This window comes from Pyrgilauda ruficollis, unplaced genomic scaffold, assembly GCF_017590135.1.
Source record: "Pyrgilauda ruficollis isolate IOZ18807 unplaced genomic scaffold, ASM1759013v1 scaffold35, whole genome shotgun sequence".
In the NCBI taxonomy this organism is placed as follows: domain Eukaryota; kingdom Metazoa; phylum Chordata; class Aves; order Passeriformes; family Passeridae; genus Pyrgilauda; species Pyrgilauda ruficollis.
In genome coordinates, this window is record NW_024524934.1 from 3,448,650 (window position 1) to 3,520,738 (window position 72,089).

Consider the following 72,089-nt stretch of genomic DNA (forward strand, 5'->3'; position numbering starts at 1 on the left):
CATTAAGTCTTTGGCAAATCTTCCCTTTTTGAGATTAAATCTCTTCTTTGTCTCTTTTTGGGAAGTGGATGGACATTTAAGGTTTACAGTGAGTAGGCAGTTAAGCTTCAGGGGCTTAAACTACATGTTTGACTCAAAGCGGAGTTTCTCTGAAGGTTTGGCTTTTTTCCCTGGAAACTGAACATCTGTTTGATCTCTACTGGAAGACTACGCACTGTGAGATCCCCTTAACTGAAGATGTCCCCAGCATTTATATGCTGCTTCTGGGGCTTTGTGAACTGCCTTGTCCCCAGGAAGCACTGCTATCATGGCAGTGCATAAATCAGAACTGGAACTTTGATGTAAATGGGGCTGAATCCATTAATTGCTTTAAAAGTCTTTGTGATTTGCATTGTCCCAGAGGACATGCAGTTATAGTGATTCAAAGATCATACCACACTTTGATGTTGCCAGAGCTGGATTCATTATTGCCTGAAATTGTAAGAACAAAGCATTACATGGACACTGGAAATTAGCTGGGAGCCAGTGCAAGGATGGGAACCATGCTATTTCCTTCTCCAGGCTTAATGAGCAGCACTTTCTTCGTAGACAGGATTTTAGTTTCTTTTCTGGATTGCTGTCAGCCTGGCTTCTGAAGTATCAGGATAACAGCCTGTGCATGAGTCTGCCTTATTGCACACATGAGGAACTCTATGAACATCTTTTAGCTGTAAATCAGTTTTCAGCTCTGTGCTTAGAGTCTCCAAGAGCTGTAAGATATCTTGGCTCATGGATAGATCCTTAAACTCCAGAGTTCAAGTCCCTGTTCAGAAACTGTACTCAGACTTCAGAGCCCAAAGTTGAACTACATGTGCAAATCTTGGTTTAGCTCTGTGGACCAGAAAAACAAGTCTATTACTTTCCCAGGATTCAGTTAATTCATTATGTTATGTAGAAAGCTAACACACATGTAAGAAAGAAATCGGATTAATTTTGTAGCCTCCACATAAATAATTTAAAAATATGCACATAGGATGGAAAAATGGGCCACAAAATAACAGTAATGAAATCAATAATAATAATAGTAATTAGCAATTCCTTTCAGTTTTCCTGACTGGGCAAGGAAGGGTTAAAACCAGTTTGTACCAATTATTGACTACAAGATCTGCAAAGGATTGCATAAAATTTCCAAAATATGCCTGCAAGCTTCTATTATTGATGTTGTGCCCCAGGACATGCACATATGGATTTAATTGTCTAAAGTGTTTTATTAATTAAATTGCTATGATTTACCTCTCCCATGTTAGCATTTACAGTTTATGAAACAGCTCGTAATTAGGAAATGACTATACTGATGTTGCTTGTTTACTTTGCTAGCAATACATAATAGTGCCACATTCCTCTTTTTAAACCCACCCTCCCAGGCTACCTTTTTTTCTAGCCCGATTAATAGGCAACTGCTGCTGGTGCGTTAAATTGCTTTTTGGATATGTTTAGGGGCGAAGATAACTGCCAGGGCTACTACTGCTGTTGGAGTGCACAGCAGCATCCTTCCTGCTAGACTGGAAGCTTCATCCAGAGCTCAGTGAAGTTAACAGACCTCTTATGTTGGTGTGTTTTGGATCTGTCCCAACAAGTAAAAATTAGTCTTTTTTCCCCCCTGAATACAGTATCATGTTGATTGTGGAACATCCTGAATACTCTAACCAGATACATAGTGCTTTATTCTCAGAGACAAGGTTTTGACTTTTCTTTGCTAGCTCTCAGAAAGTTTTTCTAAGGTACTCATGAATAAATGCCCTGAAGTTGCACAATTGGATTTACCCAAATGAAAGACAGCCTGTAAGTTTAATGTGGAAGAATACTTGCAAATTAATAGATCAAAGGTGCGTCAAAAAGTGCATTACTTAGCTGATGAAATGGATAACCCATCCCTGTCTGAAAGTTAGTATCATTAAATTTGTAATTAAATTCTATAGTCTGAAATTTTGCACATTTTTTGTTTACTTGGAGAATGTGGACATCATATAAATGACCCATATGTATATATGGAGGAAAAGAGAGAAGAATGGAGTGTTATTACAGCAGGCGCTTGAACTTGATGATTGTTGTGGGTCCCTTCCAAATTTCTATTCTATTCTATTCTATTCTATTCTATTCTATTCTATTCTATTCTATTCTATTCTATTCTATTCTATTCTATTCTATTCTATTCTATTCTATTCTATTCTATTCTATTCTATTCTATTCTATTCTATTCTATTCTAGTCTAGTCTAGTCTAGTCTAGTCTAGTCTAGTCTAGCCTATGTGTTAAGACCAGAATGGAAGAGAATGAGCTCTTGAGTAAAATTTGCCACAAAATGTCACTTGCTAGCGTATATAAATATTCCTACTCTTTTTCCTTTCTCCTACTCTTCACTCTGGGATAAGAGCTTACATAAGCATGGCGTCTTGTACTTCCATGAATTCAAAAAGCCTTTACAATCCTTGCTGATGCCAAACAACTCAGTACTTTGCTCTCACCAGCCTCCTACTGAGTTTGGGTAGAGCAGGGATGGGCACAATGCAAATAATGGCAATAATTCAACTTAAATGCTCATTTGTCATGAAGCTAAAACCCACATGCATCTTTAGTTGAAAGTTGAATTTTAAAAAAGATATATTGCAAAGGAAAGAAGATATGAGGGATGAGAAACAAGACTTGAAATGTCAATATAAAAACTGGTGCTTTCCCCTGAAAGTGAATTTAACCCTTCATATGAAACAAAATTCTTGCCCTGCTTAAGATTTCATGTTATTAGTCTAGCAGTGAAGTAGATATCTGGGTAGTGTCACATCTTGGATTCCCCTGCCAATGTAATGTTTAATAGAAGCCTTTCACTGGCCACCAGAACATAAAGTGATCTTTCAACTAGCTACTGTCATTGTTCTTAGCAGCCTTGGACTGTTTTAGTAGTTTTGGTAAAACATGAGGTTCTCTTAGAAATTTTTGCTGCCCTGGTGGCTTATTGAGCCTTTGGGGTGCACTGAATTATATTTCAAAGTGGTACATTAATAAAGGAGCTTTTGTGAGAGATCATTAAATGGGATTTACTGACTCTGTTTTCTCGACTTTGGTTCTGTTTGATGAATGAGTGAGGTCGTGTTCATCTTCAGCTGGGCTGATAAGTTAGTTTCTTCCTCCTTCTTTGTCTCTGTAATAGGAATGGAAAATTTCTGTGATCAAGCAATGCACTAGAAGAGAGTTAAAATCAGATAAATAGGGAGTTTTCAGGTGTTTCCCTTATTTAATGTCTCTCATTTAATGTCTCAAAATGTTCATCAAAGCCAGTTCTGCTAAGTCTGAGGAAGCCTGCTAGGCAGGCAACATCACTGATAACCAGATGCTCATTGTAGGTGCAAAAAGCCTGAGAGTGCTGACCAAAATACCACTGTTCCCTCAGAGGTAGATTCCCATGTGACACAAATATTCCTTATTCCAGGCCAAGTTTTTCAAATATTAACAAATTAGTCTCATTCTGGTTGACTCTTGTAAGTACACTAGTACTCTTATTGGTACAATCACAGCTATGGAAATAGCAATTTCATAGGAGCCAGGAAATAGCAATTTCATAGGAGCCTGCATAAAATCCCTGGCAGAAAAATAGAAGTTCTAATCTTTTTCTGCCATTTCCAAAGTTGCAGTGGACTAAGAATACAGGCATACCCTAGACTTATCTATCCTTAGGAAGTGGAAAATGGTGGTTATTATTTTACACTTTCAGGAGTACCCAAACCACACTGATTTTGTGTTAGTTGTTTGGGCCCTTATTCCTCTTTGATTGATGGAGAGCAACAGGAAGGTGATTTGGAGGAGAAGCCTGATTTGGGTCTAGGTTATTGCTGTACAGCCCAGGAAAACTCTCCTGTGTACTGAGCTGGGTACAGGCCATGTTCTGTGTCAGCTTTTCATTCCATCTGAAAATCAGCCGAGCACATCTACTTGGTGCTCCATTTTTCCTAAGGGTAAACACATGAATGAAAGCTGAAGAGTCCCATCACATCTCACATGGGTCCTTACCTGTAGCCACTGTTTCCTCTTGGATAAATCCCTCTTTTTCCACCCACTGCTGAGAAAGCCTAGAAAGATATACTGGAAAGCTCAGCTTCCTGCTCTTGGAGTGGCAAAGTTTGCTTTCCCCACAACTGGGAAGCTTTGAATAGACTGTTCCTAAACCATGTCACAGCCTGTTCTCTTTGTGAATGCTAATGCACAGAGTCACCTCCTTTGCCATCACGTACATGCTTCAGGCATCCCACACCTTCACAAGGTGATTTCATTAGGATTCCAATTAAAAGCCTGTGAAGAAATATCTCTGTTTCTCTTTTCCCTGTAAATATTGTAACTTCAGTTTGCTGCTGGAATTTCAAAGCCTGTATCTGTGCAATTAAAGTACCAATTAACTGGTTTTCAATTTCATTTTCTCATTCACTTCTGGGTAAACTCCTTTACTATAGCTAAAAATAATAAAAATGAACTAATCAGAAAAAAAGAAGAAATGCATGAAATCCTCAAAGATATGATCTAACCTTTATGGGACTCAGAAAACCACTTAGTACCAGCACTTGTTATAATGTTTAGCTCCATGAGGGCAGCAGCGGTAAATCTACTACCGCAATGTTTTTGCCTCTTTAGAATATTAATTGATTGAATTTAAAATGGCAACATCAGTGTCAGCATGACATCTTGAAATCCCTGCCATGATTTTCAGTGTGTGTACAGAGCATTTCTGGCTGGAGCAGCATGTGGACAGCCTCTGGCTGGTGCAGAGCTCTGCTTGATCTCTCTGCTTGGCTGCTGGAAGCCCTAAAGTGTTTTTCTTCCTCTTATGGAACAACTCACCTTTGCTATAATGGACAATGTAGCAAGCAACAAACACTGGATATGGGTAATGCTGCTGTGCACTCCTGCACCCTGTTGAAGCTGTTTGCTTCTCAACTAAAAATGACAGAGAAAAATTAATGTAGTATGTTTTAACAGAAGACTGTTTTTAAAGGCATGCATACATTTCTTGCCACCAAATTTTTTTTTTCAGCAATAAAGGGTCATTCCTAACTGAGGGCTTGGTACAAAGCCCAAGAGAATCAAGGAGAGTGATTTCTGCTTAGTTCTTTAGGCTGTGGATGAAGCCCTTCAAGCAAATTTTTTTTCTCTCATCCACAACTCGTGTAAGTGACATGTAGAATCTCTGATCCAAAAAAGTGTTCCGTAAATTGTGCTTTGTAAGAAATAAGGAGCAGAAGATTTTCCCATCCCTTGTCACATCTAAAATATACCTGAAGCTGTGAAGTACTGCATATTACTGTGGCCATGAATGTAAAAAGATCTCACCTGTTTATATGCAGGACCAGATGTTCATCTTGCACAGGAGAACCAAATTACGTAGCCAGAGCTTTGAGACCAGTCCTTGGATGACATCAGTTGTAGCAGTCCTCTGGTGGCCTCAGGGCAGGATATGATGGCTATGGATCCATCCCATGGCTTCTAGTGTCCATCACCACATTAGTCCATATTTACTATGGTCTCTTTTCTAAGCCACGGATAAAGGCTGTCATTTCAGGTGCCCAGAAACAGAAGTTAACCCCTTTTTTTTGAGACTTCACTTGAAAATTTAGCCTCATATATGCCTCTGCTGGGTAGCCATGAATAAATGCTACAGTAACAGGGAGGTTCCAGCACAAGTGGAAGCCACACTTGACACCCAGGAAAAGATAAATCCATGTCATTTTCCTCTTCCATTTTATCTCTAGTGACAATATTCATTGGCCTCAAGTGACATATTTTATGACTGCCCTTTTTTATTAAGTACTAAGCAAAACCTGTATTTCTCCAGAGCACTGAGGGGCCATCAGTGTGAATGTCATTAACATGCTAAAGAGTTCTGCTTTAAGAATAGTGTGACCTGTTCGTTTGTATGTTAGTGGAGCTCATGTCTAGAAAGATTGGAAAACAATCTTCCACCAGGCATAGGCTGCTCCTGAGAACAATGGACAGGGCTCCTGTGAAAAAACAACAGCAATAATAATAAAGTTGGTACCTTTTATACCCCTTTTATAGCACCTTTCATTCAAACAACTCCAAGCACCCTGAAAATTAATTAGGCCTGACAGCAATTCTGGTACATTACATTCCCAACAATCTGTTGTGGGATCTGAGAGAGTGTAGGTGGGAAAAGAGTGAGATTTGCCCTAAACTCCAAGGGGAGTCAATGGGAGAGCTGTGGATAGAAGCTGTAGTCCCAATTCATGCTTCCCAGTAGTCAGACTGCAAGGCAACTTTGTCTATACAGTGCAAAGAACACAGAGAGTTTAGAACATGGAGAAAAAAATTTTCTCAGAAACAAAATATCCATATCAGTTATTAATTTTCAGTCTGGGTTCCTGAAATCACCTTCTGTATAAACACATAAATAAATCTGCCCTGCTTTTCAGTGACACTGGGCACACAGAGCTAGATCTCAGTTTAAGTCTAGGCATCTCAGTATGAATTTAAACTTCTTGTTGAAATTATCTGGGATTCAAACTGGTGGCAATTCAGAATCACAGCTAATGGAATCTGGTTATTTTCTTGATGTGCAACTGATCTGTCTGTGTTGTGGTTAAGGTGCAACATGTCTGTGTTAGACTAACAGAACCATCTCATAGGACAAGGTTATGCTGCAAAGACATTTGGCTGACAGGCAGAACCACTGATGAGACATCCAAGTCCTGTGCAGCTTCAGTGGCATCACCTGAGTGCAGGAGTGACAAAAGTCGGTGGAATTTTTCCTCATATTGACTCAGGAGCCCAAATCCTTCTATAAGCACAAATTCATCCCCATTTCTTGTGGTTACATCTCTCCTGTTGCTTACCTCCTGTAGGGTTTTAATGGATATATAAGTGCACTTCTATCAGCAATATGAAATACTTTTGAAATAAACTCAAAAAACTCACTGCAAAGAATGGAAAAGGTTGTCTCTGCTTCTTACCCCAATTACTTTGTCACATAGATAGAATTAAGGGGAAGGATCAAATCAATTGCTCTTCCTCCAGATTTAAAAATACACCTCCCCAGGAAAGCTATGAATTGCACATTCCCAGTTCAGTACTTGCTCTAGACAGGTTTTTTGTATCACACAAACATGTAAATGGGGCCGACTGAAATTTAGTAGGGCAGGGCAGCAAAGTTCAAGTTTTGCTCTGTCCCCAGATTTGCATGTTTTGCAACTCAAGACATCCTTGATTTTCCTTGTCGGTCTTTCACGGGGACTGATAAACAGAACAAAGCAGGTGCTTCTGTGTAGCAGCAAAAGTTACATCTTTAATCAGAAGGAGATTATGTGGCTCAGGTGTACCTGTGCTCCTTTGTGCACTTGCTGTTGTGCTGACAGTGGATGCAGGGCAGACCATGAAACCAACAGCATCTTTGCCCTGAAGAGCATTTAATCTGAAGGACAAGGAGAAGCAACCAGTCATACATGTAATTACTTTGCCATAGGAATAAGGCAGTTTCATCTGGCTGATTACAAGGATATGTATTTAAATGAAGAATTTAGGGGAAAAAAGTAATTTCTTTACTGAAATAATGGCAGGTACCTGAGAAGAGATGCATAAAAAAGACTAGAAATGATTCATTAGGCAGGAATCAGAAGAGACCTCAAACACACACCAAGGATTTTCTCACTGCATTCAGATGAAGCCAAAAGTTGGCACTGTCTAATTACAAGATTTTTTTTAAAGTTCAGATGGAAAGTCTAAAGTCTAAAACTGCTGCATAATCTGCACTTTTGGCTCTCGTCCATGCCACGGGTCTAACCACATTGTGTAGAAATTCTTCCTGTTTTTCTTCAAGGATTTCCTATTTTATGCTAAGGATTAATGTTGTCTGTCACTCAACAATATATCAAGTGACCTAATTTACCCAGCAAGGTAAATATTAGATAATGACCAGAAATACCACCTGAAAAAGTAACAGTAGAGTCTAATAACAGGGGGTTTTATCAAAAGAAAAAAAGAATTAAAACTAAAAAAATAAAAGAATACTGGGTAATTTCCACTTGATTCCCTTTAAGGTTGGAATGGGTTGAAGTTTACTTGAATTCAAGGAGATAAAATCAGCTGAATAATACTCTGTCTGTGGGAATTGAAATCCATGATGTATAACAATAAACGGAAAGTTCTGAAAACCCAAGAGATGTGAAAGAAAAAAAGAAGCATAATGATTTAAAAAAAAGAAGAAAACAAGCAGAATGGAGGAGACCTAAAATAGGTCTGTGAGAACACAACATTTTGGAGAGGGTTTTCTGTAAATGAATTTTTTTGGTTGCATCTTTACTTCCATACATGTTCACATGTTACAGAGTTCATTCCGGCTAATTGAACCTAGAATGTTTATAAAGGTTATTTTGCTAATTACTATATTCAGATCTTCCCATCAGCCATGCAAGGCTGTGCCACTTTAGACCATTTGATATATCTCAGCCTGCTGGTAAAACTAGCAATAAAATTTACTTAACTGATAGAGTCATATCAAAACCAGCAATACACTGCTAATTACAGCAATCCAATTTAGAAGTGACAAACCAGCCAAGGAAAAGCTAGCATCAGCACACTATAGCATTTTTGACCTTTTTCTGAAGGGAAATGACACAGCATTGTGGTAGAAGTATTAATGTGAGTTAGATTAGGGCTACAAGTTGCTCTGGGAATTGCCTGTCAGCTAGAAGTAGGAGAAACTATGTCTATTTTACTGAAGTCAAGAGGTGTAAATTTTGTTGCAGGTTGTGTGAAATGGTTTCCATAGGTATTTTTTAACTTAAGAAACAAACATTTTTACATTTCTACATTATTTTAAAAGCATATAATTATGTAGCAAGGTTTCCATCTTGTTTAAGAGGGCAAAACCCCTCAAAAAGCTCCTGCATGAGCTCCAGTCTCAGAGAGTGACATAGGAGCACAGTATGAGGGAGTGGGAAAAAAAAAAGGAAAAAGCAGAGAATGTTTAACATTCCAAATTTGTCCACAGCTGATAATTTATTGGAACTCATCTGTAACAAGGTCTGGCACTGATTTATAAGTTGATTTGAAAAATAAATAAAAGTGATAGAAACCTGCATTTGGTTTTAATGATAGACTGTTGCAGCATGAAAAGTAAGGATATGAAACATTGCAAGGAAATTAGATATTATGCCCTGAAGACAACTGCAGCTACCAGCCCATTAATTGTTAGATATTTATTATTAAAAATTTCTTTTCATGAGTGACTGCAGAATATTTGCACTCTTAAAGTTGTTGAGTTCTGACATGAATGAAGCATATGAAGCTCATTTTTTCTTCCCTCTCTGTGTGTCCATGTGTTTGTGTTTGTGGAGCTGACAAGGTAGCTGACCCAAGAATGAGATGAATCTTTCCTGCACAAACCAAACACACAAGTGATGCTTCTGCATTGAGACTGAATAGAATAATGAATACTGGGAAGTTTGCTATTGTTCTGAATTTCAATAGCAAGGGGCTTGGCAGTGCTTGGAAAAAAGTATTTCTGAAAGTAGAGAGGGCCCAGCTCTGTTTCCAGTGAGATGAACAGCATCCCCCAAAAACTCTGACAGTAAGTATGGATAATGTATTGTCTCCTGTGTGTTCCAGAGCTGAAGCAATTATACACCAATTGCTGCAGAAAGGGGTAGACAGGTAATGACTCAAAACCAGCAGGGTATATTTAAAAAGTCAAAAAGAAGGGAAATAAAATATCTCTTTTAAAAGTCCTCTAAAGCCCTTGCAAAACTGAGGTATTATATCATGCCTTAAAATACAGAGGAAATCCAATTAAATTGATTCTGAAACAAACCAAGCTCATGTAAAGGCAAGACTTTCTAGCACATCCTCCTGCTTCTCCACTCCCACCTTAGAAAAACAGCCAGCACTGATGGCCTTGTGACAAAGTAGTATCTAAGGAAAAGAGCACTTACAGGAGGCACAGGGAGGTGTGTGAGCGTTCATTGCCACATTGACCTGCTGAGTGACTGTGGGTGCTGACCTGCCTGTAAGAACACAGATACTAACATACCCTTTCTTTTAAAAGTATTTTGAGGACAACTAAGGAAAATGGGTAAGGCACAGGGAGAGAAAAACATAATGTTTTATCATTATGTGGTTGTTAGATTGTGTTAACCTTTAGACTCACAAAATGTTGCCCAAAAACATAAAGAGAAATGGTCCCCATTTCAATCTGCCTATGATTTACCTCAGAATTTCCTATGAATTATTAACAGCAGTTATAATAATTAAGTATGCTAATAATGTGACTACAGAGGCTTAGTGGAGGAAGATAGGATTTAAAATCTATGCTACTTAAATTGTCTGAGGCAAACCATGATGAGTCTGAACAGCCTTTGGATCATAAGAGGCAGCTATTGACTCTCACCAGGAAGCAGTACATGCCTCCTTGTTCCTCTTTCCCCTTCAAGGTTGTATAAACAGTTTATCTGCCTTTCTCCATGCTCATTTCACTTGGAAAACTCTCTGTAAGGTTTCATGCTCTACACAACAGGGCTCCTGAAAGCAGGGATGTGTTCAGCTCATGCAAAAAGGTATCTAGTACTTCATCCTTGGGATGTGAACATTTCTCTCTCCATAATGAAATATAACTTACAGTCTACATTACTGTTCTTTCCTTGCTGATATTTCTGAGTTTTTTCTATTGAAGATAAAATCAGGGAGGCCAATACTTCCTCTTCAGAACATGGATTTAAAAACAGAAGAACATTTTATGCAGTGCAAAAAAAGACAGGCAGCTATTAAAGAAGATTCACAGTTATAGGCAAATATATTAATAGTGGGGTTAGCTCTTGAAATGAGAATTTATAACATGCCTTAACCTAATCCCTCATTAAGATAATTTATTCCCACCCTCAAGGTCTCACATCACAGCTAGCACTAGGCAAATAATTAGTAACAAACAATTCATTTGATCAATTTCAACTCCTCTTTTAAAATTAATTGCTAGCCAGTGCAGTACAATTTTCTCAAATATATTTATAATTCAACATTATTTTCCATTTTTTTCGTGATGTATTTGTAGCCTGGTGTTTATCCAGGAAGAGTTGGGTACTTGATGGTAACTAGTCAAGGCATTTTGAATTTTACTTGCTGAACACCTATGCTTTCAAGATTCAAATATTATTTCCCCTAAATTAAGTTGAATACAGGAACCTTTTAATCCAAAACTCACAGGTGACAATGGGAGCTCTTTGCTCTGAGGTCACATTGCCCAAGAGACTCACAGCTTCCTTTGTAGTAAGATGAGAGGGAGATCTGTTTTTATCCTGCTGCTGAGAGAGCATCCTTGCACAGTGAAGGTTGCAAGCCTAGGTGCTAATTAAGGTAGCCTAAGGAAGTTACTGCATCAGAAGCATTTCGTGATGAAACTCCATCAAGTATCCAAACACTTGCTGAAGTACTGACTATGCTTCTTGCTCATCTGCCCTTCTGCCTGCTGTGGAGAAACCTGTGGGAGTCTAGTTAGTAAACGTGGCATCCAGAGGACTGAAAGGCTGTAAAATGAATTGGGGTCTCTGACACAGCCCTATCTGGGCCACCACAACAGCCCTGGAAGGTATTTTCAAACTACATTTTTTCATGTTATATCAGTCAGAATGAGAGCAGTTGTCAAGCTAATGAAATTAATAAAATAAATAATTAATAAGACAAAGGAAGGGAAATACAGAGGTTAAGGTACAAAGGCACTGGGCTGGGATCCAGCAGGTCCACATTAGAGTCACTCTCTTTTCTTTTCCTCTCAAGTGGGTAGAAATATATTGTCATTTTTTCACGTGTGGCTGACTGCCTGTTGGTTTGGTTTGCTTCCCATGACAAAGGTGACTTTGCACCACAGGGCTGTTTGCAAGGCAGAGCTGGGTATGTGTTACCCCAACACAAACAGCCAAAGCTACATGGTTCAAATAACCTCCCTAAGACAAGCACTGTAAATACAGAAAATTCAATTAAAATTCCATTTATGAAACTATGGAGAACAAAGAAGAGAACGTAACTAAAGCCCTCAGCCTCACCTCAGTCTGCAGAGACGTGAAGCTGTAACTATTCAGTGCCAGAGAGGCATTTTAGATCTTCAAATTAAAGATTTTTAAAACAACACTATACATTTTTCCTTCAGTGTTTTACCCTTTGCATGTCTGGATGCAAAGCAGGTAAAAGATGTGGGGTGTTTGGGATAGAAGGGTGGGTAGGTGGGTAAAGTGATAAACTGGGTTGTTCTGGCTGGGGATAGTCATAACCTCCCCACAAAATTGATATTCTCTGCATTTACATTATCAAAATGTGAACTCAAATTTAATTTAGCTCATGACTCCTTAGGATAAACTATTAAAAACCTGCTACATTAATGCCAATTAAGAAACTCTACTAAGTACGAGCACTTAATATTCGTAATGAAGGCACCATTAAAAATTTAAAAATCCTGACACTCATGCAGACCTTTACTCCAAAAAAAAAAAAAAAAAAAGGCTAGGGCAAAATCAAAGGAAAACAAGTATGCATTTTGACAGTTTTTTCTCCCATTTACTTGCTGTTTTAGAGGACTTTCAGAGTGGCAAGATCTGAAAAGGACAGGTAAAACAAAACCCCGGTATTTCTCCGCATTGAGAATCCACTCTGGAACCCCTGCTAAACAGCTATGTCAGCCTTATTTTGGAGGAGTAACAGGAATGTGAAGATCAGATTCCCAGCTGTTGATGCTCCAACTACAATGCTAGTAAAATATTATAAAGCATAAAATTAGAAAGAATATTTTGTGCTGATTCTATTTTGTCCTGTAAAACTGGTAAGATACAATGAGCCTTTAATAGAAGACCTACATAGAAGACCTAATTCTTTTATTTCAGTTCTCTCCTAGCTACAGAATTGTCCAAGTAAATTGTGTTCCACAATGTGGTGGGAAAGTGCCCATCTTTTCATCCTCTTATTTAAACCTCCTCTATGAACTTGTAACATTACATATCAGCCTTCTCAAGTGAAAGGAACTGAAAGAGACTCCAGAAGCCAAGATGACTGGTGTGGTAACTTGGTCACTGGATAAAGATCTATTCCAGCACTTAACTAAAAATACAACATCTTGTCTTAGATCAAACATTATTTCCAGTAAGACTGAATTGTTCTTCCTTAGCATTTGTTGTTCCTAAATTTTCTACCACCAAAATATTCCCTATTCCTAAAGATGAAATTTGTCCTCAGCCCAAGCCAAATCATACACATGATTACTCCAGTTTGGCTGTTGAGTTTGAATGAGTTTAAATTGCTGAAACTCAGCCCCAGGGAGGAGCTGGTTGATCTCATTTTGGTTGATCCCATCTGTACGTTTTTGCTTTTCTTCAAGAATTCCTTCTAGTCTCAATTTGTATACATGGTTTCTTTAAAAACCACTAATTGTTGTTCATTATTCTGCAAAAACACACACATTTCATGCATATTAAACATATGAGGTCATACAAGTGTGCTGTCCTCCATTTACAAGGCAAGGCCTTAAATACTTTCTTTTTCTTCAGGAAAGATTTTATTTTTTGGCAGAACAGAAGAACTAACTCCTCTGCTTCAACAGGTGATCCCAAAGATATGAGATTCTATTCTCTTCTGAAATGTAAGTAGCAGTAACAGTTTCCTTGCAGTGAAATAACAATACATCTGCAGTCCATGCAGCTCACATGTGTCAACAGGCTTCAAGATACACTGTGCAATACACTACATTCAATAGAATTTGAACAAATTTGTAGTTAATACACTTCTTGCAAACTAACAATAATGATTTTCACAGATAGCTGTGGAGAAACAGGGAGTTGTGTCTGAACAGAACTTTATTAATACATTGTTTAAAAAATAAGATGCAGTAGTGCCAGACACAGACTTCTGAGCAACGAATGCAAGTAAATAATTTGGTTTGCTTTTGGATACTAGAATTCCAGAGGCAAAGAGATGAAATTAAGTTAGACTCATAAGTGTCAGTTATTTCACTGTCAAAACAAATTTGCAATTGACTATAAAGTAGTTAAGAGAGTCAGGGTGTAGCTCACACATTAACAGAAATGAAATTACACCTGATATAAAAACATGTTGGTTTTATTTATTGGTAGGATAGTATAACAGTTATAAATTCAGACATAATATTAACTGGTTTAGCAGAGACGGAAAATGTTCATCCATACAGCAGTGGCCACCTCACAGGATCCTGGTACTGCTGTTTTGATAGTTGGACATTAAAAGACTGCAAGCAGCGGGGTTTTGCTGTCATTTTTCACAATTTTTTCTGCTAAAGAGACTGCTGAGGTTATGAGGCTACACATGTATTCAAGGAAGTATTGGCTCCATCCCTCTTCTCACTCCCATATATTCTCCAGCTTTTTGCAAAATGTAACCAAGTACAGACACATCAAAGCTACTGCAAGGTATAGAAGAATGTGATTTTATACTGTCAGCTATTCCACAGTAACATCCTATATGCTTAATACATATGAGATAATTTATGGGTTTTTCCAGTGAGAAGTGTGCACACATGGGCAGCTCCTACTGCGTGGAATTTTGCTGAATCTCACATCACAGGAATTTGTGGACATAAACTCTTCGCTGTCTATCATCCATTTTAAGGAGCAAAATAATTACATATTTTTTGGGATCTGGTCCTTATTTTTAATAATTCAAGACCTTTGCACAAAGAAATAGTCCAGGTATCTTATGCTCAAAAGGAGAACAAAATGAACATTCAATAAGGGTATAGTTGTCATGGTGAAAGGAATACAAAACTATTAAAAAAAAACACTTGCATAGTACAAAATTAGTAACTAGGATGCCAGGTTTTTAAATGTATTCTCCAGTTATGAGAAAATGAAAAGGGTAAGGGTAGAGGAGCAAATTAGGAGATAAAGCCACAAGCAATACAGTGTGAGTTGCACCTCTGACTAATATAAAACAACATTCTCCCAAAGGATCACATCCCCATGCAGCTACCTCAGCTCTTTTTCTGTTGCTGCCTTAAAACATCAAAGAGCAGAAAAATCAAGCTTTTTGCAAGAAATAACAGAGGCAATGGATGTACTGCCAGGCCTCCCTGCTGTGGCAGTTTGGAAAGGATGATGCACTATGCACCATCTTATTTGCTGTTGTGATGAGTTTCAGACATGTACCATTATTTACTACATGATGCTGAGAAAATAATGTAGGTTACCAAAACTCTTGAAGAGAGATTTCAATAATAGAAATGAACATGGACAAGAAGAGATGCAGACAGTTTTTACTCAATAAATAAACGAAACAGAGGATAAAAGTCTAATATTGAAAACTACTTATAAATAATCCCCTGCACCACAAAATTCTATTTAGGAAAAATAAAACTAATTAAAAAGAATTAATCTGAACTCTCTAAACTGTGCAAAACACACTTGTGTGAAATCTGCATTTTCAAAAAAAACACATTTTAACACTCTAAGTCATTAGTAGAAAGAGAACAGTTAGTCTGATCAAACAACCACAGCTCCAGAAGAAGAAAGCTAGCATATTGAATAAATTGCACACTAAATTATATACAGCTCCCTTTGGCCACCTGTGTACCTACCAAACATGGTTCAATCATTTTCAGTTTTGCACAGATATTCTCAGATTTGGAGGACCTGCACTGAAGATGACTGACAGAAGCCATCCTTTTTCCAACCACAAAGTCTCAGCATACCTACATCAAGCAAGATACACATTTAAGATTAATCTGTCTTCACAGTGGATTGCAATAGACAGGAAGAGAACCTTTCCACAGAGAGGGGTAGCCTGATTCTTTTCTGTGGTGTTTGAATTTGATATTTTCAGAACAGTAAAGTAGTAAAGGCTCAACAGTATTTAAATTGTCTTCAATTCCTTTGAAAAATCCCTGTCCTGAGCCTTAGTTTGATTACTGACAACTGCTTTGTATCTGTTGCATTCAATACTACGCAATGTAAAAGTAGGATGGCCATGAATTAATACTATTACTCTCCAACACCTCTTCATTTTCATTCCTTTCTTTCTCCTACCACAGTGCAGAAATATAATCTGGTAAAAGATATCACATTGCACCTTTCTGATACACAGCTACACCTGTTCTCTACACAAATTTAGCTCTCAGTAGGAAGAAAGCTAGCTCTTTTCACTAGTGACATTTTTACTGAGAAGCCAAACTATGTATCATTTGTACACAGCCTATGCTTCAACTTCTTGGAAAAACTCCCGAACACTCATCTATCAAAGAATAGATTCTATTGAAGCTGTGTTTCGATGCAATATTTACCAAGTCTAAGATGGTCGATTCAAGCAGCCTTTAACTAAGTGCCTGGGGATCCAAAAGCTTCAGGCAATAAGTGGTCTCAGACCTGGCAAGCATGCAAGCATGATAGCTTAATCTCAGGCTGTTTTAATCCCAGGAAAGATGAAGTCTGCAAGCCAAGCTTGTACAGCCAGGCATGAGCCATTTATTAACAATAAGGAGTCCAGGGAAATCAGGTGTGACTCAAAGTAAGGATTAGCTACCTTTAAACCAGTTCTTATCTACAAAGTTACAAAGAATTTATTTTCTTTTATATATTTCCTAACAGCAAGAATACAGTCTTCATTTGAAGAGGCCAAGCACTCACTCAGTTTTTTGTCTAGAAGCTGCACTGCACAGGATAGTGTAAACTAGGTATACAACACTACCAGCTGTTAGCTTGAACTGCTGATTAAAGGCAACTTTTAGTGTATTTCTCACTAAAAAGATTTTCCAGTATCAAAATTTGGATAGTACATAAAATAAATAATCCTAACTTAAGGCTAAATCAACAAAAGATTAAAGGCATGTTAAAGCCTAAAGAGCTTAAATTCTGCTTGTTGCTGCCTGAAGCCTATACAAACTCTTTATGCATTAAAGCCTTCCAGGGGCCTCAAATCGCCTTTGACAACATAGAACAGTTTGGTTTTGAAGAGACCTTTAAAAGTCACTTGGTCTAGCCCTCTGCAGTGAGCAGGAACACCTTCCATTAGATCAGGTGGCTCAGAGTCCTGTCCAATTTATAACCCTGAATGTTTCCAGGAATGGGGTGTCTACTACCTCTCTGGGCAACTGTTCCACTGGTTTGTCACTCTCATTGTAAACAGTTTCTTCCTTATACCCAATCTAAATCTACCCTCTTTTAGTTTAAAACCAGTACCCCAGCACAGCAGCCCCCGAGAAAGTTTGTGCATGTTTCTTGCAGACCCTGTTATGTACTGGACTTTTGCACAGATCTGCTGCCATTAATGCCTGTTACAACAGAACTGTATTTAAGTGGAGTTTATATTCAGGTTCTGAACAAGTGAGAGGGCATCTACCACAGCTGTCCATGTTCATGCAGAATGCTGACAAGAAGGCAGCAAACAGCGTAGCAGCACTTCCAGTGTATCTGCAGATCAGGTGCCGCACTAGAGCGGCAGAGAGCTTTGCAAGATCTAAATGTAGAAAATAAAAAACAACTTTGAACTCCTTCTATATTGACAGTATCAATTTTCTCTATAAGTGCCTTGCATTTGCTCAGTCACATACTCTTGTTTTGCACAGAGCAGCAGTTACCAAATGAAGGTGCCTCTCCCCACCTGCTCTGAAGGTACTCCCTGCGCAGCCAGAACCACACTAATCAGGTGTCTTCAGCATGGCTTTGCCAGCTCCTGCAGTCACTGTAGCCAACTCAGAGATACTTGTTTTAAGCATATTTATTAACAATTGTAAACAGGAGAAAAAGTGGAAGATAGACAATTACAGCAAGATTAAAGATCACAGAGTGACTGAGGCTGGAAAGTGCCTTTGGAGGTCATATGGTCTAACCTCCCCTGCCCAAAGCAAAGCCACCCACAGCCAGCTGTCCAGGACCACACTCAGACAGTCTTTGAATGTATCCAATGATGGAGACTTACCAACCCCTCTGGGCAATCCATGCCAGTGCTCAACCACCTTCACAGTAAGCAAGTATTCCCTCTATTCAGAGGGAACCTCCTGCGTTTCAGTGTGTGCCCACTGCCCCAGTGCCGTCTCTGGGCTTCGCTGAAAAAAACATGGCTCCCCCATCTTTGTGCCCTCCCTTCAGTGTTTGTACACATTGATGGAATTCCCTCCAGCCTTCTCCAGGATGAAAAAATTCTAGCTCTCTCAGCCTTTCGTCGCAGGTGAGATGGTCGAGTCCATCATCTTCTTGTCACTTTGCTGGACTCTCCTGTAGTCCCATTTCCCTCTTGTGCTGGAGAGCCCAGAACTGGACACAGCACTACATATGTAATGAAAATTACAAAGTAAAACTTTACACTTAAAACAAAAGTACTTTAAAAAAAGGGAAAAAAGGAAAAAAAAAAGAAGATGAGGCATAAAACTGAGAAATCTAAAAAAGAAAACATCTAAATAACCAAAAGTAGAGACAAGCAATACATTACTAACACATCAAAAAATGTAGCATAATAGCACAATCCAGGTGTAGAGAAATGTTAAGTCAGCATTGTATTCTAAGCTATTTGTGCATGAATATTCTTTATTGCAAGTCTTTGCTTCTCTACAAGCAAATGGCAAAGTGCTACAGACCCCACAATGCATCATTATGCTTAATTCCTCACAGTTTTCCCATGGCAGCAGCTTTTGACTAGTAGCAAGGTGAACCAGTCACCTTAAAGTGAAGGATATTATGCGCCACCTAAAACTGCTACTGTGTCTGGTTTGCTTCCACAGCAGTGCTCACAAAAAACAACAAATGAACAAGAAAATGACAATGCAAAAAAGCTTCAAACAAAATGCAGAAGAGCTATTTTATGGCTGCAGAATTTTCCCTTTAAATGATACTTGTACAGAACAAGGAACAGAAACAATTTAACACCTCTGATGCTGGGGGTAAAAGAAAACTGACCTTACATTGGTACTATTTCATTTAAAGTACAGATGGGCTCTGTTGGACTCGGGGCACATTGGACTTAGGGTATGAACATCTATTCCTTGCTCATCAGACTTACCAAGGCAACTTTGGGCAAGATACCATTTATGCTACATCTCTGAAATTGAGACAGAGCTTTTCTGCCTCATAGGCAAGAGTAAAATTAATCTCTAAAAGCTGAAATGTCAGGAGTTTTATATTAAATATTAAAATTAATATAAAGACTTTTAAACAGGTGAAATGTAAAAGAAAACCCCTTCCACTAACAAATTCTGAGCTATTAACTAAACCATATATAAAATCCCTCCAGAAAAAAAGTATTAATCCATTTAATTACTTCCTTAACTTGTGAAGTTTACTTATTATTTCCTGCCCTCCAGAGTATACACGCAATTTTATACCTCTTTTCAGAACAGTAAACAACTCAAAAAGTTTCCATGATTGAACAAGCAGCAGTCAAACATGAGAGAGGGGCTTGTTTGTGCCTGGGAGCATGGGAGGCAGAAATAAAAGAAACAATTAAGACACACCAGGTTAGTGAGAAAGGCACTTATTAAAGGAAAAAAAAAGAGCACTTGAAATAATTTATTTCCTCTTCCTCTAGTTCTCACAGGCAGGCAAGGGAGAAGAGAGATTTTCTTGGAAGATGGAATGAGGTCAAGGAGTTAACTCATATGTGCACTCATCAAGACCTTTCCAAAAATAATGAGAAGTATGAATGGTTTTTTTCATGGGGAATAAAGGATTTAAAATAATCACTCAGATGGTTATAAATTATATCAAACAGGAAATCTGGAATGTGACCAACCTGCAACAGTGTGATGTAAGCCCTTAAATACAGGAATACAAACCTGAAATAATCCACAATGCATTAAAAGAGCATGTTGAAAAAGGATTTCACATCCAAAAGCAAGAAAGACAAGTAAGGAAGTAAGGAAGACAAGTAGGAATGATATAAAGCCCAAGCTTTAGCTTAAAATGTTTGGTAAGTTCAAAGCACAGGAGAGTTAAAACAAGTTGAAGAACAGTTTAATGCAAGATCAGGAAACACTAAGTTTAGAGGGCAGGGCATTAGTTCTTCCACACTTGTATTCCCACACAGGTACCTGTGTAATCAGCAGTTCTGCTGATATTGAAGTACTGAAATACTGAAGAAATCCACTACACAATCAATTACTTCATTACTGAAATGTGCCAGACAAATGCAAAAATGTAATATGAAAGCAACTGCAAATGCATGCTGATTTAGGAAAACAGAGCTCCCTCAGCTATCCAAAGGAGGCAGAAGCAGGTATCACAGAGGTAGATTGCTGACATCAATGGAGATGCTGGTCAGACTTAAATTTTACTGAGAATTTCAATGCTGTTATAACTAATTCCTACAGCATAGATTTTTTTTTTTTTTTTTTTTTTTTTTTATAGAGAGGAAAAAGTTGTGTAGCACAAGAATAAGAAGCAATTAATTCACATTATATTTAGATAACAAATTTTCTGGTGAGAGAATTGATTGGTTTTTCCTATAGTTTCACCATGCCTACTGCAGAGCTCAGGAAACAATAAGTTATAAAATGCAAGTTACTATAACCAGCCTTCAGCATTGGGAAGGGTTAACCAGTGCCCCAGTATAAGTGCTCTTACACAAAAAATAAATAATTTACAGGTACTTTGTGGACAAACGCTTATTCATATTTCATAGACAACACAAAACCAACATACATATACAGTACAGAAGACTCAACCCCAAAATTCTGTAGTAAGAACACTTGCAGGTTTGTAAGGTTTTCTAACTTGCGTGCACCATGAAGCTTATTAAAAAAACCCCACAACTCCACAAACAGTAATTCATTGAAATGAAGGTTTTCTTAAAGAAGGCATGAAACTGCACAGACCATGATGTGTGGCAAATGATGAACTACTCTCACTTGTGTGTGAATTTTCTTTAACGCACATATTGTTGATTGGCAAGTACTAGACTCACACCTATAAAAATAAAAGGCTAACTCTTAAATCTATGCTATTAACAGTAAATCTACAATATCCATTTGTATATAAAAATAATTTTGAAGTATACCAGTAAAACAAAACATACACTTCTACAGTTAAGAAAATTATTTAAAAAATAAATCAAAACTTCCCCTAACGATAGCTCATTAACTCAGTCCTGTATACAACAGAAAATAAATTTAAAAGTAAATTATTGTGATTACTATTCTCTCCAAATATAGACAATAGAAACAAAACTGGATCATATTAACCATCCAGAAACATACATACTACATTTGAATTCTAGTCAAAAACTTAGTGATTGACTTTCCATCTATTTAAATAAAACAGATGCCAAACGAATTACATTTACTATGACTTTCTGCATATATTGCAGCTTTCACATAATTTGTTCTCCTGAAGGTTAATAACATTTAGCAACAGGCAGAGTTTACAGATCACAGAATGAGGACTGTAAAATTATCTTAACCTCACTGGAAAGACCAACTCCATTTAGTGAAAAGAATGCAAGGGAATGTAAGAGTTGATAAATATTACAGGGAAAGAAGTCTATCAATCCCCTTGACTTGGTCAAATGCACTCTTACACCAAATTTGAAACTGGAATGCTTTGTTATACCTTACCATAAAACTTTGGCTGCAACATGAAAATGGACAGGCATGGCAGGTCATGTCTCTTTCAAGGTGTATCTGTTCATCAAACTCTCACCTCTCTACCTCATCCAGGACACAATCAATCATGCAGCAGCTGGGAATTTAAAACTCAAAAGTTCCATGCAATAAATCCTCCCGGTCTGGCAACAGTGGGTTTATATGTGTTGAGAGGCTTTGCTGACACCCCAGAGAAGTGTCAGTGCTGGGAACAGTGCAGTTATGTCAGCACAGCTCTTCTCTTGTTCATCCCATCATGCTCAGCTGGCTGTTATTCCATGCTCTATTCCATAACATATTTAACATGGCACATGCAAGCTATCAAATAAATAAGAAAAATTTAAGGCACATTTTGTGTCTGTGCTTTGATTACAAGCTCCTTTGAACAGCAATTCTTCCTAAGTGTCTGGAAAACATTTTGTATAACTCGAATACTTTCATCAACTAGTATTTTTGACAGAAGGCCATCCTGTGAGATTTTTTAATTCTTTGTATGTTCTTTCTGACTATATATTTCTATTATCTAATTAATTTTTGTCTAAGTTGAAAGAACACACACCGAGATGCATCTAAGGGACACAATAACAAAAAAACCATGACCACATCAGAACAATGATTTGTAAGGTGATTAGTATTTTTAAAGTGCTGTTGTTGAATATATAAAATGAAAGAGATGGCAAGTGATTCAAAAGCAAGTTGACTATAAAAGAAAGAGCAATAAATGGACTTAGTCTTCCTAAATTCATGATGAAAAAACCAGACTGGTAGCACATTGTCTCCTCCTGTCACTGAAGAAAGAAAACTGTAATCTGTACCCTAATCCTCTTAATTTCATCAGAAGACCACACAGACTGACATAATACATATTCAAATCACATTAGCTGATGCTGTTATTATTTACCCCAATACTGAAATTGAAGAATTTTGATTTGATGATATAAATTTAAGGAGAACTTCCACATCTTTTTATACCACTATGACAGAGAGGGCCATAGGCCACTAAGAATTATGTATTTCACTTTCAACAGTTTCTTACACCACTGTTTCCATCTCACCCCATTCAGGCCTAAAAGACCATTTCCCCCTAGCAAAAGCATGAGTGTTGATGGCACAAACTCAGTCTCAGTTTTGTGACTTGCAAGCAATAATCAAAAAGAGTAACACTAGGATTTCAATAAAAATTTCAATTATTACAATAAATATCAAATTCTGTGATGATTTAAACAATAACTTAAACAAACCCCAACATTTTTATTTAAAATCTAAAAGAGTGACAACATACTGTATTCTAAACTTTCCACCTTTAAATTCACAATTTGGTCAACTAGTTGGTGATTAGTACAGTATTACATTTAAATTACCCCACCTAGACAATTAACAAAGAACCACTAATTTCAGATCAGCCACATGGCCAATATTATTACAATGCCCAAACTAGTCTTCTACTGTGTCCCACTAGAGTGCAGCTTCTCAGCAGTTTGCCAGGAGCTGCTGTCCTTCATTGCTGATAAAACCATCCGACAATGGCCTACAACACCGTTTGTGATGAATTCAAGTGCTCTGAAGAAAGGGCTCACGAAAGTGTGCATTTATAGCAATCTGCAAGCAGACAATATGCCTTCAGCTCCTTTGGTTTTAATAACATTCCCTTTGGAAAGTGAATCAGTTGAAGACTGTTCCAATAAAGTAGTAAGTCAAAGTCTAGACAAGGCATGAACCACTGTCTATACAGTTTGTGAAAACGTCCTTGATTTTCTTTCTTCCACATTTTTTTTCCAAAGACCGAGCAGTGAAGGCAGTTTGATTTTGTCCATATTCTTACTGTAAACATTAAGAAATATACCAAGCACAACCAGTAAGCCTGACCACACGTACCTAGAGAGGAGGCAGAGGAGAGGAAAAAAGTTACCATTAGCACTTTATCTGTAGCAATTATGTACCAATATTTGTGGATTAAAGAAACCTCACATTAAGAAGAGAACAGTTGAAGAAAAATGTCCCAAAAATCAGTGGGCTCTGAGATAGAATTTCCCTGAGTCTTTATTATTATTATGCTTCCAGGCTTCTTTATTCCTGTCTTGGCTAGAGAGCTAACTGAAATGCATTTATAAGTTAAATAATAACTAAACAGTATCTGTTCTTTCCCATATCAATAAAATAATCCTGAGGGATTTTAGTATGTTTTTCCTTCCTATGGTTACGAGAGTTATACTGTCTGTTACTGGTTGAAAACATTTTCTCACTCAGTGCCTTATATCCATACTTCCCAATGTAGGCACATTTTAGATTCAGCTCTCCATTCTTTTAAGCCTCAATATTTTTAGCTGGGGTAAATACCATTTGGGATTTGCACACAAGCTTTTTTCTTAAATCAATTTGTATATAGAATTAAAATAGAATTTTAAGTTGTTTCAAACCTGAAGCAATTAAAATCAAAGTAGAAACTTAGCTGCATTTTTCAATGTAAGCTCTTTCTTAAAATTTAAAAAAAGGGAATAAACCCAAGCTCAAACATTTGGCAATTTAATATATCAAGATAATACAGTTATTTAAAAGAGCTAGCTAAGAATTCAAATCTGAGCATAATATATATATATTATATATTATAAAAGCAGGAACAATACCATAATGGAAAATCCCTTCATTTACACAAATTTTCCAACACGAAGAAAGTATCCAAACAACTTATTATGTATCATAAGCACTAGATATTATGTGAGATTTTTCTTAAATTTCTTTGTTGTCTTCTAGACCTTTAGAAAAATGTAAACTCTTTTCTCTAGCATGATTAGCATCAACAAGCCAGTCAATATTTACAATAGATTGCCAGCATTTGAGGAGGATATAAAAAGACAAGCATTAAACCCTGAATATGATTAGTAAGTGTTGTTATACCTCCATGATGAAGAACATAATTTTTTATAAAATACTTTGTAAACCACTAAAAACTATAAATACTTACTGTAACGTGAATGGCTTCGCAAAGAACAAAAAAGAAAGCACAATGGACATTGCTTTTCTTCCTGTTGTTACTACAGAGGAAAACAAGTATTAACCTCTTTAAGAATTCAGTTACAACAAAAGAACATAACAAAGGCTTAGCAGGTAACCTCACTAAATAATTGTTTCACTAAAATGACGATCACACCCTTGGTGCAAACACAGACTGCAGATGCACCAGTGCAGCGCAAAACAGCACTGGAACCATGTGATTTTTGGAAACAAGTACACTGTGTCAGTAGTGCCATCTCCAGTCACACTAGCTGCAGCAAGGAAATTTCCAGAACAAGACTTGCTATTTAATAACTTCATGCTAATCAATCCACAGTCTCTGAGAGTGACATGCAAGTAATTGATGATATAAACTCATCTGTTAAAGCTTGGATGTAGACCAAAGACCAAAGGTCAAATATCTTGTGTTTCCATCTCATGTTATTACAACTCCGTGGTGTTTTGCGCTCTAATTTTAGAGAGTGGAATGGGATTATCTTCTCATAATTCTTTGAAGTTACTAAAAATTTCCCTAACATTGCAGGGAATTACAATTTTGCTTAGAAGCCTAAGAGACCAAGGATGTTTGACTACAGTAACTGTATTAGGAAGTTTCTCTCAAAACCACTAAAAGACATTCTTCTACACGTGATCCATTCACTAAAAATAATCAAATAGTAAGAGGAGTGGAGAACACAACCCTGTTTCCAAAATAGAGATAAACTCTTTGGTTATTCTGAAATTAACTATAGCTCCAGCAATTATTTGAACAATTTCAATGCTAACTGCAATGAACAAGGATAAAGCATTACTAGCAAACTGTATCAGGAAACCTATGTAGTTTATCACTGAAAAAAAATCAATAAATGAGTGAAAGTTGTAGAAAATGTTTTAAGTAAAGCTAAGAATGCAGCCAGGCACACAAGTTTAGCTACGGAGACTAAGGGGCTGAGAAAGTGTTATTCTATATGATGGCAGAGGGTTCTCACTGGAGAAAGACCCCAGTACAGCTGCAATAGGTCTGCACCTAAAGAATATATTTTTTTTATTATCAGAAAATATTTGCTTGCCATGAAGTACCTTTAACTATACCATAATGCAAAGTCCTATTTGTGTAACTACATCCAAATTAGTCTTACTGCAACACACTGGGAAAAGGAACCAATGACTACTGATGTATTTCCACAGTGCTTTGGCTAGAAAAGCAAGTTTCATCCTTCCCAACTCTACCCCACAAACAAATATTCACTTAAGAGTGTTTTACAGTAGAAGAAACAGCCTTCACTACTGCTACATCTGCCCCAACTTCAACTTTTAGTAATAATTTTCTTTTTACATTTTAAGAAATTTATGCACATCAAATAAAATGATTGTCTATTACATGAAAAATTAAAGAAGAATGAAAAAGAAAATTGAGTTTTAATTAGAAAACAGTTTACAAATGAATAATTTAAAAAAATGGTTAAATTACTTCAGTTTTTCTAATTACAATTATTTCTGTTCTTTCAAATCAGTTATTAATTAAAATATTTATGTAACCATTTCCTTCTAAATTAAGTGCCTTTTCTTCTTTTTCCCAATTAAGTCTGATAATTTCTCATTCTGCTAATAGAAATACAATTTTCATTAAACTCTTTCACCCCACTCCCCTCAAGAAGGGGGAGGGTGGTTGGGGGAGCTGGGAGGGACAGTAATGAATGTGGTGTTCTTCCAAGGAACAATAAACATTTTCATATTGCTACAGGCAAGACAGAAAGGGCTCAAGTGGTAGAATTGTCAAGGTCAGGCATAAGAAAACTGGGGAAAGGTTTACTATTCTACGGCATTTTTAAAGTTTTTTTTAGTACAGTAAGACTTTTTTTTTTAAAGAGGTATTTTAATACATGAAACAATCCTCTCCTCTGGGTCAATTTCCAGAGCTACTGAACTTGGTTAAAATCAAATACAAAACAGATATGCTGCAGAGGAAATAACTGACAGGAAATCAGAGCATGCAACCCTCAGGTCAGAGAACAATGAAGTATTTCCCCTTCCACTACTGTGAATGAAGTAGAGCATCACCTGACAGAAACCAGGTGTCTTTTAGGAGAAGAAGAAAGGCAAGTAGCTACATGACATCTTGCTACACCTTCCCCCCCACCAGGCCCTTGTGATTAATGCTTGTAGTTTCATGTGCTTAGAAACGATATCACTGCCTACTATGCCTTTCTAGAACATCGTTACTTTTCCTTTTACATTTTAATTGATACATGTCTTTTCCTTTCTGTGTTTTCCTATGAATGCAGGCTGAGAGACTTGGGATTGTTCAGCCTGAAGAAGAGAAGGCTCTGGGGAGACCCTATAGCACCTCACAGTACCTAAAAGGGGCCTGCATCAGAGCGAGCTGGAAAGGGACTCTTTACTAAGGCATGTAGTGACAAGACAAGGGGGAATGGCTTTAAACTGAAAGAGGGCTGCTTTAGATGAGATATTAGGAAGAAACTCTTCAGTGTCAGAGTGGTGAGACACAGATTGTCCAGAGAAGCTGTGTCTGCCTTATCCCTGGAAGTGTTCAAGGCCAGGTTGGATGGTGCTTTTGAGCTAACTGGTCTAGTGGAAAGTGTCCCTGTCCATAGCAGGGGAGTTGGAACTAGATGGTCTTTGAAGTTTCTCTTTGAATCAAGTGACTCTGTGATTCAATTTCAACTTCTCCACTGAGAACAGTGTTTGCTTCTGCACTAAAACATGGCACGGACTGTATGCACAAATTCACTTGCCAGGCTCTTCACGGTTGAAACTGCGGCACAAAAAGAATCAGGAAGATCTCAAACACATTCTACCATGTGAAGATCCATGCTACACAAATCAATCAGCACAAAGAACAGAAAAAAAGGCAGAGTAAGAACAATTCTCAAAAGCTCTGTCCTAAATAATGGCATAGGATTACTTTGTTTTTATACAAAGGCAGTAAAAATATCATTTGTTCATACCTGTTACAGCGAGAAGGGCACCGAAGATTTTAATCAAAGCTAGAACAAAGGATATGCCAAAATACCCAGTCAGGGAGAAAAGGAATGCATAACCATAAGTCTGAACTGGATGCTGCAACAATAAAAAAAGCCGGTTAGGAAAATGTAAAACAAACCCTGAGGTATTGCAAAATGACATGAAACTACAGACTTTAATCAACTGCTTGAGCAATAATAAGCTGTTCAACAATGCATTCATGCAAAAATCCTTATTTAATTTTAGTTAAATAATGGAAAAATAATAATGAAATTATAAGCTCATAAATCTGGTCCTGTGATTTTGTTGCTTTTTAAAACATTACTCGATCTAACACATCAAAGACTGGAAAAACTTGCTTACTGTATGAATTATAGCAGTCAACCTGTTTACATGATGAAAACACAACTTTAGAGAGAGAAGTGGTAAGATTTTCTGAATCATACAGAGCAAGATTTTCCAATTAGGTTCTTCATAGAAAAAGGGAAATCTTCACACCTACCTTTGAGCAAAATGTTACTGCAGGGCTTAATCCACTAGTGCATGTTAATCCAAATAAAATATACACAAAACCTATTGAATAGGAATACAAAACCTAGAATAGTGTAAGAGAAAATAATTACTAGGTGGTACTATACAAAAGGACAAAATTAAATGCTTTCAGATACTTGATCCTATTAATATGCTCAGCAACTCAGAGCTGAATTTGAAGGGTTTGATGATATTTTTACTAGCATTTATATAATATTTGACGTACAATGAAAAGTCAACATTAAGTGTTAGACACATTCTTCCTACCCACAACAACATAAAAAGTTTGGAAAGCTTGTCAGTTAATAATATCCTGAGGTCAGTGTCAACTGTGGTAAATCCTTCAGGTTCAGGATACCACAGCCTAAATAAAACTTCCCACAACTATGCAATTTAATAGTCTGAAGAACACACTACACATATTTAATTTTCTGCTACTTATCCAGCACAGTAAGCACGCGCATTACTTTAAATATGTACAGGGTAGCACAGAATCACCAGAAGTGTCACATAAGTTTCATCTGTGTCACTTCATCGCATGCAAGGCACACATACATCATAGTTAAAACACGCAGGACTTTCAAATATGACCAGTTTTGGCCTAGTTGAGTGGTCTGAACACTCAGGAAACAGGTAAGCTCTTTATTTTGTCTGCACCCTTACTCAATTCATAGGTGCATTGAGCAACAAAACAATCTTCATCTATCCTTTCCCACACTGAGCCAACAGAAGTAGAAACTGGAACTGTCCGTCCATCCGTCAATCCATCCATGCAGCAGAAGGCATTCAGCTGTTTGGGCAACATTTGGTAGTCTTTCCTTGTCAACAGAACTACTCGACACAATACTGGCTAGAGCATACTGATCTATCATGCTTTCAAAACTCAGTGTCTTGTTATATCTCAGTTCCTGAGAAAAATCTATTAAAAATTGTCAGCAATTCCATTAGACAACAGATCATTTATCACTGCTCTATAATAAAGAAGGATGCAGACATGTTTAAAGAGCAGACCTGCTTTCAAACACTTAAAGACCTAATCCTCACAGCTTTTACCTGACACTTTATACACACAGAAGTCAGTCCCTAGTTCTTCACTTGTATCCAGCTTGTCTCCCTAAGTACCCAAAGGCTTCACTTTTCACAGCCAGGAATAAGCACCACATTGCTATTTCCTTGTTAGGCAATGTAATATACGTCACTTCCATAAAATAACACAAAAGGCAAAATCAGGTAAAACCTTCCAGAACAGTGGTTACTATTTTAGCCACAAAACATCTTTTCTCTTTTCACAATTGCTTAAATCCAGGGCAATTTCCAAATATGACAGAGTAAGAGAGACCCTGTGGATAACAGGTTCCTTTATTATTCAATTTTATTTCCAGATCACTGTCCACACGATCTCCAGTTCAGATTCAATTTTTATCCACAGTCTCAAGTATAGAAAAATGATTTCCAAAATTCTGCTTGTACTTCTGCACTGAATTCTCTGAAAAAAATCCTGAAGTGGAGTGTATGAACCACAAACAAAACCTTAATATCCTAAACCATTACACTCATTCTCTACAAGTAGCATGAGTATACAATATGAGGACCAACATTTGTCAGACTAATGCAGAATAAAAAGTGAAGTCCTGGAGACAGCAGGAGTTTCGCAGGTAAGGCAGCAATGACTATCAAAGGCAAAGTGGGCAAGAAAAAGCTACAGATTGCACTTTGGTTTTGGATTTTGGAAATGACAGCTAAAGAAGGCTGCACCAGGTCACATAGCCAAATCTCTGCCCCCAGCAGCAGTCAACAGTGAACACTAAGAAAAAGTACAAGAATATAAACAAGAATACAGTGGCACTTTTAGGTATATATTCTTCCACTTTCCAGAAACTTGTAGCTCAAACTTCTTGAGTCCTAAATCACTTCTAGCCTTAAATGAAAATACCTTTTAACTTCTCCATTTATGAAGCTATTCTCATGAGAAATTAGATTTTTCTAGTTAAATATCAAATATATGTCAAATATAGAAAACAAATTTCAGTAACTTTTTACCTGTGGTATATTCATATCATGCCTTTTATAGTAATGGATTTACTTATACTTACTCAACTTCAGAGAAAAATATGCTAAATTCAAACAAGTTTTGTCTAAAAAGAAAAATAACCTCAGACCATATGAACAGATAATCTGCATTCCAAGTAAGTATATAAAAAAACTGAGCAAGACGTTATCAAAATTATATTTCACTGAATCAAGAACAAAAATATTTACCCAGAGTTTTACAGACTTCAAAAGATTTAAAAAAACCTGCCTCCCAGGTGCTAGCACACTCTAGAATATAAAGTATAGCAAGTAAAGTAAAGCAACATGTTCCACGTAACACATGCCCAACTATACCAGAAGAACAGGGTGTATTTTTCAGAGTTTAAGTGCATGATCATACAAAAAACCACTACATTGATCTTAGGCTTGCAGGTAGACAAAGGAATTGTTGATAGGAATGAGTGTTTCTGTAGCTATACTGTATTTGTATTTGAAGTTGCATGCAGAAAGCAGCACCCTTAAAATGTTAAAAATGAGACAGAAAAATCAGCAGAAGTCCTCAGACAAACAGAACACCCCAAGTACACCAAGAGCTTTTCCTTCCATGAGCAAGAGAAAACACATTAAGTCCCATGCTTTGTCAACGGAGCCCTTGCCTACAATAAAACATGTTCTTTTAAAATTGCAAATGTGGTACTTACCATTTCTGAATTAGAGCCATTGTGCAACTTCATAGCTTTTTCCTGTACATTTCCTATAACTGCATCTGCGCAGAGGGCAAGGGATATTAGGATCACACCTATTAAAACAAACAAAAAAACATTCTTGAGAATATTCATTGCAAAATATTGGCAAAAAGTCCAAGGAATAGAAAATAATAACCAGGCCTCTCCTATAAAAGTCAGCAAAAATATTTCACTAAGCCAGTACAAAGAAGCGCCTACCTCCACTCTCCCTCTGCCAATTAACCCCTGAGCACCGTGTGTCTCTAAGCTAGATGGGAACATCTGGACACTGCTATAAAGAAGCCAGCTGTAGTTTTTGTAGCAACAAGAGCAACAGAGTATCAGTTGTAGTTAATGAAGACAAATAACCAGAGAAAATACTCTTTTAGAGTAGTTAATCCCACTTTTTTTTTTTTCCTGACAAAGGCAAATAGAAATGTTAGATGTGACACTAAAACAAATTCAAAAGGATTGACAGTAGAAATGTTTAATTACTGAAACATTATTTAAAAAAAAACAACCCTACTGTTCAGGTACAAACTCCATGGTTTTAGGTTACCATTTATTCTCACAATGGAGTCACTACACAGTCACTACTGTAATCAGCTTTCTGATAACAAAAACTGATAACTCTAGTCAGTCACAGTTCATTTCCCAACCTAAAAATTTTCATGACTGTTGTATTTAATGATGAACGCAGGTTGAAATAACACTTTTCCTAAGTATACAACATTACAGAAGATACTAATAATCAAAATGCAAATCAAAACCTGCTCTAGTCTTAGTTCCTTAAAAGATCATGTCAGGGAAGAAACCAGAAGACTAGCAACAAGCAGTGTTTTATTTTCTTAATCCTATGTTCTTACAGTCAGAGGTGGAAGATTTTAATATTTTTAAGGCAAATGAAGTTTAAGGTGGTATTTTCTTGGTAAGAACTCTAAACCAGTGTTTTCAGTTTGAGAACCATTTCCTTTCCAAGGCTAGACCTTCCAGGTCTCTTCATCATTCAAGAATATCAGGCACTGGAAAAGGTATAACTCAATGGAAAAGACATTATAAAATAAATAATATTGGTAATGCTAAAAATATAGATATCTCATCTGCATGGATTCAGCTCTGGTCCAAAGATATAATAACAGCTCCAGCTCAGCAATTCCACTCTGTAAAGTGAGAGATGAATGTCTCCATGGGCATTCTCCACCCTGATTCAGGTTCCAGCCATGCTTAATGGCCCAGGCACACCACTGGACAAATGCATGGTTCAGCACCAGACTGAGATGAAAAGGCTACCTGGAACCTGAAGCACCAGTGCACATGGAGAGAAGAAATGTGGGGACAAGAAAATGTTAATCTTATGCCAATTACACAGTTTGGAGTGTGAGGAGAATTGTTTCACTCATTGTGGCAGTGCTGAGCAGAAGCAGCAGCAGCAAAGCCACGGACGAGACCAGCAGTGTTTTATTGGATGTAACGCATGAGTAAAAACAATTGGAAAACCTGGACCCAAATTAGTTCTGAAAGAAATTTGTATGGAAACAGTTCTACACAAATCATTGCAATGAACTCAGGAATTCAGTTATCCGTTATCATTTGAGAAAGAAATTCAACTAAGTTTTAAATCAAAGCAGATAAAAATCCTTGCTTTGCTTCTGATTTTAGACAGTACTGAAAGGTTAAAATGTGAGAACTCCACCTAAAAACTACAGCAAATCTGACCGTGATCATCCGTTAATATAAAGTAAATGGTTCTGAAATGGAAAAATACTTAAAAAATTAACTAGAAAAGACAACTAATCTTTTTAAATTTTAAAATGTTCAAACTGAATTTTATCATATTTATTTTAATATGTACTGGGATAAGTCTTTCTTGAGAATACATGAGACATTTCAACCAAGAAGATACACTTCCCAGAAATTTTAGTAACCTAAGAATTTACACTTTGAATAAAGGCCTCCTGCCACAGACAGAGTTCTGCTAGAGCAAAGCTACAATGAAACATGCATTTTCAGTAGGATACCTGAAGGCACTCCAACAACAACTCAGAACTTCTGTGGAATGCTTATTGTAGGAAAAAACAAGCATTTTTTAAACTCTGAAATATAATATGTCTTTACCTGTCAAGTTGAAGTTTGGTGCAACTGTGCTGTCAGCTAAAGTAAACCATATTAATCCCAGGCTCATACATAGGGCAGCAGACACATCTACAATATTGTAACGTTTTCCTACAAAATACAAACGGCAGGAATGGACTGTTAGTACTCCCAGAATTTCATGTTTATCCTGTTAACAGACTAGAAGACGAAGGAAACATTGTTCCAATGTCATTCTTCTACTTAAACAGAAGACTCAATGCTCTGGTCTTTCACAACCAGACTTAGTTTCTTCTACAACAGAAATTCCTACCACAGGGGAGGAGGACCCTAATGGGAAATACCTGATTCTTGTGATCAGCTTTGGTTTGAGTATGTAGTTACAGCACTGACACAAAGCCCATCCTCCCTGACAAAGCATTCTCTTAGCAACTTCAGGACAGCTCAGATGTTTCTTAATGCTTTTCCCTCATACAAGACATTTTGTCTGCCTTTACTGATCAGAAAGAAGTCAATTCCAAACACTGACAGACAACTTTGGTACTCTGAGAACTCTACACTGTCTTATAGTTTGGGAGAGACAGGTTGTGGAGGGGAATGGAAAACGAGAGTAAGGATATGAAAAAACAAGAGTTAGTATATCTTGTTTAAAATACGTATTCTTTGCTCAGAAGCTGAACTTTGAATATAAGCTTCCAAGGGAACTTTGTTGAACTGAATTTTTTTAACAATAATATTTAAAAAAATAGCTTCTGAGATTACAACACAATAAAAAGTTTCATATAGCTTTAGGGAAATATTTGTCACTTTGCATTAAAATGATAAAAAATTACTCCTAATAAAAGGTAAATATTGTGTAGGCATGTACATATGTAAAGCTGAAATCTCCTCTGAAAATTCAACTGTTTTTTGAACAGAAGGCCAGAATTACCTACAGAAACACAGCATTCCAGATTTTGTGCCATAATACTTGTCCATGTGGAGCATTACTGACTACATTTTTGTTTACAGAACACAAACTTTTATAATATCCTTAACCCTTCTAATCCAGACACACTGAAGTATATTTATTCACATAACTACAATATTTTTCCACTTTTCTCCATATTCCATTTTCTCTTATTGGAATATGCACTATGATTTTAGGACTAGCCAAAGACATGCAAAATCAGGTGTATTTCTGATTAAACAATTAATCAAAATTTATGAATTAATCTTTTCAAATAAGAGTAAAGATTTTCTTCACAGCTTATGGTTGGAATTTTTTTTCCATCTCATGTTTTCCATTTCAATATTGAAATTGTTTCATTTATGAAGGGATTTAATTTAGAAAACAAACGTACACTTCTTAAAAATTAAGAAAGCTTGTGTAAAAACAAAGTTTTGCAAGTGACCTGTAGAATGTTTTCCCCCATGTTTTCTGTTGATCTAAATATAATTGTACATTTTCCCAGAAGATGCTTCAGAAATTCTCATTTTTCCTCCTATAGGAAGAATTCTACCAGCAGAATTTTAAAAAGTACAGGATTCCATCTATGTCTGCCTCCCAAAGACAGAATTTTTAAAAAAATCATCTAATAGCAAGACTAACACTTACCTTGGATAAAAACCCCACCTATCATAACTGGAATCAGTTTACAGCACTTGAAGATAACTTGAGTAGGATAATTCAGATATCCTAAAGAGGTATTTGACAAACCCATAGTTCCCACTGTCAAAAATGCTATTATCATGTAGGTTTTGCCAGGAATTCTACAAAACAAACACACAAATCATGGCATTACAGACTCATCTAGAGGAGATTTAGCTTGGAAAATTCAGGTAAAGAAATACTTTTGTAATACAACCTCAACATCTTTCTCACTGAATTTCTCTTCATAGAAAATTAAAAATGCACAAAAATGTCTGATTTCATATTTCATTTCTTTCAAGTACTGTAAACAAAAAGCACAAATACAAGACAATAAAAACTTCATGGCCCATGAAGTATTCAAGCAATAATTCTTTAACCTCCTTGCGAGAAGGTATGCTATTTACACAAGAATCAAGACAAAGGTTTCAGGTCAAAGGAAACGGGAAAGATTGGTATACTGAGATAACCTGGGTCTTAGTTCTGTCACAGGTCACTGTGACAACTTCTTTGGTGAAGTTTTGACATGAACCTTGACATTTTTAAAATGAAGAAAGTTGAAAAAAGTACCATTTTTTAATGAAGCTAAGAGAGCAGTGATTCAGATAGAATGAACAGAGGGGCTCGTTGAACATTTTTAGATGTTTTGTTCACAATTTGATGAAATTATCACCTGACAACAGATGATCCAACAGTTACTTTTGTGCTCATTTTGTGATTTTCTTACAGTTACTGCTGTGCATATGTTCAGCTATTTTTCATGCATACTCAGAACCACACTAAGAACATAAGGAGCTGTCTTGCTGCAATCCTGTCTTATCTGTAACTCATTATGTGATGTACACATACTCTGAGGCATGCAAGAAAAATTTAAAATTTAAGAAATATAAATTTCTGCATGTTACAAGAAGATGCCTAGGTTATAGAAAATAAAATGTAAAATGTATTTCAGATCTACATTTCCAACACAACTTACTTGAAGGGTCATGCTCTGTAAGCATTACCAACTGGTAATAAAACCCCATAAATACAACTAACCCAAAAGGTAACTGTGCAATATTATCTGATGCATCTCAAAAAGTCAGATAACTTGAAATACAAGCTGTCAGTATTTAAAATAAAAGGAATAATTTATCAAAGTTATGTTGTTTGGCTAAAAAATAATTTTGTAATCTAAAACCAGTATATGCAAAATCATCCAAGGCTGACTGCAGGTAAGGAAAACTAGTTATGTTCAACTAGAATATGAGGCAACTTTAAAATTCATGTACACCATGACAGCCTATGTTCAAGTTTCCAGAGTGCCTCAATAAACACTTTGCAGAGACTATAGATAGGTAGGAAGCTGCAGAGTGGCTACACCGAGTCAGGAAATATCCCATTTCCATGGGATTAATGACATCAAAAATCTCTTTGGTCAACTGCAGTGAAAACACAGAACAGTTTTGTGGCAGAGTGTTATGAATGCTGCCTTAAATGAAAACCACAACACTTTAGCACATCCTTTGAAGCCAACCCACTCATCTACACAGTAAGCAGAGAGCAGACCTCTGACATTCCCCAAGATGTACAGCATGTAAGAAGAACCTCTTGGTAAGGAGGTGCCAATATTTGAGGAAAACATATTCACTGACAGATGGCTTCAAGTGCTGTGAAGTGCATTGGCTCTATTCTAGATGTGATAATCCCAAGCAACACATACGTGAGTCAGTCTCTACCAGCCACCTTAAGGATACAATATGTTCTGTAAGTGGGACAGTGACAGCAGAGCCAACAGAACTACTTACAGGTCCGAAATCCAAGTGGGTGCTTCTAAAATATTCTCTAACATCATCCAGCAAATTCACTTCCTTTTATCTACAGAACTGCTAGCAATGCCTCACACAGCACTCACATTCAAAAAACAGAAGTTAAATTTATGGTAAGTATCAAGTACTTCTAATTTCATGGACAGTGGGTAAAATGCTAGTAAAAACACATACCTTCTTCTTTTGTCCTGAATCAACTGCAATTCTATTAGTCCAAAAATGGAATAAAATCCAAATTGCACTAAAGTGAGGTACCAACCAAAAGGTTTAAAACCTTCCACTGAAAATATCAATTCCTATAAAAACAAAAACCCACCAAAGTCATGTACATACACCAAAATATTAAATGGACAAAAAAAATTTACAGACCTTTTTCCTTCATGTACATGCAAATCTAGCCTTTGGAGTTGTTGGTTATTAACTAGATTTACCTGCCATATGCAACTTGCAAAAATATTGAAAAAGAAAAGACCATTTAGGTTCCCCAAAATGAAAGAAGAAAATTTACTGTTGTTGTATATACACTGAAATTAATGGATCAATTCATTAGGGGAGTACATTTGATGCATTAGTAATTATCTCATATTACAGATGGCTTCTTGCCTGCCTTTTTGCTGCTCCTCCGTTCATTTACTTCAGTAAACTGTTTTTATTCAGATTTTATAAATATCTCCGGATAAATTTAATACAAATTTTTTCTAACAAACATGCTTATTGATAATTTTCAGCTCTTAGGAATGCATACCTAATATTTTGAGTGCCAACATTCAATAGCATTTGTGAGTTCATAAAAATTTGCATGCTGTAGGAATATTTCAAACCAGAGCAATTTGTTATGGAAAAATACATACACATCATAAAGACTTATGTAGGTGTATCAGTTATAGAAACAAAAGGCTAGCCAATATCTGCCTTTTTGAGATTCTGCTTTTAATCATGTTCTCCTAACTCTTTTGAAGTAACTTTATTTTAGCAAACTTAAGTAACTTTATGTTCTCAGCTGCTTTTGAAAACTGCATTAGAAACATGATTTTTAATTATCAAGTTTTTTTAATCACTGCTTTATTGAGACTACTCAATGAATTCAAAAATAATTTTAAAAAGGAAACAGAAATGCAGCTGCTTAAGATAAGAGAGAAAAGATTAGCAGAATGGTAAATGCTTAACTAAAATGGCATAAACATTATCCTTCTGCTTGAAAAATTACCATAGTACATGTTCCAGCTCTGTCCTGGGAGCAGAGAGAAAAATAACAGTGTAACTGTACAGTACTCATGGAACTTAGGGAGATCTAAAGGTTTCAGCATCAATGAAGACTGTGGTGCACCTTGCACACAGAAGTAAAAGATCAAGTTATGAAAGTCCAAGTGATCTAAACTTTACAGGAACATGAACCATAATGGCAACTTAGATTATATATTACTTGCTGCTCTTGAATACTGAAAGGCTGACTTTGCAATAAATATCTAGTTTAAACATTTATACATATTAAAATACACACTATATTATTATGCTATTGAAAAAGACAAGGGGTAGGAGGAATTGCCCTAACACAAATTCGTAATATTTACCTGTAAATATCCATAGATTAGATAAAACATAAAAACTCCAGAAACACAGATGAAAAATTGGGCAGGTTTGCTAAATTTGCTAAGATTCATGCCAAGAACTACAACATCATCTACTGATTTGATATGGGGAGACATGGTTTGAGATTTGGAAGGTACACTGATGGAAATGTATTTTCTCGATGAAGTGAACTTCAGATCCATGGCTCCTGGTTCGCTGCATTCAGGGCTATTGTTGTCTTCTGCCTGCTTTTCTCCTTCTGTGTGTTTTCTGTCTGAAAGCTGAAAGAAACACTGAAGTCAGACGGGACATAACATACAGCCTTCCAACAACAACAGTAAATGAATGTGACATTTATAGGGAAAATATAAAGGTTTTAGAGTTTTGTTGAATTGTTTTTACTCACAAATTTTACTTATCTTTTCTGATGTCCAAAGTTAACATCAGTTAATTTTGTTAACACCAAAGTTAACACCAGAGGCCATCAACACTTTATGAAAGCAGTTTTGCTTCATTCCTACACTCGACATAGCAAACCAACCAACCAATCAACCCCAAAACACCAGCAACAGAAAACCAGCTTGAGTTTCTCAACAGCTCTAACTGGTCCTGTCATGTACTCAGAAGAGTGACTGCTTGGGAGAAAAGTGATCTGGTATTGAAGCACTGTGGTTCTGCCTACCTTCCTTCATCTTCTCAGCAAAGCACACCAGACTAGCATGGGAAGCCTTGCTAAAAACCACAGGTTTGAGCCCATGATGGGTTACAAGCACGGGAGCCGAAGAAGTTATCCCCTCATCCTCACGTTTATTCACTATTTCTTAAACAGTTTTTCAGAAAAGAATGTGGAGATTGAAACAAGCAGATTGAGATGCCAGTCTCAAAATCAGACTGTTTATAAGATGAGGTCTATAATATGGCAATCCCTTTAGTATTTATCAGATGCAGCTATTTCCACATGTAACAGAAAATAAAACTGGATAACTGAAGCCTAGAGAAGGAATGTAGCAGCTGAGCAGACTGAGACACAAATAATTCTGTTCTCCAGCTCAGCAGACAGTAAATATTTGATGGATGTTTAAAGATAAAATACACTGGTCAGCCAATTGTCCCAAGATTTTTAAGTGTAGGTCAGCATCAAGTTCAGTGAGCAGTCAGTAATTACAATGTGTTTGTCCCACCTGTTTAGTGATTTGTTTTTCCAGCTCAAGAATAATTCTCCTCATCACACATGCATAAATAATGCTTTCCCCGTTGTTTTTAAATTTAAAATGTCTCAGTATATTAACACTAGATCATGCAAGAAATGTAGTCTGCAAGAACACTGGTAAATACAATATATTATGGAATACTAGAAATTTTAAGGTTAGCTGAAAAATTAAGTATTGGTATGAAGCTTGCAATGTGCTTATGTTTTCTTTTTTCATACGAGCTACTATCAGGTTGGAACAAGACTCCTAATAGAGTTCTGAAAGAAAATCTTGGGGAGCATAACAGATGTTTAGGGACCATAATAATTATTTGAGTTTAAATTCAAGGTCAGAAGTGAGAGGTAGATTGTTTATCCCTGTGGATTTTTAGCTAATCCCAACATGAAGTGACCATAAAACAAAAGAAAAACAGTTTAGACTAATTTTAGTAAAACCAGAAAAGCACTGATGTCAGACAATGAGGCATGAATGAGCCTTCACAAACAATATAATAGATAGAGTTCTGACCACCCTCAGAGAAAGACTGAAAAAACAATGGCAAACAAGGGTTATCAGGATGGAGGAACAGGTTGCCCATCTTAGGAACTGAAATAAGATGAAAGCATAACTTGTCTAGACTAACAAAACCCCAATGAAAAGAAAATAGACCTGCTTTCAAAACAAGTATGGAGTACCACTAAGGAGAAAAAGTAGTTTTAATTTTAAGGACAGAAGAATGAGAACAAGTGGGTATGAAGTGATCATGAACAAATTTACACTTTCCAGACTATCTGGTTAGCCAGCTTTTCCTCAGAAACTGGCTGGACATTGATCTACCTGTGGCTGGACATTCATCTACCTGTTTACATCACCTGTTTTGGTTTGCTTCTCTTTTCCCATTTTTTTGTCTCCACTTCTTAAAAAATATTCATCTCAACCCATAATGTTTTTTTGTTTTTTTTTATTTACTCTTCCTTTCCTCTCACCTCATCCCTCTGGGAGTAGTGAGGAAAGTGAGCAAGTGGCTGTGTAATGCTGAGCTGCCTACCAGCATTAAACCACACAATTAACATAATCAACTATTTCTATTAAAAATATTTCCTCAGGAACACCAGCAGATTTTACAGTCTCTCCGCTTAATTTTTTGCGGATTGAGTCAGTCACAAAAGTGATAAGAAACACTGATCACTCTAGACACACCCACGACCATCCACAAAACTATGCTACATAGTAACTGGTTTTCTCTAAATCCTTCAAAGAAAATTATGTAACAACTGTAGAAACTGTAAATTTATGTATTGATTTGAAACAGTCTCCACCAAGTAATTTCATCAGCAACAGTGACAGAACTCCTCTTTCTTCTCAAACTGCTATTTTTCTAAGCATGAAAACTGTTATTCTTACTCCTCTCATCAAAATTCCTCAAGCACCTAATTCACGTCTCGAACAAACATACAGAAAAAAATCTGTCTTAGGAAGAGTTAAGAGCTGTCCTGATTTGTGTAAAATACCAATTTCCCTCTTTTGTTTCTCCTCCCGCGTGTAAAAGTGTAAACAACAAAGATCAAAGACTTCCTGCTTATTCCCCTTTAAAAAAAAAAGTCCCTTGCAGATCAGTACTTTAACCTAGCACACAAAATAGTGATTATTACACGAAGGAGAAACAAATGAACGAGTAGAAAAGCAAAATTACTTTTGCCTCCAAAAAGTTAACGACTTGTACTAAGCATGGAAAAAACATCATGAAGGAGCTCGAGCCTTGGTTGGCCAAGGTTTTTTAACACTGAAGAACATCTGTTAAACCCATCATCTTGGCAGAAACCAGCATCTTAGTCCGCTCAGAAAAAATGCTCGCCTGAGACACACAAGGCAAGCTCCACGTTGGCTTTGGCCATAACCCTCCGGAGACCGTGCCAGAAATGCTTAGTGGCAGCACAGCAGCTGGCACCACAGCAGGGATGCGCCAGGTGACAGGGAAGCCAAAGTCCATCTGCGGGAAACCTGAGCAGACACTTTGCTTGACGCTACCTGCGTCCTGCTCCGGAGGCAAAACAGGGAAGGGGATGGGGTCCAGCATGACCCCTGAGGCTTCCCTCCTGCCCAGTCGCCTGCCAGGTGTGTCCCTTCCCGAGCGCCCGGCAGCTGTCCCGGGCAGGGCTGGCACAGGCTCTCCAGCCGCCACAGGCCGCCCTACCCCGCCCTTCCCCCGGGAAAAGGAACCCGCGGGACGCCGCTTCCTCGGGCCGGCCGAAACCCTCCGACACTCAGTGTCAGCCTCCTCCCGCTCCACACGCTGCCCCCGCCGCCCCTCACCGTCGCGCCCATGGCCCCCCGACGCCGGGCGACGCTTCGCAGGAAGCGACCCCGCCTCCTTCCCGCTCGCCCCGCGTCCCTCAGGGAGGGAAGGAGTGGGGAGCGGCCCCGCCCCGTACCTGTCCGGCGGGCGAGGAGGGGCAGGGCGGCTCGGGCCGGCCGCCCCCCGCCAGCGCGTCCCGCCCGCCCGCCGGGATCGCCGCCTGCCGCGGGCCCGCGCCGCCGGAAGTGGCGGCCGGGAGGCGCCAGGGGTCGGCGCGAGCAGCGATCGCATCGACACAGCGCCGCTCGCTCGCTCGGCGTTCCGCTACCCGGCCTGAGGGGGGCGGGGACGGCGCCCTCCGGCTCGCGCGCGTTACGGGCCGCCCACCGCTCCTGAGGGGCGGGGCTGGGCCCGAGTCCCGCTCCCGGATCCCGAATGCCGAGGGGCTTCCCCACGTGTCTCTGGGGCACACCGGGGAGATCACAGAATCCTTAGGGCTGGAAGGAACCTCTGGAGATCCAGTCCTTGACAAGGCAGGGTGACTTAGAGCAGGTGACACGGGAACAAGTCCTGGAGGGTTTGGAATGTCTCCAGAGAGGGAGACTCCGCAACCTCGCTGGGCAGCCTGTTCCAGTGCTCTGCCACCCTCAGTGCAAAGAAGTTCTTCCTCGTGTTGAGGTGGAACTTCTTGTGTTTCAGTTTATGGCCATTGCTCCTCTCTCCGGGCGCCGCTGAAAAGAGTCTGGCACCGTCCCCTTGGCACCTGCCTGTGGGATACGTACATGCATTCATGAGATCCCCTCAGTCTTCTCCAGACTAAAGAGGCCCAGCTCCCTCAGTCTCTCTTCATAAGAGAGATGCTCCAGACCCCAAATCATCTTTGCGTCCCTCCCCTGGGCCTTCTCCAGGAGCTGCTGGTCCCTCCTGTGCCGAGTAGCCCGGAGCTGGGCACAGCGCTGCAGCTGTGGCCTCAGCAGGGAGCAGAGGGGGAATCACCTCCTTCTCCTGCTGCGCGCGCCCTTCCCGCTGCACCCCGGGGCACCGCTGGTCCTGCTGGCAGGGCAAGACCCCGCTGTGCCAGGCCCCGCCGCAGGCAGGAAGGAGCCCGGGGAGGCAGGAGCTCCGGGAGGCGCTGAGGAGCTCCTTGCCTGCCCGGGCTCCCTGCAGCAGCCAGGAGGAGTGGCAGGGACACGTGTGGCGGTGTCACCTCGCCTCCCAGGTGTGCTGCGGTCGGGCGCTGCTGTAGCTTCGCAGCACACCTGGGAGGTGTGGTTCTGTCACCTGGGAGAACAGACTGGTTCTGCCGCAATACTTGGGAAAAGCCTCCTGGAGCCGGCGATCGTATTTCACACCACCGTGACATCAAGATTGTTTGGAGTCCTGAAAAAGTTTTTTTCCGAGGTTTGGTTGATGCTCTGCTGTTCTGATGTGAGCAATGAATCACCCACCCAAAGCTGCTGCTTTCATTAAAAAAAAAAAAAAAGAAAGAAAAAAAGAAAAAAAAGAGAAAAATGCGTTTAGAGAGAGGTATTCTTGTGACGAGGCTGCACGAAGGAAATAATAAAAGTATTTAATAATGACAAGTGAAAAGGTAAATGAGAGCAATAACAGCAGAATGCATAGAGCATAATCGCCAAAGGAATCAGGTAAAAACTTAGAAGAAAGGTAGCTAAAGGCATTTTGGGCAAAATGTGCAAATTAGATGTAGCTTGAAAATACATAAAATCCAGTTATTATTCATATCTGTCTATAAAATGGCAGTGCTGTGTTTTCTATAATTATGTGCAGAGGTATTTAATATTATACATAATCACTGTAGGACAAGAGATGTATATTTAGGAAATTCAAGCTTTTATGTTTACAATATTTTAAAAGATTTTTTACCTTATCCAATGTTAGTGTAGTAAATCAATGTGTATTACAGATAGTAGCAACATGTGCTCCAACGTTTAACAGCTTATTTTTAAGGGTATTTATTTAGTGACAAACACCAAAAAGAAAATGTGCAATGGTTACTTAAAAATAAATAAACAAACTAAAAATTGAACCCCCTAAAACCTTTTAGCAACTAGCTATTTCTGAAAAATGGGATTAGTGATTATTGAGAAAAATACTTGCAGCCACCCTGTGAAGTCCCAGTGCTTCTTGGTTCAAGTTTCATTCCCCTGATTGAAGGGTTTTCACATTTAGCAAAAAACTGTGCTTTTTTTGCAACAACAATGAATGGTACTTTTCACCATCTCCGTGACAGAAGTAACTTCTCCAGTAACTCAAGTAAATATATTCAAGCTTGTGTGTGATCAGCTGGGATTTTCTAGTTTTGTGTAAATAAATTCTCTAGATATGTCAGCTGAAATAAACTTTACTGGTTCAGATGTAAGTGGAGTGATTACACAAGAAGTTCCACCTGAACGTGAGCAAGAAGTTCTTTTCTGTGTGCATGGCTGAGCACTGGAACAGATATTCCAGAGAGGCTGTGGATTCTCCTTCATAGAGATATTCAGGATTCTCCTTCCCTAGAGATATTCACAAGCCATCTGGACACAGTCCTGAGTAATGTGCTCGAGGGGACCCTGCTTGAATGGACTGGTTGGACTGGATGACCTCCAGTGGTCTCTTCTACCCTTACATGTTCTGTGTTTCTCTGAGTGGGCTTTACTGACTCAGTGGAGGCAGGCTGTTAGCAGGAAAAATCAAACTGCACTGCTGAGTTGGACTAACTAAATAACCTGTAGCTGGGTGGAAAGAACCTGAATATGTGAGGCTCTTGATTAGGAAGAGTTTTGAGGAGAAACACACTGGCAGATGTGATCTGATATTCCCTCATATCTGAGATTTGTTGGTACTCTATTGTATTCTTTGCTTTTTTAATTCAGAAATGTAGAAATTAGGCTGCTTGATTTTGGGAGGTCTCCTGCCTGTTGCTAGAGAGCATATATTTTGCTGTTTGCAATGTATTTTTCTATTTCTATTATCTGGATTCTATCATTCCAACTGGAAAGTGGCAGGTATGCTGGGGAATGTTCTCTTTAAATAAAGCAGAAGAGTAAACGATGAGTAGGATGTTTATTATTGATCTCACAGATGCTTTTGCAGTCTGCAATATGAACACATATGGATTACTGGTAAAGCTGGAAAGCAAATTACATTTTCTTTTATCGTTTGTAAAAATGAAGTTAGGGCTTATGAAAGGTACTGGATTCAGGCTCTGGGGACCTAACTTCTCTGTTTATCCAGGAAATAGATGTTGTACATCACAAGCAGAGGCAGTGGAAGTATTAAAGATCTCAAAGTTCTCACACTCCCTGTCTGTACTTCTCCTTCTTGACATACTCAAGGTACCAATAGGACAGCTTAGTCTGTGCACAAGCTTACTCCCATTTTATTTTTTTTCTGGAAGGTACACAATAATACTGTTGGCTGTAGTTTTATTAACAAAAGCTTTTGTTCACTACAGTCTAATTTAGAAACGTCAGGTCCATAAGAGGCTTTGTTGCCTTTGTTTTCTAGTCCAGATTGTTTTCATGCCCATTCAGTATGAGCAATTCTAATTTTTCTGCAGTGAAATGGTACCCCTGTACCCACTTCCCATACACCAGATTGGGAATTAATTAGAACAAAGGTGTTAAGCACTTCTTATTTGTGAAGAGAACACAAATATGAAATATTTGTAATATGTACATCTTGCATTTTGTCAATGGGCTTTGGACAGTAATTTCTTCGTGGCATAATGTGTGTTGCTATTAAGAATTTAAAGGAGTAAAAAATATTTCCTATATGTGGCAAAATTACCCAATACAGGTATGTTTCCCCATGAAACATGTACAGGTATACCATGAGTGACACAAATATCCATGAACATTTTCACTAGGATTATAAATAAAATGATGCTAATGAAGCTGAACAATGAGGGGCATTTCCTATATTTCAGCATTAAAGGCAAATTAACACCACTTTCAAATGCTTGAATCCACCTCTCAGAGATATGTGTTATTTGGACTAATATTTTTAGAATCTTCTATATTGACTAAATCAGAGCTTAAGTTAATGAGGGTGCAGTTTGTGAGTCTTGATACAGCTAAAGCTGATATAATTTACTGCTTTATTATCCTTATCAGGAATGGTGGGGAATTACATGCAAAGTGACCAATTTTTCTGTGGATTTTGTTTTAGTGTTTACATTTGAAGCAATTAAATATTACATATTACACAAAAGTAAGTATTTTGGTTAGATGAAAATGTGTTTTGGCTGTTATGAAAGGTCATCCGCTGAGTTAGTGGGAGTTAGGTAAACCTAGAAGCTTGACTGACAGAAAAAAGAGCAGCTGTTTACCTCTGTCGCATGGGGAAAAAGGGGAAAAAACAATAGTTCTCCTCTCTTATTGACAGATGTAATGATATTTCTGGTAACTTAATACAGTCAAATTTTTCTGCCAGCCTTGTACAGGGTTTGATTGCTGTTACTCTGAGATGCAGTAGAATGCGAAGGAAACAAGACACACACACAAGAAAGACTTGATGGGCTTTTTGCTCGAAATATTTTTTAAACTATAAATAAGTGCCCATCAAAACTAAGGATGGCTAGTTAATTAAAAATCCATATATTTTAATATATATTATTAAAACATGTATGTTGCTTAGGCTTCTGTAATAAATGTTTTCTGAATACTTTTCTATAATTTTCTCTACTTAAATCCAGCTGCAATGATTTTTCTTAGCCTAATTTTAAAAACTGTTTCTAATGTATTCTTTGTACTACTGCATTTTACTGCCTCAGAACCTAAATTTTGGCTTTAACAGTAACAAAAAGCTCTATGATTATACAATACAAAGCTTGGAATGTGTGATACATCACTTCATATTCAAGGGAAAGCTATTGTATCTAGAATTATAAAGTTAAATTAAAGTTCTGCCTTCTGATATTATATAGTACTGTAATACTGATTTTTAAATTTTTAAATTGCACTTAAAACATGGAACATAGGGCTAGACAGATAATCTATCAAGCGTTGCTAACAGTCTAGATACAACTTCATTATTTCTGTCTCGTCACTGGTGCATATAAATGCTGGTACTTAGAAATGCAAACAGTAAGTAATTTGCTCAGAGAGAGTGGATGTCCAGATGTATATTCTACATTTGGACTTATTTGGAATAACAGTGTATGGAATTTTGCAGTCATAACTGGTTGATATCAGAAAAATTGTGCTTAAATAGTTTTGTACATTGTGATTGTAGGTGATTGAAGCAACTTTAACCGGTCAGTTTAGGTCACAAGCAGCCTTCTTTGAAATAACTTCTTTTTATTCATACATGGTTGTGAATGGGTTTATGACTTGGTATTGACAACATTACGCTGATGACACTCCAGATCATGGGAGTAAAAGTGGTCTCACTTGTGCCTGCAGGTCTTGTGTTATTCTGGCAGAATATGTACTAGTGAGGCAGGTCAATTGACAGAATGTTTTCTATAAAAAAAAATTCTCACCATCCTATTGCATTATTTTTGAAATAATTTTGGGCCTTCAAGACTGTAAATAATACAGTATGTTGTGGCTGTGCAAAGTTTGAATTCAGGTCCTGCTTCTGAGAAGTGAAGGTGTAATGAGTGTTTTTTCTTGTGAACATTTCTTGAAGATTTGGAAGGTTTGCTGAGTAAGGATGAAGCTGTTTATATGTCCTGGAGATATGCAATGTGTGTTTTGATAAATGTAGAGGGATATCTGGGTGTGAGAAGTAACCTGAGAACAAAACTCTGTTTAGTTGTTCTCTGTGATGGAGTCTAGGGAGTTGAGGATAGGTTAAGCAGTCCTTCTCTTAGCATAGGTTTCTGACTTGTGCTAGTAACTGTTGTGGAGGTTGTGTGTAGATTGTTTAATGGCCTCTAGTAGACATTTCCTCCTACACTTTGTCCATTGCTTTGAAGTCATTTAAGTTTTTGGCCTCTGTAATGTTCAGTTAGGCAGCTGTAATGGATTATCAGTCTGGATCAATCTAGGACTGAGCAGTACTGTGAAGGTCATGGAATTGATAAGTGAAGTTACCACAGAATGGTTTGGGTTGGAAGAGACTTTAAAGATAATCTAGTTCAAATCACCCTGTCATGTCAGTGACACCCTTCCACTTGACCAGGTTGCTGAAAGTCCCATCCAGTTTGGCCTTGAATGCTTCCAGGGATGAGCAGCCAGGACTTCTCTGGGCAATGTGTTCCAGTACGTCATCATAATCACCACAGAATGTTTCTGATTATATCTGATTATATCTGATGTAAACCTACCCTCCTTCAGTTTAGAGCCATTCCCCTTGTTCTGTCACTACATGCCTTTGTAAAAACTCTCTTCAGCTCTCTTGCAGGCCTCCTTTAGGTGCTGGAAGGCTGCCCTAAGCCTCTCCAGAGCCTTCTCTTCTCCAGGCTGGACAATCCCAACTCTCTCAGCCTGTCTTCATAGGAGAGATGCTCCAGCCCTCTCATAGTCTTCATGACCCTCCTCTGGACTTGCTCCAGCAGATCCATGTCCTGCTTATGTTGTGGACCCCAGAACCTGGACACAGAACTCCAGGTGGTGTTATACCAGATTTGAGTAGAGGTGCAGAATCACCTCCCTTGGCCTGCTGGTCACATGGCTTTTGGTATAGCCCAGGTTATGATTGGCTTTCTGGCCAGCTTGCTGAGGGTGTGCTCAATTCCCACTGTCCATGTCACAGATGAAAATGTCAAACAGTGACAGTCTCAAAACTGACCCTTGAGGAATGCCCCTTGTCACTGGTCTCCACTTGGATATTGAGGCAAAGATTGCAATTGTTTGAGTACAACCATCCCTCCAATTCTGTAACTATTAAGCAGTCCATCTACCAAATTGATCTTTCTCCATTTCAGAGACAATGGCATAGTGTGGGATAACATCAAATGCTTTGCACTAATCCAGGCAGATGACTTCAATTGCTTTTCCCTCATTCACCATCCCTGTAACTCCATTATAGAAGCCCACCAGATTTGCCAGGTCTGTATTAAAGCCTTGTTGGCTGTCACGAATCACCTCCTTATTTTCCATGTGACTCAGCATAGTTTCCAGGAGGATCTGCTCCGTGATCTTGCTGGGCACAGAGGTGAGACTGACAGGCTTGTACATCCCCAGGTCTTCCCCTTTTTTCTCTTATTTTTCTCTCTCTCCTTTTTTTTTTTGTTCCCCCTCTTTTTCTCTTTCTCCATCATTATACATATGCATCATATGGTATTTCCAGGTACATAAACTTGGAAGTTGGTGTTTGGAAGTTGGTGCTATATTTGGAAATATAGCAGGCTATATTCCTGGAAAACAAAGCAAACAGGTTTTTTTGGTTTCAAGTGGATACTGGAAAGGAAAGATTGATATTTCTCAGAAGAAAAAAAGAAGAATATGGGAGTCTATTTTATACTTCTGATTGGTAACTTTAGGGAGAGAGTAAGTTTGGACAGGCTTGGCTGGAGAATGACACTTTCAGATAAGCATAAAAATATTCTATATTGAATTGAAATTAATTTGAAACAAAACTCCTGAGTTTCTGAAGCTCATTCTTCATTAGGTCTTAATTCCTCTTAAAAGAGGATTGAAGTAATTTTTATACTACATTAGTTTCTTCTTCTGAATTAGTTTATAAGTTAATAATTGGTGTCAAAGAAGTCTGTGTACTTTGCTGATGTGCTAGAAAATGAAATCAGCTGGGAATTAGTCACAATTGGAGTTAAAAGCAATCTACTCTATTTATTACTAAAGATGTGGTGTAATAAATAATGGATTTTATACATATTCTCAAATTTTCTGAAGGCAAGATTGTGAAAAACCTCTGTAGCATAACGTAATCTAAAGTAACTAAAGTGTTATGCATGGGAAGTTATTGAAATCTATTTGCACATCACTTGTTTTGTACTCATGGGTGTTTTAATGATATTTTATACTGCTTTAGTAGTATCTTTCAAAACTAAAGCAGCATTCCTCTGAAGTACTTTTGTCACAGCTTTATTGGCAATCAGAACTGGTACGCTACAGGATACGATGATATGCTCACATTTAAATGGCCTCCAGTGTCTAAGGTAAGAAGGGAATGTAGATCTCCCTTTTGTGATAACTCTTCCTTGGAGCTTTACAAGAGTGGGCAGCCCATCCTCTGTGTACTGAATCATTTTAATGGTAAATTCTGTAAAGGTATCCTAACCTCTACTCTGCAGTTATTTGAGAATGGATCCATAAGACACACTGCAGTGAGGAATGACCAGTGAAACTGTTTGCAATTGAGCCTATTTCTCCCTGCCTCAAATCAACATAGCTTTATAAATTTATATCTTCCATGTATGAAAAGACTACAGATAAGTTACCAGAGGACTCACAGAGCTGATGACAAAGATGGTGTCTTCTTGTCATTGGATATATTCTCTTTTGAACTGACATGTGCTGGGTCTGGTTCTTTTGGTGAGAAATGTAATTCGATTTCTGCAAAATTCAAGTGATCAAAGCTGTCAAAGCCAGACACTTCTGTAAGCGCCAGCTTCACCCTCTGGCGTATTCTTTGCTAAATAGTTCCATTTTGGGTTGGGTCTATTTTGTGTAATTTAGTGTCATCAGGAATGTTTTCTGTTACAAATGTCCTAGAAAACCTCTAAATGTTTTATTTACATCATATTTTATTTTAGAGCAATTTTTAAAAAAAAATTTTACATAATAAGTATCTTGTTTGCTCATGCTTGAATCTTTTTTATTACTACAATAGCATCTAGATTCTTTCAGCAAGACAGAGCTTGAGTTGTGGTCAAATTTGCATAAATTTACAGCAAATAAGCCTCTCTAACCAGGGGAGTTTATAATATGGAATAACTCAGGAAAAAAATAGAAATATATACTAATTCATATGATGCACATTCCATTTGGTGTAGCTCACCGTCTGCATGGTTATGTGTTTCTTTGGTGTTTCCTGCTGTACGTGGACAGAATGTAAAGATGACTGGAACTCCATTGTCGTTTCAAAGCCTGAGGTTTTCCTGCATTATTGGTGTTATTTGGTTTCTTTTTATTAGGATTGAGTATATTGGTAGATTCTCTTTTTGCTTTCTAAAGCATTGGCTTTTCAATATAGGGTAAGATACAATGTATCCAAAGTCTAATCTAAAATGTTTGAATGGAATAATATTTTGTGGCATAATAAATGCAGCTGATAAAGATATCTAGAAAGTTAAATACAATGCCTTAAGACTTGTCCTGTGTCTTATGTTACTTCATGGCCTTCTTAAAAAATCTTCATGGAAGCATCCAGCATCTAACTACACAGGGATCATGCTCAAATCTGTTCTCAGCTCATTACACAAACAGTCATGAGAGGACAGTGTAAAAAGTGTTTTAAATTCTAGATAATAACAAGAAATTGGAAAAAAAATAGTAGAGTCCAAAATATTTTGGATGCCATTTTTTATTACATTTTGAATATTATTGAATTTTGCATATTATTTTATAATTTTATTTGCATATTTTTTTATAACAACTGAGTTACTCCTGTAGGCATTAAGTAATTATAAAGCACTACATTTCTTTGGGTATTTATTGAGTTATCATAGGTACTTCATTTTTATTTCATTTTTATTAACAATTCATGCACTAAATAGAAGGGAAAAGTTTACTGATTTTGCATTAAATTGCTAATTCCACAGTCTGTGAGCACCCATTACACCATGAAGGAAAGAATATTTTTTTAATCTTCTACAAAAAAGAATACATTATATTTTTTTTTTTTTGGAAAAGCACCACTATTTTTTGGTCTTTTTTTTTTTTTTTTTTTTTTTTGTGGAAATAGTAATTGCAATAAAATGGCATACCATCTCCAAATATGCTGAAATGTCAGACTATTTACTGCCATAGTAGAGATGTAAAAATAAACTAGTTTTGCTTTCCTGAGTAAACAACCAAAAATGTGTTGATTATGAATATGTAAGTGTCATTTATATGTGGGGTGGCTGACTTTTTACCATCTGTCAAATCTACACAGATTAAAAGTCTGATGTAAATGTCAATATGAATCCAAGTATGACAACTCTATTTATTTCTAAACATGATGTACACTGTGGTGCCTGTTTCTGTAACAAAGTGTGCCTGAAAATTAAGTGTGTCATAAGCATTCATTTAAAGAAACAGCCTACAGTCTGCTAAAGGCATCATATAAAGAAAAATATCCTTTTCAAGAAGGGAATTTGTTACTTGACTATTTTAATGTGAATTGTTTCTTCTTTGCAGCATGTCTGCTATGTCTTTGGTAGCCAACCTGATTACCCCATATCATAAAAATTTAGTACCTTTCTACTGCAGTAGTTACTGGGTTATTGTTCATTTTGAAGATATAATCAAGTCCATAAATTGCTAACTCTGCTGCTGAACTTAGGCCAATAATCTAAAGTCTTTCTTTTTCCCTAAGGTCCACCTTACAAGCTTTTTTTCCTTTGCTAAGCAGTTTAAACTGATATTTACAAATAAGTGAAGCGGCATTATAACATGCATATTATTCTCAGTTTAATACAGTTATATTCTGATTGCTTGGATATGTTGAAGGTAGTGTATTTCTGCATTTTTTTTCTTTTCCTGAACCTGCACGGCATTATTATTTGGGATAATCTGGCCAACTCATCCAAAGCCTTCAGAATGTTCTTTATAGATCCAAATCACATTGCAACATGGCTAGGTCGCAGTGTTCTTGGGCTCCATTAATTATATTGTTTAGTGATACCTGGAGCAGTAGCATTATTAATGGTGTGTGAGAAAGATGAAAATTACTTGAGGCACAAAAACTAGTGGCAGAAAATCCTTCTACAAGCAAGAATCAGCAGTGTTCACTGTAAAGGAGTAAAGATAATGTTAAACTGTTTTTGTTTGGGTAGAAACTAGTGGCCTTTAGTTCCTGTGTACCCATGGCATTTAATTTTGAAGATTAATCTATTCTTTTAAAGAATGAGAAAAATAAATTTTGTAGGTTCATTAACATAAAGCAGTGTTCTTTTTAATGGTGATGGCTGTGGCAAATACTTTGACTGGTAAAATTGGTTAGAAGTATTCTGTTTGTGTGAGCAATAATCTCAACTGGCCATTCTGAAAACATGTTATACTACAGTTGTATTAGAAGAGCACCTGGTTGTATAGAAACATTCATTTCATGATCCTTTGCTTGTAAGGTATTACACTTCAGCTATCTTAAAGGCCATTTCTTATGAGAAGAACCTAGAACTATGCTAGTTTGTAACCTCCCTATTAAAAACTCTTTGATATTTCATTCGCCAGAACAACTTTCCCTAACCAGAATCATTGTTTTTAGCTGAGGTCTGGACATCTTTCAGTGAGCCTTCCAAAACAAAAATATCTGTGTTTTTTTTATATTGAAGCAAACTTCCTTCATGTAATTTTCCATGGGATTCTTTAGTCTCTTATTGCTCAGTGTTTTCCATTCTGGAGTGTCCACATAGGTGTTTAAGTTGCTCGACTACAAAACTGAACATCTACTCAGGTCAGTTCAAAGGGAGTGTAGTGGTAGGCATGACCTTAAGCCATGAGCACTGATGTTTCATGACTCACACCATCCATTTTTAACATTTTCTATTATGAAAGAATGAAAACCATTTTGTTTACTCATTTCCTGAAGTGAAAAGTCATCTGCATAAAAATGTCACCTTTTAGTCTAACCATTTATCTGTAATACTTTAATTTAGTACAGTGTCTGATAATTTCTGAAGCCAATGTAAGGTCTCACAAGTAGTCTTTCAACACCATGCTGTTTTTATTCTAGCTCCTGTTTATAGGTGAGAAAACTGAAGAAGTGAGTGAAGCATTTATAACACAGTGGGCAGTAGTACTTGTACTGTTAGAGCTCATTAATTCCTTTCACAGCCCAGTGATCATTGTCCCAGAATGCTCCGGCTTTAAGGACGGTTTGACTTGACTTTGCCATTTAAAATGTAGGCTCAGTCTTATAATATTGTCTTTTTAATTTGTTGATGAAGACAGGCATATTTGTCTTTGTTCTCAAAATTTTGCTGGCTTGATGCATTTATCACCTTTTTTTTTTATTTACTCATATAAGTATGTTTCTGTTCTGTGATTTATTTTTATTTTTAGAAATATTTGTGCATGTAGCATAGTAATAGGAAAAGTTTAATTCAACCTGATTTTAGTTGAATGACATTCAAGAGTTAGTCAGGATCAGTAAGGCTTCTCTGATCATGAACGTGAATCACAGAATAATATATATATTATACAATATATACAATATACAATTTACTTATACAATAGTATTATTGTATAAGTAAATTTCCCTCCTAATAGTTTGTGTCCATTTCATTACCAGAACATGAAGCCTGTGGATTAAATAATGAATTTTAAGGAATTAAAATGCAACTGAACAACTAAACAAGCTTTTCATGGAGATTTCACTTTCTGTAATGTTTGTTGAGGAGTAAAATGTCTGTTTCCCACCAATCTGGAAGAGTCTGGACATTGATCTACATTTGTGGCCATGTGCTTAAATGCTATTAGGCTCAGCAAATGTTGCCTGAATTTAATATCCTTTGGCAAAAATATTCTTCATTTCAAGCAATTGGATTATCAGTGTGAGGTTACTAAAAATGATGAGGTGTTTTCACCTACTACTGAACTGAAAGTCTGGTAGAACATTACATAGTTTTTCCCTTCCCTGCTGCACAGAATACTTGGCAGTCTGTACCTGGACTTCTGCTAGATTTAATTTTGCTGTGCTTGAGCCTTGCTTGGTGCTTCCTGCTGCTTTGCAGACCTGGAAAAAGACTTTTTCATTAATCTGTTTTGTTGCAAAAATGCTTGGTTTTGGTGTTTTTTTTTGTTTTTTTTTTTTTTTTTTTTTTTTTTTTAAGTGAAAGTGCTTTTTAATCTGCTCAGCAAGGCATATCTTGATTCCTTATTTTCTTGGGTAATGGATTTGGGTACGTTATTTGTTGTTTTTTAGAGTTGAAAGTGCCTAACCTAATTTCAGCTATGAATGTATTCTCCATTATTTTTTGCTCACTTAGTTGCTTTGGATATTTGGCTGCTTGAAGAGAAGGGAAAGGGAGATTAGGCATGCACTTTTCCATGCCCTGAAGAGATGTGCCTAGAGGCAGCTTGTGCATAGTTTCTGGTGGTAAGTGAATATAATGCTGACAGAGAACAAGGTATTTTGATGTATGTTTGTCATGAACATAAAAGAGTGTGGACAATCTTGATGGAGCAGAGAAGAATAACTCAATGGTTATATTCATAATGTAATCTGTTACATAAGCATGTCCAAAGCTTTCCAAACTCATTCAAGTCCCGCTGTTGTTGACCACTGAAGAGAATTTGAGGAAGATAATGCATTCAAGAGTGGGAAATACTTTATTGATTATTATTATTTTTATTTTATATCAATTTCTTATGTTAATAAATCCTCTACATAAATACAAGCACTGTTTCACAAAAGCTTGTCTAAGAAGTGATATTTGCAGAAATGTCAGTTGCAATCTTTGTTTTCTTCATGTCAGTTTCATGAAGGAAAGGATAACCTGCACTAGTATTTACTCTAGGCCCTCCAAAATTTAAATACAACAGTAATTATTAATAAATGATCTTGGTTAAGCTAAAACTATGTTCACCTGCTGAGAGACAGAAGTGCTAGGGCCTGGACTGGGGAGATTTGCCAGTGGAGAACAACCACCAGCAGTACTGTCTCAGGGTGGTGACTGAACATGAGTGAATAAAGGACATGGCTTACACCACAAGTGCCTTTCCTCTCATGGCAGGGGCTGGCTAGGAAACGTACTCTTTTTGGCAAAATCTGTTGGCAGCAACAAGAAGAATTTGCATTCTTGCATTTCTCAACCTGATTTTGATTGCTAGATGAACTGCAGTATGCAGGAATGAATGATTAAAATTTCCTCACAAAGTAAGACTTCTTGGAAAACCATATTACATTTTGAAATATTTGTTAAGCTTGCATATTGATTTTGTAATTCTGCCTACTTCTAATAGTCAGAATAAAAATTTGGGAGTCCTTCCCCAGAGGATGCTTTTCTAGCTTAGCTTTATATAGTGATGCTGCAACTAGATGGTCTTAAGTCTGACTGCACAGTTTTGTGTTCTGCTTTGAGATAATGGTGAACACTTCTTTTATGAGGAAGGCAGCCTTAAGAATAGAAGGATACTTTTAAACATGCAAAATATCAGATGTGAGCCCACTCTTCATGTCCTTTATCTAGACTTGTGGGTCACTATAATATGTGTTTCCATCCAAGATTTTTCTTATACTAGACTTCATTGGTGCCACATGTCATTGTGAGTTTTGTATATGCAAGAGGTTTGGGCTGAATAGACATCATGTACTTCCAGACTCTGTCCATCATTTCCATAATGAGTGGCTCAAGGAGAATTTTTGTCTTTGTGTAAGATGAAGAGGAAAATCTTTCCACACTCTTACAGAGCAGAAATGTACTGTATGACTTTCACAGCCTCTTTCTTGAGTAGCATGTTACCAAAGAGATTTAGGTCAAAGCAACCTTGTTAAACTTGGTATGGATTATTTCCTCCTTGGTGGAGTCCTCTCATATGATTGCCTCAATTCCAACAGTGCAAATTTCTGTAGCTTGTTATTTACTGGAAATGCCAGCATAGCTTCATAGGGAATTGACACCAAGGAAACCAGATTAAACTCTATGGTGTGATATAGACATATGAATAAATGTAACATGGTATATAAGTCTTTCATGCCTTTTTGAGTATTAATTGCCCCAGAAGACGGTCCCTGTTCTATCATAAGGCCAGAAACAAAAAACATTTTAGAAATTAATGCCGTGTGGTTAGCCAGCACCAGGACCCAAAGAACTTTGAAAGTATGAATAAATGTATTCCAATTACTGACTAATGCAGGTAATGGGTTTATGGTACTTAGAGGGCTGAATCTGTTCCCTGACAGCCTGCAGACATTAGGGGCCCCTCATGACCAGCCTGCAATGTAGGCATTATGGAGTGATTTTTACTTTACTGCCTTTTCCATCAGATCATCCCCTCTCTTTCACACACAAGGTTAATTCACTTCTTGATCACATTATTTCCTCGCTGCTCTTTGACAATATAAAAATTCTGAGTGGACAGCTCAATCCCTCTTCCATCTCAGATTTGATTGTTATGGTATTGCCTGGCGTCCCTCAGAGGCCTCCAGCAGCCTTTGCTGCACTTTATGACACTTAAATGGCTGGGCTACAATTTCTCCATCTATTCACAAAATGCTGTTAATAACTCATTTTCAAAGAGGCCCTTCTTTATGTCTTGGCATTAAAGGATTTTTTATTAGGTGCCAGGATAGGTGACACACAGCCCCAGTAACCAAAGAGTTAATTAATCTGTTGAAATTTATTGCCTTTTATACTGCACTCAGTGTGACAGTCCCTAAGAGAAACAGATACTATATTTACAACTGAGCTGAAATATTCAGTAATATAGTCTGCATACTGACCCACTCCATCAGTGTATGCCTTTTGCTGGAGTACCCATTAATCAACTAAGATGGATTTGTGTAATCTGTCTTCTTTCTTATTCTGAGATTCCAATAAATATTGAAATAATAATTTATTGATTACTCTGCAATATAAATGTGTAGTAAAGCCACCCAAGATATATGCATACTAATGCGTTTCAAAGCTCTTGGCATTCTGTAGGTATGAGGAAGAGAGAGATTGTAACAGGGGTTAGGATGAAATTCCTCTGGAATGTAGAACACTAAATTCTGTGTTAGCAGGACATGGTGGTCCTCTAAGGTAATTTTTGAGCTTTTATGTTGAGAGAAAACATAACTTGTATTACTGGCCTTTCATTTGGGTGACAATAAACACAAGAGTGTGTGTTTTGTTTTGCAAACAAAAATTTTTCAATTCCTTTCAAGTGAAGTGTTTATCAGAAGATTCTGGCTTTGTTCTTTCTAAGAATAACAGTCTGGGCTGCCCACTATGTTGAAGTCCTGCTGTAAAGGATGTGTGTGCCTGTAATATGCATGACTCAGTGTGGCACATTATTTGATGCAACTCTTCTGGGAGTTGAAATAAAGAAGGTTCTGTCAAGGGAGAGATTATGACAGCTTCTGGCATAAATTAGAGAATTTATGTGGAGTGCTGTAATTCATTGCAGTCTTTCTTCAGTAGTGGGATGCAATATACTGTGTATCTGCCGTAGCATTGAGATCCAAGTCTTTCACACACCTAATCCTACTCTCTACTAGGACCTGGCATGGACTATAAGGCAGTTTTGTTTACTCTGTGTTGCTTTCCTGTGGTAATTTCTCCCTACCTCCTTCTGATTTACTAATTTTTCTTATTTATCACATTAGTAGTGGTTAATCCAAGCTGCTCTGCTTAACTACTGAAATGTTATGTCCAAGTAGAACAGTTTGCATACATTTGCAGAGCTAACCTCTCTGTTCATGACCTTGTATGGTACATAACACAAAATAGAATTCAAACTATGATAAATTTTAATTCTGTTTTCACAAAAAACTACTGCACCAAAAAGTTAAGTCTGGACAATCTACTTGGAGTATCACCTGAGGAATACTGAACGACTCTTGTGAGGTAGTAACAATGTACTTCTTTATGCTTTGTTTTCTCTTCCTCATTTCTTTATGACTATGACAGCTGGAAGCTGCCTTACAGTAGGCAGTGAGACTCTGGTATTTTTGCCAGAGAAAGCTGCAAAAGAAAAGCTTAGCAAGGTTTTTCATTTCTTGGAGATGTATTCTTTTATCTACTTCAATTAGAATATTTGCCTTTACTTCATAAAGTCTTCTTCCTTTGCGGCAATGGAGAAATTATTAGGTAACATTTTCCTCACTGCCATTTAGAAAAAGCAGGTCACTGTGCTTTCTTTGAGAATGCCTACAAGTAAAAAATTCTGCTCTGGCAATTCTTTTTCGCAGAGGAATTAGGAGAACTAGTCAGTATGCCTGATGACTTGCCCTTCACTTTCCAGCATGATCTAAATTTGTTCTAAAGTTTCAGTGGCCTGTTTAGGGGACTCTATTGTCTCAAACACTGAGAAAGATCAATTTTCAAGAATTAACACAGAAAGACATGCTTTAGAAAGTAGCTTTCTTGTTAAGAGATTACTTATTATCATCAGCATGACTGCCACGTGGTATATGAGATATTTAGTTCTGCTTAGCACTTGTGCTATAAATTCAAGAATTTTCTCTCTCCTGTGTATATGGATAACTGCTGTGTGGGACTTTCAATGTAACTGTTGATCTGTAGGATAAACATGTCCATTTTGCCCTGAAGAATCAAATGCAAATTTTAATTTCTATTTATCTTTTCTAAATTCCAAATAAGTTACTGAGACAGGAGTGTTTGTGGATTTTTTGCATATGAAGGACTTTCACCTGCTTCTGAGTGCTCTGCTTTCTCAGTACTTTGGTACGAACCAGTATTATCCGTTTGTCTAGTATCGAACACAGCATATTCTCACTCATGCTAACCATGATCATGAGTGGAGTTTTGGGGGATAATATTTTCCTTGAATAGTTCAGGAGCCCTTAGTTCAATTCAATCACAAGTGGTTTATGCAGCACATTTCAAGTCTCCATAACAATTTTTCACAGTTTTGGGTAACTGCTTCTGATCAGAATAGCTGAAGTATAGATAAAATTGTACTGCACAGGATTTGTTTTCTAGTGTCTTGCTGATAAGGTTAACCAGATGGTGAAGTATAATCATCTAGGCAGTACCATAGATCATCACACAAACACAAATAGACAAAAACAGAGAATGATGAATTTTCTATTGGTGTTATTTGTACATGAATCAAAAAAGACTCAAAACCTACAGAAAGCCAACCTTTTGAAACTAAAGAAAACCAATGCCATTAGTTTCTATATTTCTGTCTATAGTTCAACATTCTAAGGAACTCTAAACCTGTTGGTCACCCTTTTTTCTTTAATGAAATTTCATGTATTGTGACTTTTATATCAATTTTCAGGAATGTGTATTCTCTTTCATAACTCATGGCATTAAGTATCTTAATAGCAAAATAAAAGTGGTTAAAAATAAATTACTTAGTATGGGATTTTTTATGCCATGTTACTTGAAGTGATCTGAAGTCAGCTATGTAGAAAGGTCACAGGATTAAACTGTGACCATGATGATAAGTAATCTCTTAACAAGAAAGCTTTGCACCATGATTTGGCTAACCCCAAATTTGGGTTAACAATAATAAAAATAATGCTATAAATATACAAATTTTTTTTTGCTTTTGAGCGTTTTTCCCATATTTGATCCTTGTTCTCAGGAACAGCAACTTCTAGTGATAGCAAAAATACCTGCAATGGTCTTAGGGTATCTGGTGAGACTGTGCATTTTGAATATTAAGTTATCAGTTGTTTCTTTAGTCAGTAGCATTCCCCAGGGTGGTCTGGTGATTACACGGGCTTGATATAAAAATGATTGCAGCACATAGCATTGCAAGATGCAATTCGCTCAGTAACTGTGCTTCTTCAGCCACAAATTAAGTTGTATTGAGATTGACTGTACTGATTGGATATGAAAGACTTCGGGTGTCATGAGAAATGTTGCTGCTTCTGCTCAGTGTTGTGGGAATTTTGGCTCATTGAAACCCTTTCTGGAATGCAAGAACAGGCCTGGTATCACATATATGTAATTATGTTAAATATTGTGTGACTGGGCTTTGCAATCTTTTCAAGGGTGCACAAATTTGGGTTTTGTGGTGAGTCTGTGTGTGAATTATAACACAGTGACTGCTGTTTCAGTGCAAAGGATGAACAAAATGAATGAAAACAAACTACAGCAAAGTATTGCTTGTGGGAAAATTGATGTGAGTTGGCTGTTAGGAATGTACTGGGATTTGACCAGAAGAGAGGAGCTGGAAAGAGGACTGCTGTAGGGGTAAATGTGAAAATTGTGGCAATTTATTGTATTCCATTGGATGTATTGATTGATACACTACTATTTCATGATGGTTTGTAGGAGGACGCCAATTATTTCAATTTCACAGGTGCTTGTATTTCTGGGAATACTACTCTGTAGGCACACATTTTGTGGTAATTGGGAGTGGGGCTGTGATTGAGCCTCATCCCTGATGGGCAACAGCTGTGCAGGACAGGTGACTAATATTGAAGGTAAAGAGACATGGAGTGCTGAGATGCGCTGACCAATCTCCAAAGGGAACAGAGGGCACACAGGTGCAATGCATGAACACGAGGGGTATAAAAGGTTGGACTGAGGAGCAATAAAGAGTGGAATCTTGAAGCCTTTTAATGTGGTGTGATGTTGTTCTGTATGGTATGGGCTGATGCTTGAAGCCTTTTGAAATTGTGTGATGGTACACTGTGTTGTGACTGTCTCAACTGTGAGGTATGCTGTAACACTTCTCTAGATTTATGCAGAACTTTTTTCATTTTTATTCATACTTAGATTAGAAGTATTATCCTTTATAAGTTCAGAAGTTTATGCATCTATTACTTTCAGCTGTTGTTATGTATTATTCAACTTGGGTTTGAAGAACCATTTTCTAACCAACTGTTTTTGCAGGAAATTTATTATTTCTTGTTCTTGATGTGGTAAAAATATGGGACATTACTATTTACTTTTGGAGAAATTAGTGTAGTAAGAATTATTGTGGATGAGTGAACCCATCATTTAGGCACTGAAACAGCCTATATGTTTTAAAATGAGAATACTCAGGAAAAAGCCATTCAATGATTTAAAGGTGATTTATGCTTCTCTCTGCTTCTAATAATTTCATAATCAACCTGAAATAAATGAGTTTTATGTATATATGTCTTTACTGTCATGTCTGTGATTAACACAGATTGTGATATCTCTTTAATTGAGAATGATATTTCTTTAAATTGGAAGTCACTTGGGGCCATGTGCAGCTGTGGTATGAGGAAGTATTATACCATCCAAAGTCAATGGCAGCCATGCCCTTATATGCTAGGCTTGCCTATGGCCTCTGTCTCCTTAGCCATAGTGTATTAATATAATTTGGATATTCCCAGAGGTTATTTTTTCTTACAAACTATGTATTATGGTTGGCAACATGTGACAGGTGAGTTCTGGTCCCCATATGTTGTATACAAGACTGCAGGAAAACATATCTGTGTTCTTGACATCAAACTGCCAAAATGTCAGCAGTCACATCTCAGCATAAAGACCCAGACTCAGAGATACAGAGTAAAAGTGCTTGGCATCATCCCTGGTGGATGTAGGCCTGTCTGAGAAGCTGTCTGCAGAGCTAGATCTGTCAGTCACAGTGGAGTCTGGTGTGTGAGGGAACACAGCACAATGCTCTCACAGCCTGAGCACTGCACTTTCCTGCTGTGGAGGATGCATCTGGCACCAAGGCCAGCTGACCACAAAACTGAATGACACTTGAGGTCACTTTGTCATTGGCTGCTGGCTGTTATTAAGCCACCTTGTAAAGGAGTAAAATTGAAGCTGGGCAAGTCGTAATGAATCCCAGAACCATTGAAAATTCTGATTTGGAAGGGACCCATGAGGATTGTTGAGTCCAATCCCTAAATTACTCCACAGCTCTTCACCTTTCTTAGGTTTACCTCTTTCAAATTTTTTAAGCCTTTGATGTACGCATCTGAGCTGTTTTTTCTGGTTGTTATTTGGGACAAACACCTTGCAAGTTTGTGTTAAGTAGACTTATTAGATCTCTTTTTAAAAGAAACCCTAAGCTGTGTGGTAGTTCATGTCTTTATCTTACTAATCTCTGAGCTTCTTTTCTTGTTATGTTTCTCCATGGTTGCTGCTAATTAAGAATTCTTTGTATAGCATTAAGTTTAGAAAGCCAAGCTGAAAGGCAATAATACATATAATATTTAAATCTGATTTGAAAGAAATTAAAATAATAGAATCATGTTACAGTCTATGTTCATACCACCAAGAATGAAAAATTAAATTATACTAAACTCTAACATCCATAACCTTGACAGAAAGAAGAGCTGTCATTTAAAAGACAGCAAAAACTATTATTATCATGAGGTCTGATTTTTAGGAGTAATGGTTTTTGGGGTTTTGTTTCTTTGATTGTTTTTCTTTTTTAATATAATTTTAATTTTTTTCTTGACAATTATGAGAAACTGACATATGTAACACACGTTTTGAGCCTTCTGCTGTTGAGATCTGCTTCAAACAATGCTGAAATTGTCACATACTGAAAACCAGCAGTTAGTTGAAAACAAATAAAAACATAGAAATACTACTTGAGTGTGGTGTGTAGAAATTTCAAATTGCACATGTATGAACTTCTATCTTTTTGGATTTGTTGTTCTTATTTCAGTTACATTCATAAAATTCCATGTTTATTTGGACAAATTACAGTATCCAATTTTAAATATTCTGGTTGACTATTTTTCCCTCCGATGTGAAAATCCTGGAAGCAAGTCACAGAAAACGATAAAACACCTGATACTTTATGTAATGTTCCTTACAGATTTAGAAATTTGGGATTTAGTTTGCCCATACTTACTCTTGCTATTTATCACTTTCTTGACTCAAATAAATGCTTTATTTAATGCTTGTCATCACTGAAGCTGGCAAAAATTTTCTTTAATTCCTCTTTGTTCAGCTGGACTTCATGTGTGGGGAAAGATTGTATGTCATCTACCAATGTTAGCGTTGCTAATGTGAGTGTTGGGGATTTAAGATTCAGTAAGCAAATCACCTGAGACAAAAGAAATTTACAAAACTTGTTTTTAATATTCAAAGCATTCTGTTTTTCTGTGCTCTATAAAAAGTTTCTCTGTCATTCTCTTATACAACAATAAGTGAGGAAGTCAAGCTTGCAAAAAAACTAAACTCGCCTTTTATTTATGGAGTTTTTCTAAAAAGTTGTATTTTGAAGAGCTTGCCATTATGAGAAAATTTTGGTGCTGTATCAAAGCATATGTTGAAGGAAAACCTTTTAATATCAGGTTGTTCTACCATTAAAATTCATTGTAATTCAATGCAAAAGAAACATTAAAAAAAAGATCATTTAAGTCCCATTTTGGCCTACAACATTAATTTCACCAGCAAAATATTTTCTTTCTAACATTTCAGAATTTCACAACTTTTTCAGTGAAAGTTAATTTTAGTTTTAGAAAACTAGTGATTGACTTGAACTTTCAGGACAATATTTTTAGAGGAAGCCAAGTGGTTTTTATTTTTTCCTCCAAGGGAAAAAAAATGGTGATGTATAAGGTATTTTATTGTTCATATTGAGTACTTTAATATTCCAGAACCAGTTCTAACTAAGCTAACTTTTATTTAATTTGCTGGTATAAAACTCTTTTTATTTGCCAATAAATTGGAAGAAATCCCTTTATCTTGACCTTGAGAGTGTGACCATCGTCTTAGGCATTAACTTGCTCCAAGGTTCAGCATTAATAAGGCGGTGTAACAACTTAGACTCCAGAGAAAATCTAAGTTGTAAGAAAGTACCTAAACAAGAATTGCACCAGATAGGGAAGGTAAAATGGCAGATGGAGGTAAGATAGATGAACTGGATTTAGATAAAAGTTTGCAGGGATTTGAGAGGAAAACTGGTAACATGGAAAAATAGAAAAAAAAATTTGGCAGATAGGAGATCAATAACATCAAAGAGTAACAGAGACCAACCTTTCCCCACCAGGCTGATGCCTGCCTAGCTGGAAGATACTCATTATTACTGAGGCATATTATTAAGAATGGTGACAATATTAATGCTTAGTTTAGTAACTCATTTATCCTTGCTGTCTTTTTGTGTGTGTTAGCCAATAAATGTAATTTACGCTCCTGAGTTGCATGTGAAATAAACCTTAGCAAAGTGATGAAGAGAAGGCAGAAATACAAAGGCAAGTTAGTAGTTTCTGTCCTTAAAGCTAAATTCATTCTTACCCCTTCCTTGCCTGCCTTCTCCCAGAACAGGCTGCCCTTATTCATATTGTGCATTGAGAACAAGCCCTGTGCTGTGTGGCACCACAGATGAAGGTTGGGAATGGTCTTGGAAATGGCTTCCTGGTATGGCATGAAGCCATGGTGGACAACACACAGCAGCTATATATTAACAGATGGTTATAGGTTAGTATTCAATCCTGTGCCTTGGCTGTGCTCTGTGTGCTGCTGTAGATGCAGCTCCTCATTCTAAATGAGACTTGGATTGGGTCTTTTAATCACAGGATTTTATTGAACTCTTTGACTGGCAACTTGAATTTTTTTATCTTGTGTGTACACAAGATTGCACCTTGTTCAGAGTCTTCCTTTTCTCTGTCCGTGACCTTTCTTTCTGGTTCTCTGTGTGATGCTGCAGAGCCAAAATTGTTTTTGTTTGCTTTACCAGTGTTGGTTTTGTTGCTGTTTTAACACTAAACTTAAATTACCTTGCTATGATTTTTCTCTGAACAAAGAAAGGTAGAGTACAACCCAGAGGAAATAGTCTCTGTGTCTGAATAATAAAAGAAGCAAAGCAAGTTAAGGGAAAATGAATGTTATTAAAACGATTCAGAATTGTGGCCACATCAATTTGGTGGAGGGAGAAAGGATCTTTTCATGAAGAAATGTAGTGCTGTGAGTTCCTACCAAAAGAGTAGATGTCTTAAAGTAGAAGAGAAGCGAATAAATATTTTTTTCATGTCCTCCCATCTGCCATCATTAACTCCCTTGGCTTGAGTGGCATGTGCTGCACAGTGAAACCTCAGTAAAACATAGTCTGCTTTTAACAAACTAACATGGAGCAGCCAATACATTGTTCTATGACAATCCTTACCTCCATGTGCATTTCAGTAGAAGAATCTCTCTGTTTGCATCATCCCCAAGTGCTGCATTTTTTGCTAGAGCTTTTCAATCGAAATAAAATTTTGGGCCCTTTGGAAGTCCTGTCCTTTCCATCTTCCCTTCTTTTCACGGGAGTTAACTAGGAAGTTTTTGTTGCTGCTTTTCAGCCATTTCTTCTTTCTTTGTCTACTCTTTAGCTGGACTTTTGTAGATGTACTTTTGTCTTGCAGATGAGGTAAAAAATGGCTTCTGAACACATAAGACTGGACAATTATGCATGGAACTCTGAAATTATGTTCTCAATGACAATTTTCACTGATTTCCCAAGGAGTTGCTCTTTCAGTTTAGTAGAGTATTGCTTGTCCTTTTGGTACAAATAATTTTTTTTTCATTTACCTTGTGGTGAAAACATAATATATGCTCTTGTATGAACACTGGTACTGTTAGTGGTGTAGTTTGGTTTTTGGATACAATATGTAGAAAGGAGATATTCTGGTTTGGGGCCTTTCTTAAAAAAAAAAAAAAATAGTCCCTTTAAACCTTCCATTGCTATGAATACCAACAGGTATTTGGATTGCCGCATTGTTGGAAATTAAAAGGTTAGCCAGGGCCAAATGAGGAATGATTTTTTTTTTAAATATAATATTAAATTAGCTTTCAGTTTAGCTTTAACTCTTTTGTTTTTTTTTATATTTTCTTTCTTTTCAAGAATGCATACTCATGAGGTGATAAATGAGTTGGATGCATGTTTCTGAGATCTGTGCTAATATTAGGTTATCAGTAAAGTGATCTATACATGAAGTTCCAGAAAGGTGGTACAATAAACCTTTCCTAAAGCATTTTCTGAAAATTTGTCTTATCTCTGAAAGTATATTATAAAAATATTTAGATGATTTTTAAAAGTAAAATTAGACTGATATTTAAGTTTTAAATTCTACAAATTATGTGATTTCAGTTAAAAAAGTAAAATCAGAGTTTATTTTCCTCCAGCTTTGGCCAGAAGAGGGAACCATCTCACTGTATCAACCACTTCTGTGACAGCACTTAAAAACTTTTTTTTTGCTTTTGTTTTTATTCCTGCAGTGCAACTAAATGCAAATCTAAGACTGCTGAACCATCTCAGGACTCTTTCAGAGTCATAAAGATATGTTTTTACCTTAGGATTTATTGACTCTTTAGAATCACAGTGAGCATATTGTGTCCTGCATTTGCAACTGGCAGGGAAAAAAAGAGGAAAAAAGTTGCTTAATGCAGATTTGATAGCTTGATTGCTTTGCATGTGAAGAGCTTACATCCTCGTTGTTTATGAACCATTAAAGTAATATAATTTTCAGTAGTAGTGTCTTTGAGAAGTACAGTGAAATAAAAAGAAACAAAAAGGTGAATATGAGAATTTGAGTAACCTGGGGGGTGGGGTCTGTTAGTGCAGTTTTTGTTACACAGCTAGTCCACACATCCAGAGGATTTCTAGATTGCGGAGAACTTGCAATACTCAGGAATGACTGATAGAGTTAGGAGCTTTAGGCCTGGGAATGTTGCTGCCACAAACATGCAATTCTTCCTTACTGCATAGAAACTTCCCTGTAGGTAATTGCAGACACTGGATTTCATTGATTGGAAAGGGGCAAGAATTGTTTTCCCTCAGCACACAAACACTATTTTAAAAATATATTGGAATCTCATTTACTTTGCTTGGGTTTTGGCACTGGGGACCTCTGTCCAGTTCCTGCAGTTGATATGAGATTGGCAGGGAGAACAACACCAGGTGTAATTCTCAGGCATCCTTCAGCTACCTGACACTGTTGCAGCTCCTTTTCTGCAAGTAGATGAGTGGAGGGAAAATGAAATTCACAGGTCAGTTTTTCCTCAGTTGGGGAAGGATGTAGCTTGCAGGTAGGCAGAGGAATAAAATATTTCCTTACTCTTTTTCCCAATAGCCCAAGACTCTGTACAAAATGCTTTTGGCATCTGGGAAGCGAAACATGCTATGGTAGAGTATTTTGCAAGCTTTCTAGCCTTAATCGGCATTATAAGTAATGCTAGGGCTTAAATAGCAAGGTAACTCTGTTAAAAAATATCAGTCAGCTTTGAACTGGTCTTTACTTGTTGAGTCTCATTTTGTTGCTGAGATTATTTGCTTGTCAGGATGCCACTTTGGTCTGAGATGAGTTGCAGAAGGTCTTGTACTTTGTGCCCTGAGGACAGCAAGGCTTTGCGTATTGGATGACACTGGAATGCATTAGTGTGTTATGTCAAGGTACCTTTTGCTTTTAGTTTTGTTTTTGGGCTTCTGTTTACTAGTTTGGCTCAACTAATTTAAAACTGCTGGTAATGATAAGAAGTGATCAACACTCAAATCCATAATTTGACTAATCTTCTGTTTCTTAGGTCAGTGACTCTGAGCTGAAAGCAACTAGAGTGGATTGTTGGCTGAAATTTTACCATTGCATTCATTGCATCAAAATAGCTCAAATTCTGTGATTAATTAGTCTTTGGACTGGGGTTTTGTCAGATATTGTTCATAGTATACCAAAATTATCAAACTTATTTTTAGAGAAATTTCATTTTCTGTTTGTAGTGACTAGATCTCCAATGTATATTTACTGAAAGCTGGAGCTGCAATACCTCACATTCAGGGGAATAAAATGACTCTGAGGCTCTTAAACATGAGTGTAGAACTACTGCTTCAAGCACCTACTCATAAAAATGTAAAACATACTGATAGACATAACATTAAAATGAGACCTAGAAACACTCTTAGGAGGACCATCCACTTTAAGAAAATGGAGTCAAGAAAAGGTTATGACCAATTGAAAATGCTGTACTGAGCATAAGTGAGAGAAAATTTAATTGTCCAAGATGTACGTTTCCTAGGGCACACGATTAATTGTAATGGAAATGTTCAATTGCTTGCAATTTTGCAGAAAATTCCCTCCTGGGCTCTGAAACTTTAGATGCTTAGTCATAGCCTAACAGAGCATTTTCTTAGAAAGTTTAGCTAATTGTTTTTAGATATACATATGGGAATAAAAACAATTTTGGGGGGCTTAGCTAAAAATAGTTCAAGCTGACAATAAAAACTTTAGATTTACATGAGACTAGTAGACATCAAAATTAAATTGGTTTTTTGGGGTGATTTTTTTTGTTTTTTATTGGTTTGGGTTGAAAGAAATGTCTTCTAATGTCATTTTTGGGAGAAAGAAACATAATAAATAGATTTGTATAGATAAACACATAATCTGTGCTGTAGCAGTTTGTAGCTCCAGTGACTTCTCACAGCAGTAATATGGCATATGTTCAACTGTGCACTGAAACATGCACTCACTGTCCCATAGAGCATCTTTAAATATTTAGAATATCCTTATTTAAGCAGTATAAGCATGTAACATTCACAAGATGTTCCTCACTTTAAGAAAATCTTGGGAAGTTTTGCTTGAAAAAAGTTACTGGCTAGACCAGTGTAGCCATAATATTATGAAAAATCCTTTGCTGGGATTTTTCCTCTCCTGAGGAACTGAGGAGCCTCAGGAGAGAAAGGTTAACAATTACTATCTGCTGCTGTGGAATGCAACAGGTGCATCTGTGATTGGTCCATGTGGATTGTTTTCCATTGATGACCAATCACAGCCACCTGTGCCAAGGCTGTGAGCAGTCACAAGATTTTGTTATTTTATTTTGTTCTCTTCTTGTTGTAGCCTTCTGATCTCTCTGTTCTTTGGTATAGTTTTAATGTAGTATTTTAATATAATATTTAACATAATAAATCAGCCTTCTGAAATGGAGTCAAGCCTCGTGTCTCCACACGCGGAGAGTCCTCTACAGACCAGCACACCTTATGTGTAATAGGTAGATTGTTGGAAAGTCCAAATGATTGTATTTGTTTATGAGAATACCCTGATGGTGACCTTGCATTGAAGTATGGTCTCTGTCTGTCCCTTTACTGACCTATGCTCCATTTTCAATTTATATCACACTGGAACTAAGGTTGTGGTTGTTTCATGATCAATCTTTTGTCATTATCTTTTTAGTTGGAAGTCTGTAGATTCAAGAAACATTCCTTTCTAGGATTTCTTTTGCAGAACTACTCAATCTTCTAAAAAGTATTAAGATGATGTGAGTGATTTTGAGAAAAGTGATCAAGCCGAGATGTATGTTAGCATGTTATATTTGGATTTTGCAGTGTATTTTCAGCATCTAAATTAAAATGTTTCTCGTCTTTTAATGCTGTGTTTAATATTTTTAGTCTTTCATTACAATTATAACACTTTGCAGTGTTTTGTTTTGTGAATTGAAGTAGAGTTTTTAAATAAGTTGAGTACTTTTAATGCTTAACTAATCTTTTTTAAGCAGGATATAATGAAACTAGAGAGCATGATCATATATAGAAGTCCCTCTATTTGTGGTACGTTATATCAGTTTATTATTTGGTATTGCATAATTCTCCCTCAGAGTATGTCCATATGGAATGATTTTTATCTACTTTGGAGTATTTTACAGTAATTTTGCTACAACTTAGTTAAAAATGACCTTGGATGAGGCTAGTTATTTTTGGTCCTCCTGTGGTTACCTAAGGCAAGTTTCATTGTGTATCCTGCATCAAGCCTTGGTGGCAAATCTCTAGTTAATGGATGAGAGAATTTTGCTCTAAATGCTGGTAATTACAGTTGTTAACTACACATATGTTAATATATAGTTCATTTTGCATTTCTCCTCCATGGTTGTGGAATTCTAGTTTCAATAGTTTTATTGGGCATTTTTGCAAGTTTAGGTAATGGAGGATTTAGAGTCAGAGTTGTCAGTATTTATTGTCGGAGTTAAAAGTGGCTGGATTTGCAGAGTTTAGGGATAGAGTGAGTAACTGTGCTCCCAGTGGGTGTTATTTTACCTCTCTTTTCAAGTTGTTTTTTTCCCCAAGTGGGGAGCTGTAGAATAAATTTTGAGCCCATGAGATGTGATTCATGAAGCCTCTGTAACCATCACCTTCCTTCACCATCTTGTTTGAGCCTCTGCAGCACATTTAGCCATAAATACTCAGCACCACGCTGACTTGAAATAACATTTGCTTAGGTTCTGAAAATGCAGGAAATATTCTTCACCTGCGGCTAGCATTTGTGGAAACAAGATATTATATCATTTGGATTAATTTGATTCTAAACTTTGCAAAAGTGGTTTTGCTGGTTAAAAAGAAGACTCAACACCTAGATGTATATAAAGCTGTCTACACACTACTTCATCTGGTTTTAAATGGCTATTAAAAGTGTCATTAGTGTAAAACAAACTTCTTCCCTCATAGAATGCTTGTTAGATGCTAACCACTGTTGAGATTGGAATAAATACAGAAGAAAAAAAAGAGCTAGTAAACCAGAATATTTATAGTGGTGTGCGCTTTCCTTTTCTGTTTAAAATAAGAACCAGTGACTAATAATGAAATTGGAAACTAACATGCATAAGTAGTTGTGCAATATGCAGATGAATGATTTACATGCTCAAGCATAGTGTTTGCTTCCCTTTCTGCGCTGTTAATGTTAGAGTGGACAATTTTTTTCATTATTATTTCAAGCCAGTAATTCAGCAAAACATGTTCAGAAAGGCCCAGTATTTTGTGTGCTCTACTTCTTGTGTGCCTGCTTTGAAAGGTCTTCAGAGTGATTTTTTGCAGGAGGGTGAATGATCTCAGCTGCTGTTGGGCTCAAAGCAGTGGGTACTGATTGCCTTTAAAAGTTATGCTTTGGGAGTCCCAAAATGAGAATCCAGATACTGAATTACTCAAATTTAGCAAATGGTTTTAAATGCATAGCCTGTGATATGTCTTTCCGTTCCTTCATTTACAAGGAGGCAGAACAGCAATTCCCCTGTCTCATTAGGGTGTTAAAAGGTTTAGTTGAAAGTCTCTAGGATACTTTGAAAATGTAGAACATCATCAAAGACCAATTTAATATAAGCCAGAATCAATTGTAACCTGCTTGCTGGCAACAGAGAAATGAGGGACTTCTTCCTCTTCTGTGTAAGGGGTAGCAGTTTTGCAAGCTCTGAGGAGAATGGGAATGTGGAATAATGTGCCTCAATCTGGATGCCCAGTATAGCCACTGAAGGAGGGCAAATCACTGCAGTGAGTTCTAGATTGCTTCCTCTCTTCCTTGCATACACCATTACCTCCAATTATTCTATATAACAAACTCATCATATAGCTTGTATGTTCTTTATTAATTTACATTAAGATTGAGTGAAAGAAACTATTGACCACAGATGAAAATTCCTTAAGACCTTTGGGGGGAATTCATCTTGTCTTCAGAATACAAAGTAGATTGCTGAACCTGATCGTGTAGTGTCTGCTCTTAAGTCAGTGTAAAGAAATGGGTATTTAGGATATGATTCATTTTCACCATCTTAGGTAAGCAATAGGTTAAAAGTAGAACTGCCACTGCTGGGGTCATGAGCAGGCATCTACCTTCTGAATGTCTGAAGTTGGAAAAGATGCATCCTGTCATTGCTTTCTGGACATCCCTTGAGGCTGACCGCTGCAGAGCTGCCAGATTCACACACCTCAGCTGGGCTCAGGTGCAACATGAGTGTTGCCTCGTTCAGACTGACCTGTCCATCTGCAGGAGGAGAACCACGCTTGTCCAGGGAGCTTAAAAGCCAAACCCAGGGTGATTTACTGGGAAATGGTTGACTGGGAAGGTATTTCAACTTAAGTTTTTTATCAGAGCACCGTTGCTCAGTTTGGTTTTTGTGCTAGCTGCTTACAACTTGCACTGGCTTTAGACCATTTTGCTTTTCTTTCATATTTATAAGCCAGTAGTTGCATATCAAAATCTAGTCATGATGGAGTTGAGATGGCCATA

General features: G+C 37.3%; 1 protein-coding gene across 2 annotated transcripts; it reads right to left on the bottom strand.

Annotated features, from left to right (window-relative positions):
• Nucleotides 1-17,731: 17,731 nt before the first annotated feature.
• Nucleotides 17,732-41,745, bottom strand: SLC35B3 (solute carrier family 35 member B3). Of its 2 annotated transcripts, XM_041475382.1 has the most exons (10): nt 41,584-41,745; nt 37,964-38,242; nt 36,567-36,688; nt 34,552-34,706; nt 32,979-33,086; nt 30,840-30,937; nt 28,079-28,171; nt 27,561-27,672; nt 24,563-24,632; nt 17,732-23,475 (listed from the first exon to the last, which is right to left on the bottom strand). In XM_041475382.1, exons 2-10 carry the CDS (start codon nt 38,162-38,164, stop codon nt 23,325-23,327), a joined length of 1,110 nt encoding a protein of 369 aa, XP_041331316.1. In that variant the 5' UTR covers nt 38,165-38,242; nt 41,584-41,745; the 3' UTR covers nt 17,732-23,324. The 2 variants fall into 2 exon arrangements, with proteins under 2 accessions (XP_041331316.1, XP_041331317.1); XM_041475383.1 differs by lacking the exon at nt 28,079-28,171.
• Between the last annotated feature and the right edge of the window lie 30,344 nt (nt 41,746-72,089).

Coding starts and splice junctions, on each gene's coding strand:
- SLC35B3 (XM_041475382.1), bottom strand. CDS start 38,164: ATGGATCTGAAGTTCACTTCATCGAGAAAATACATTTCCATCAGTGTA. Junction 24,633..27,560: donor TGCCCTTCTCGCTGTAACAG/GTATGAACAAAT, acceptor TTTCCTCTGTAG/TAACAACAGGAAGAAAAGCA. Junction 23,476..24,562: donor GCGAAGCCATTCACGTTACA/GTAAGTATTTAT, acceptor CCTCCTCTCTAG/GTACGTGTGGTCAGGCTTAC.